The sequence below is a fragment of the Apium graveolens genome, chromosome 1, assembly GCF_009905375.1.
Source record: "Apium graveolens cultivar Ventura chromosome 1, ASM990537v1, whole genome shotgun sequence".
NCBI classification, from domain to species: Eukaryota; Viridiplantae; Streptophyta; class Magnoliopsida; order Apiales; family Apiaceae; genus Apium; species Apium graveolens.
In genome coordinates, this window is record NC_133647.1 from 168172067 (window position 1) to 168243997 (window position 71931).

The 71931-nt window shown below is 37.0% G+C and overlaps 4 protein-coding genes and 1 non-coding gene across 12 annotated transcripts; 2 read left to right on the forward strand and 3 right to left on the reverse strand.

Annotated features, from left to right (window-relative positions):
* Positions 1 to 12416: 12416 nt before the first annotated feature.
* Positions 12417 to 12523, forward strand: LOC141682070 (small nucleolar RNA R71). The gene has a single exon (XR_012559480.1). It is a non-coding gene; the product is annotated as a small nucleolar RNA R71 (small nucleolar RNA).
* A 17442-nt stretch (positions 12524 to 29965) lies between these two features.
* Positions 29966 to 34518, forward strand: LOC141670377 (organic cation/carnitine transporter 7). Of its 2 annotated transcripts, XM_074476190.1 has the most exons (6): positions 29966 to 30183; positions 31433 to 31701; positions 32326 to 32563; positions 33044 to 33575; positions 33682 to 33884; positions 34001 to 34518. In XM_074476190.1, exons 2-6 carry the CDS (start codon positions 31433 to 31435, stop codon positions 34247 to 34249), a joined length of 1491 nt encoding a protein of 496 aa, XP_074332291.1. In that variant the 5' UTR covers positions 29966 to 30183; the 3' UTR covers positions 34250 to 34518. The 2 variants fall into 2 exon arrangements, with proteins under 2 accessions (XP_074332291.1, XP_074332300.1); XM_074476199.1 differs by lacking the exon at positions 29966 to 30183 and having other exon boundaries at positions 31455 to 31673.
* A 159-nt stretch (positions 34519 to 34677) lies between these two features.
* Positions 34678 to 37462, reverse strand: LOC141670358 (protein NLP6-like). 3 transcript variants are annotated; one of them, XM_074476165.1, is made up of 6 exons: positions 37266 to 37462; positions 36453 to 36744; positions 36329 to 36364; positions 35542 to 36250; positions 35287 to 35442; positions 34678 to 35160 (listed from the first exon to the last, which is right to left on the reverse strand). In XM_074476165.1, exons 2-6 carry the CDS (start codon positions 36651 to 36653, stop codon positions 34721 to 34723), a joined length of 1542 nt encoding a protein of 513 aa, XP_074332266.1. In that variant the 5' UTR covers positions 36654 to 36744; positions 37266 to 37462; the 3' UTR covers positions 34678 to 34720. The 3 variants fall into 3 exon arrangements, with proteins under 3 accessions (XP_074332266.1, XP_074332261.1, XP_074332275.1); XM_074476160.1 differs by having other exon boundaries at positions 37231 to 37462; XM_074476174.1 differs by having other exon boundaries at positions 34938 to 35135; positions 37231 to 37462.
* Positions 37463 to 37775: 313 nt separating this feature from the next.
* LOC141670387 (protein NLP7-like) lies at positions 37776 to 40217 on the reverse strand. 4 transcript variants are annotated; one of them, XM_074476217.1, is made up of 6 exons: positions 39599 to 40216; positions 39471 to 39506; positions 39164 to 39392; positions 38621 to 38990; positions 38282 to 38437; positions 37776 to 38156 (listed from the first exon to the last, which is right to left on the reverse strand). In XM_074476217.1, coding segments are annotated over exons 1-4 (732 nt in total). In that variant the 5' UTR covers positions 40064 to 40216; the 3' UTR covers positions 37776 to 38156; positions 38282 to 38437; positions 38621 to 38988. The 4 variants fall into 4 exon arrangements, with proteins under 4 accessions (XP_074332318.1, XP_074332314.1, XP_074332306.1 ...); XM_074476213.1 differs by having other exon boundaries at positions 38621 to 38902; positions 39599 to 40215; XM_074476205.1 differs by having other exon boundaries at positions 38621 to 39392; positions 39599 to 40217.
* Positions 40218 to 65667: 25450 nt separating this feature from the next.
* On the reverse strand, positions 65668 to 68497 carry LOC141670401 (protein NLP3-like). Of its 2 annotated transcripts, XM_074476230.1 has the most exons (6): positions 67883 to 68497; positions 67755 to 67790; positions 67448 to 67676; positions 66905 to 67274; positions 66567 to 66722; positions 65668 to 66204 (listed from the first exon to the last, which is right to left on the reverse strand). In XM_074476230.1, exons 4-6 carry the CDS (start codon positions 67269 to 67271, stop codon positions 65744 to 65746), a joined length of 984 nt encoding a protein of 327 aa, XP_074332331.1. In that variant the 5' UTR covers positions 67272 to 67274; positions 67448 to 67676; positions 67755 to 67790; positions 67883 to 68497; the 3' UTR covers positions 65668 to 65743. The 2 variants fall into 2 exon arrangements, 1 of the variants encoding a protein (XP_074332331.1); XR_012554535.1 differs by having other exon boundaries at positions 65668 to 66441; positions 66905 to 67676.
* Positions 68498 to 71931: the final 3434 nt, after the last annotated feature.

Below are 71931 nucleotides of genomic sequence, written 5' to 3' on the forward strand. Positions count from 1 at the left end.
TTCAAGACCATGAATGAGCTAGTAAAGAAAGAACTGGTCAGAGGCATTCCTCTAGTGGAGTTTTCTAAGGATGGACTGTGTGATGCCTGCCAAAAAGGGAAGCAGATTAAAGCATCATTCAGGAAGAAACTTGATTCAACAATTGAAGAGCCTTTGCAACTGCTTCACATGGATTTGTTTGGACCAGTCAATGTATTGTCAATCTCAAGGAAAAGATTTTGCCTAGTAATTGTAGATGATTTCTCAAAGTTCTCTTGGACATATTTCCTAAAGTCTAAAGATGAGGCTAGTGAAATCATCATCAATCACATAAGGCAAGTCAATAATCATCCTGATTTCAAGGTTAGAAGAATCAGGAGTGACAATGGAACTGAGTTCAAGAATTCTGTCATGAGAACATTTTGTGAGGAAAATGGGATTCTGCATGAGTTTTCAGCAACAAGGACTCCACAACAGAATGGAGTAGTGGAAAGGAAGAACAGATCAATTATTGAAGCTGCAAGGACAATGCTTGAAGAATCTAAGTTACCAACATATTTCTCGGCTGAAGCTGTAAATACTGCATGTTACACTCAGAATATTTCTCTGGTTAATCAAGCAAGATGCATGACTCCATATCAATTGTTCAAGAACAAGAAGCCAACTCTAAACTTTATTCATGTCTTTGGCTGCAAATGCTATATTCTGAGAAATTAAACAGATCAAAATGGGAAGTTTGATGCTAAAGTGGATGAAGGAATTTTTGTTGGATATGCTGTTGGTAAAGCATATAGAGTCTACAATCTAAGAACCAACCTTGTTGTGGAATCAATACATATTGTGTTTGATGATAAAAAGATTGAAGGACTGAAAGATGGATATTACCATGAGAGCCTCAAATTTGACAATGTGGAGATGGTTAGTGATGACAGTGATGATGAAAGTGATCAAGAAATAGTGTCTAAGAATAATGCAGATAAATCTACTACCAATGAAGCACAAAACTCAACATCTGTCGAGTTGCATAATGCTTCATCCGTCGGGAGGCAATCTGTGTTATCCGTCAGGAGACAACTAGCTTCATCTGTCGGTACTCAAAATTCACCATCCGTCGGGTTATCAAAAGGAGCAGGAAGTCAAGATAGATCACCCATAGAAAGTTCCCCTTTCTCAAATCAAAGATCCATAAACTCAGGGGGAGTTTCTAACAATCAAAACTCAATCACACATCAAGACAACAATGAGATTTCTTCATCTAGAGCTAATCTACCTCAACAAAGGAAATGGACAAAAGATCACCCCTTTGAGCTTATCATTGGTGATGTTTCTTCTAGAGTTCAAACAAGAAGAGCAACTCAGGAAGAATGTCTATACAACAGCTTTCATTCCAAGGAAGAACCAAAGAAGGTAGAAGAAGTTTTGTTGGATCCTGATTGGATTTTAGCTATGCAGGAGGAGCTAAACCAATTGGAAAGGAATAATGTATGGAAGCTGGTGCCCAAGCCTAAAGGAAAGAATCCAATAGACACCAAGTGGGTATTCAGAAACAAGATGGATGAAAATGGCATAGTTGTCAGGAACAAAGCTAGACTGGCTGCTAAGGGCTATTGTCAGCAAGAAGGAATAGATTTTGATGAAACATTTGCTCCTGTTGCAAGACTTGAAGCCATCAGAATCTTCTTAGCCTATGCAGCCCATGCCAACTTCAAAGTCTATCAAATGGATGTCAAAAGTGCCTTTCTGAATGGAGATTTGGAGGAAGAAGTTTATGTCAGTCAACCTCCTTATTTTGAAGATCCAAATTTTCCAGAACATGTCTATTATCTGTTGAAAGCACTTTATGGATTGAAGCAAGCACCTAGAGCTTGGTATGACACTTTATCAAAGTTCCTTTTGGAAAATCACTTCACAAGAGGTACTGTAGATAAAACTTTATTTTTCAGAAATGTTAATGGCTCTAGTATACTTGTTCAAAATTATGTAGATGATATTATTTTTGGCTCTACAGATGAGAAACTTTGCAAAAAGTTTGCCAAATTGATGCAAAGTAAGTATGAAATGAGTATGATGGGAGAACTAACTTACTTTCTTGGTTTACAAGTTAAGTAAGTTAGTGATGGAATATTCATTAGTCAAACTAAATATATTTTTGATCTTCTAAAGAAGTTTGATCTAATGGATTGCACATCTGCAAAAACTCCCATGGCCACTGCAACTAAGCTTGAATTAAACACTATTGAAAAATTTATGGATATTTCAAGTTATAGAGGCATGGTTGGCTCACTTCTGTACTTAACAGCTAGTAGGCCAGATATAATGTTTGCTACATATTTATGTGCTATATTTCAGGCTGATCCTAGAGAATCTCACTTAATAGCTATCAAGAGAATTTTCAGATATCTCAAGGGAACACCAAACCTTGGCATTTGGTACCCTAGAGATTCTGGTTTTGATCTAACTGGTTATTCAGATGCAGATTATGCAGGTTGTAGAATTGATAGAAAGAGTACAATAGGAACCTGTCAATTTCTAGGAAACAAGCTTGTGTCCTGGTTCAGTAAAAAGCAAAATTCAGTCTCTACTTCTACAGCTGAAGCTGAATATATTGCTGCTGGTAGTTGCTGTGCACAGATTTTATGGATGAGAAATCAATTGCTAGACTATGGTTTGCAAGTTTAGAGGATTCCTATTTTCTGTGATAACACAAGTACAATTGCCATCACTGAAAATCCAGTACAACATTCAAGGACAAAGCACATAGATATCAAGTACCATTTCATAAGGGAACATGTAATAAATGGTACTGTGGAACTACATTTTGTTCCCAGTGAGAAGCACCTTGCAGATATCTTTACCAAGCCACTGGATGAATCCACATTTTCAAGGTTGGTAAGTGAGTTAGGTATGCTTAATTATTCTTAAATCTATCTGAGTTAATTTGCAAGTTGAAATGCAGCCAGAAATTTAATTGATTTTTCAGTCTTGGATGAAATTTTGGCTAAGTCAAAATTTACATCTCGACGGATGACCCTTATCCATCGAGTTTGGTCATCCGTCGAAATACAATTTGCTAATAAAAATCAATTACTTTTCTGGAATATTTTACGTCTCGACGGATAAAAGTTTATCCTCATCCGTCGAATTGTCTTAATCTCAGCCGTTAATTCCCTGGACATTATCCATCAAGTATACTTACAGTTTGTAAGCATAACACGACGGATAATGGATGGAATTTTTACAGTTTATTTTTAAACGGCTATTTTAGGCAATTTCTATTGGTTACTTTATTTTACTTTATTATTTTTATCAGTTATTTTTGAGATAGTATAAAAGCTTATTTCATTGCAATTGCTTTTCTTTTATCATTCTCAATTCAAATGCTTTAATTTCATTCTCTCTCAAAGCACTTACTCTCTTTCTCTTCAAGCTCTTATTCTCTAACAATGGCACCTGTTGTAAAGATTATGTCTCAAACTGGGTTCATTTATGAGAAGAACAATTTCACTGTATTAGTGAACAAGGGTATTCAGCAATCGGATGACTATCACAAGATGATGGACTTTGTGAAGAATTGCAAGCTCAATTATGCCATGCTGGAATCACCCACAATCTTCTGTGAAGTTGTAGAAGAGATGTGGACCACTGTAACCTATAACTCTACAGATAAAACCATCACTCTAACCATTAAAGGTAAAGAATTCTGTATAAATAGTGATGTGATAATCAAAGTTCCTGATAACAATGTGACTTCACCACACAATGACACTGATATAATCAATATGCTTAATTCCATGCACTATGCACTTCCTACTTCTAAACTGAGTGATATTAGGAGAATGGGTCTTAGGAAAGAGTGGAGTTTCTTGTGTGATGTAGTTACAAAAGTTTTCTCAGGAAAGATCGGTAATTTTGATTCATTGAATATTTCCATGCTTAACATGCTATACATGCTAGTTACAGATAAATTTTATAATTTCAGTGATCTTGTTTTGTTTGAGTTAGGTTTTAAATTAGGGGAGTTAAATAAAAAAGAGGTTAAAATATGTATTATGCTAGATTTTTTATGTTATTAGCTAACCACCTCTGTGAAGAGATTGTGCTTGAGAACCCTAACAACAAACTGGATTGTTGGGTTCAAGAGAGAAGGCTCATTGCAGATTTGAACAGGGCCAATCATCACAAGGATGTGCCAATGTTTACTTTCCAGTAATGTAAGCACCTCAGGTAAGTGAGGTAAGTTCATCCATCCCTACAACTATTCTAACCTCCATAATTTCTTTGAGTTCAAGAGTAGCTATGGCAACTGTGCCAATGACCAAACAGTTGCCTACCAAAGCTGCCAAACCTACTATTATTTCAAAATCCAAATCAAAGAAAGCCCCCTCTGGTATCTCCCAAAAGATGCCAGTTGAAAAATCCACTAAAGCCAAAGAGGGGAGTGTGAAGGAGGGTAAGTTAGGTGAGGGAAGGGGTGAACATAAAAGAAACCCCAAGAATAAGGTTGGAGAGTTGAGTGAATCCCAGCCTAGCCACACTGCAGTTTCCCAACAAACTGCAGTGCTTAAAAAAGATAAAAGCTCATTTCTAGCTGCATCCTCCCAAAAGGATGTAGTTATTGAACAAAGCTCTCAATCAAGAGCACATGCCAAGAGGGTTAGGGATACAAGCTCACCCCAAACTTATGCCAGAAAGAAGATATCAAAAACCTCTGGGGATGCACAGGGTACACCCACTGTGCAAACTGGTGCTAAAGACACAGTCACTGCACCTTCACAAATTCAGCTTGATGTGGCTCCAATAAATGTGGTGTCACAGCCAGAATCTCTAGTTATAGAAGCACCTCAAACACCATACTCACCAACAAATTCTCTGGATGTGGATATGATAAACACATCAATTCCTGATTCCCCTTCTTTAACTCTATTGGGGAAGCCAAAATCTAGTACAAGTGAGCATCATCTTTTAGATGATTTGTTGGCTCACTTGCCAATTCTTTCAGGAACTGTTGTGTCATATGTGCCTAAAATATCTTCAATCAGCACAGAGTCAACAATAGTTTCTATTCCCAGCTCATTCATTTCTACTCTCTCGACGGATATTGCTCATCCTTCGAGTAGTGATTGTATCCCGACGGATAAGCCTAACAGCAGTTATTCGTCGGATAGCAAAACCACTCACTTGATGGATATCACTCATCCGTCGAGTATCTCTGCACAGCTTCTAACTTCAGTTCTTTCAAGTGCAGAAGATTTAGTGGTTGTACAGTCACTCTTAGGATTGAGAGAGAAGAGTGTTTTGAGTGAGAGTCTGGGTTGCTCCCAGGAAAAAAGAGAGGAAATGAGTGAAAATCTGCAATTCATTTCTTCAGGATTGGCAAAAGGGAGTGAGAGGAGTCCCACCTTAGTAGGTGAAGGTGAGGGTGTGAGGGTGGGGAGCCAGGGTGATACCCTGATGCAACAAAAGAGAGAAAATGAGAGAAATGCAGGTACTGGAGCAATAAGGATGGATGTCATTGCTAGTGAGTCAATGAATGTCCAGGATGCAGACAAGGAAGGACTATCTCAGCATCCTAAAGCTGTTATAGATTCTACTTCCCTTGATGCTGAGGCATTTACTCACCATGTTCCAGCTTATCAAATTATAGCTGAACAGGGCAATGATAATGCAGAAAGGATGCTCAATCTGGTGCATACCACTCAGTCTATGCAAAGGGCTAAGGATGCCATCATAGCTTTACCTTCTATAGCTGGTGATGTGGACTATGAGACTGGGGGTTCAGCTGATTTCCTTGGAGATGGGAGTGGGGATAGTGAAGATGGAGCAATGGACATAGGGGGAGAAGTAGGCTCAAGCTCAAGGTCAGGTATGCCATCATGGACATTCTCAAAGCACTGTGATGAGCATTACTTCAAGATAACCCTGATCCAGTTAATTAATCAAACTCACACTGCTCTTCAAACCACTACCAATTCAAGCACCAAGAAGCTCCTTCAGGCACATCTAGCCTCCCTGCAACTTCAGCAAATCCAGGGCCTCCAGCATGCTAGAGATGTAGACACCATGAAGGGTGATATTGAGGAGATGAAGAAGGCTATTTCAGACATGATAGATTTTAAACTTCCAGAAGCTACAATGCTTGACATCAAGAGGCAATTAAGGAAAAAATCTGATCTGTCAACCAAGATAGATGCCTTGGATACAAGAATGTCAGTCATGGAAGCATCTTTGACTGCCATTCATCTCCATCAAGCCCAATAAACTGATCTACTTCAAAAACTGGTGGCAGCTCAAACCCCCTCCACAGCTCAACTTGATGATAAAAAATAGGGGGAGAAAGGACCAAGTGAGGGGGAGAAGCTTCAGATACAAATCAGTAAAGTAATTGTGCCTTCAATTACTATCTCAAAGCCACCAGTCACAGATGGTATAGATCTGATTCAAGCAGCAGCAGCCAACTTGAAAGTTGCTGAGAAGGAAAAGTTGAGTTTGGTCAACTGGGAGAAGATTGATGAGGAGATACAGAAGAAATTTGAATTTGTAAAGGAGCCAGTTAAGTCAGCCATCCATCACTCTCAAGTCAAGCAAATTAGTGTGAATGAGATGAGCATGAACTATCTGGAAAGAGGACAATCTTCTTGCATCAAGTCTCCAAAGGCTGAAATGATTCTTAAACCAAGGGCAAACTACTCAAAATCATCTTTGAAGAACCCCTTTGACAATGTGTATGAGACACCCAAGCCTGATGAGAAGAAGCTTATGTCAGGATCAATTGCCTTCTATAAAGATCCAGCCGATTCAGCTTCTAAAAGGAGGATTGCTAAGATTTTCAGAAATGGGAAATAAATTAGTGTGGTGGCTGGACACCCTCAATTTGCTCAAGCAAAGAGAGAAGAAAAAGCTAGATTGAAGCAGGAAAAGAAGCAGGCTGCTCTAGATGCTAAAAAGGCTAAACAGATAAAGAGCAGATTGCTATCTTGGCCAAGCTACATGCTGTAAATTCATCACAACAAATTCCCTTTCAACCATCTGAAGCTACTGAATCAAGGAAGCAAGTTGAAGAACAGAAAAAATCTCCAAGAAAGAAAGAATTGGCTAAAAGAACTAAAAGGAGACTGTATATTGTTGACAAGGAATTGGAAGATCAATTTCCTAAGGAATCCACACCAGCTACAACTCAAGCAACAAAGCCCTCTGTGGTATTTGAAGACATAAGGGTGGTGGATCCCTACAGGAATATTCATGGTGAACCTATTGTGCCCAAGGATGAGCCAATAGAATGGGAGAACATACCAATTCCGGACTTCAATCTACCAATCCTTAGCAAGCCAAAAAGGAAAAAGTCAAGAGCAGTCAAGAAAGTGAAGCTGTCACCTCATAAATCCAAATCTATAGTCAAAGCTCAGCCCAAAGTCAATAGGGGAGACTATCTGTACTTGTGTGACATCAAAGAATTTTCTGATCTAAATCTCTATCTGGATGAACTAGATGAAGTAAGAGGTATTGATGCATACATGAACCTACTTGAAAGGTTAGTGTTCAAGTACAAAGGAGGAAAGGAGATTCAGTGGTCACTTCACAGGATTCTTGTTAGGGCGAAAACACGCGCTAATATTCACGCAAGTATACGCGTTCGCAAGTAGTATAAGATATAAATCAGATTCGTTCCCACAGAGACTGGTTTAGGTTAAGTTCAATTTATGCACCTATGCAACAATGTATGGTTATCGCTCAATGCTAAGACAAATAACAAATTGGGTTTTTATTAAACTAAGAGATTAACTAAGAGAATTGAAGTTGAATTACTATATATGACAAACATGGGATTCTAACTTCATTATATACTTCATTCAATAGCCTTCTCGTTCTTAACCTTAGCATGTGATGGTGAGGACACTAATCAGATAACACGAAACTGATAAATGCCAACTTTCGTTGCACGAGTACCATTCTACCAGACATCCACAAAAGAGATAGAAGCTGAATAGGTACCAATTATATTGAGACCCTATATGTCTATAGAATTTGACAACATAACGGTTTAAGAACAAGTTATCTATCTTGATTACATAGGGCAAGTAAAACGGTTAGAGTTAGCTACAAATCATGCATACACGTACATGAACCTATGCTAGCATGGCAAGTTCTAAACCTCTATATTCACTGTCGCTTCAATAGAGATTAACACGCTATCTTATATGTTAGCTACTCACATAAGACGAATAAGCACAACCATACTAGGATATCAATCAATCACCACACACCAAGATATCGAAACAATTAACTATTGAAATCCATAAGTAAATCCGCTAAAATCCCATGACAACGATTAGCCCATAATCGAACTCATCGTCACCATGGGTTCCAATGAAAGCATGGTATAAACAAGGTCTTAATAAACTAAATAATAATCAAAGTACGAATAAACGAGATCTAGGTTCAACAAGAACGAAAACGAGCATCCAAAGTTACAACTAATTCAAAGAATCACAAGTTGAAAACAAGATCTTCTTTTTCAGAGTTGTTCTGTGCTTCTAGGTCTTCTCCTTGGTATCCCAATCTTCCCGGATGATGAAAACACTTTTTTTTAAGTATATATACGCCCCTAGTGGACCTGGACCCTTAAAATCGTCAAATTCCACTCAAAAAAGCCTTTTTCAGCGAAATCAGCGACCAGCCGCGCCCTGAGCGGCCGCTCAGCTCTCCTGAGCGGGCGCTCAGCTCTCTGAGCGGGCGCTCAGCTCTGCTGAGCGGGCGCTCAGCTACTGACTGGAAAAAATATTCTGATGAATCTTGTTTTGGCCATAACTTGAGTTCTACTCGTCAGAATTAGGTGATTCAACTGCCCACGCGAAGCTATTGAGATTCTCTACAACTTTACAATGGCCTTGGCTTCCAATTCTGATCACTTTTAATCATATTTCCTTTAAAAGCTCTTTTCTTCATTTAACTGATACCTGAAATGCATTAACACAAAAACACATCAAAATACCAACAACTTGAGTCCAAAACACCAATTTAAGCTTGTAATAAAGCATTCCAAGTGGATATAAAATCCACTTATCATACCCCCAAACTTGAATCGATGCTTGTCCTTAAGCATAAACAGACTCAAAACTACAAAACAAACCTAATGCATGAATGCAACTATGTGAATGCAACTAAATGATAATGCAATCGATCCCCTCAGAATAACCATAACCAAATGAATAAACCAATGCCTCTAAGAATGCAATAACTTGAAACAGAGTTCAAATAAAGCCCACAAACCAACTCATAAACCCGAAACGTGCGGGTGTGGATGCTTAACAGATATACTCTCGATACTAGATCAATAACCCTAACTTATCTATCATTGAAACAATCAAAAGTTTATAAACAGAATAGACAATAAACGCATTATGACTCACAACACCTCCTTTCTACTAGAGTTATACAAGGATTCACACTATTATTGAACACATAGCAAAGATGCTTATTTGATCGTGCAATGAATGAGGTCCCAAAAGACTTATACAATAATACCCATGTAGCGAGCGTTAGGTTAGCGGATCCCAGACTATAAAAGCCTTAGGTCACTAGGCACAAAGTCCCCTAGAACTTAATAACTCGAGTATTAAAGAGCTCACTCTTGATCAATTGTGCATAAACACATACTTTTTTTCTTTCTTTTTTTTTCTTTTTTTTCTTTTTTTTCCTTTTTTTCAACAATTTCTGAATGAGTGCGTTTCGCTCCATCTCATTCAACCCTAGACTACTCATAAAAATATGAGCCGGCTACTAGCCATTTGACACCTAGCCTTACAACAACTAGCAATGAAATCCAAGTTTTTCTCTAGATAAAAAAAAATCAGTGTTTTTACGTCATTACGAGAATATCACAAATTCTAAATATAACCAAGTGATTAAATCTCAACAACAAACAAGTATGATCATGATCTAGATCAAAAGCAACCCTATAAGACTTTGTGAAAATATTTATTTCTGGCATGCAAATCAATTCATTAAGACTTAAACATCCCTTTATTCCTCATCACCACACTGAAATCAACATCAACTTATCAAATATCATAGTTCATCTTAAGGGATCATGCTAAATATGCATGCAAATGCAACTATATGAAATTACATAAAAACAAACAAATATGTCCTAAATGAACAATCATGCAAAAATATGAATGAACTACAACTAAACATGAAACATGAATCTATATGAATCTATATGGACCCACACTGCTAATCCTTACATTATCACCCCCAAACTTAAAATTTTCAATGTCCTCATTGAAGGTAATAATAAGGATTTCAGGCATACCTAGTCGTCGGAAAGATCACCCTCTTCGGGTGGAGGATCAGGTGGCCAATTAACCTCGCCACTAGTGTCTCGGAAAATAGTACTGAAAGCGTGTGTCAAATCTTTAGCAAAATGACGGTGAATGTCATGCATGGCCTCCATACGCCTAATTACTCGCCTGTACTGCTCGTCACCAACACCAGTCATATCAACTACCTGCTGCACATGAGAAGAACCCTCTATAGGCACTGGAGGATCCGTTCGGCTACCCTCTACATCATCAAAGATATATCCCAACCCCTTGTCAGGGGGTGCACCTAAGAATGAATAACTCAAGTGATTTGGCTGTCGGTTGAGCTCAAGTATGGGAGCTTCTTGAGTAAATGGTTCAAAACGCTCCTGAGAAATTTTCAGCTCTGCTAACCCAAGAGAATCGAATGGCATATCCAACTTCTTCTTCCATGGAGGTGCATTGAAAACATGCAGTTGCTCTAGTTTAAAGCACTCCTCTTTAGTTGTGGGTAACTTTATTGCCTTGAACACATTAAAAGTGACCTTTTGATCGTAAACCTTCATCGAAAGTTCTCCTTTTTACACATCGATCATAGTTCGGCCTGTAGCCAAGAATGGCCTTCCCAAGATAATGGGAATCTTCTTATCTTCCTCGAAATCAAGAATTACAAAGTCAGCAGGGAAGAAGAGTTTATCCACCTTGACCAAGACATCCTCCACTATACCTCGTGGATAAGCGATGGAACGGTCAGCTAGTTGCAATGACATGTATGTTGGTTTCGGATCAGGCAGACCAAGCTTCTTGAAGATAGATAAGGGAATCAGATTGATGCTAGCTCCTAAATCACATAAACACTTGTCGAATGATAAGTTTCCGATGGTGCAAGGAATAGTGAAGCTTCCAGGATCTTTAAGTTTCGGAGGCAACTTCTGTTGCAGCACAGCACTGCATTCCTCCGTGAGAGCAACGGTCTCTAAGTCATCGAGATTCACTTTCCGAGAGAGAATACCTTTCATAAACCTCGCATAGCTAGGCATCTTTTCAAGAGCTTCAGCGAAAGGTATGTTGATATGAAGTTTCTTGAACACCTCCAGAAACTTAGCAAATTGCTTATCCAGCTTTTTCTTCTGCAGCCTCTTAGGAAAAGGAGGTGGAGGATAGATATGTTTCTCCCCTGTATTACTCTCAGAAGGAGTGTGTTCCACAGTAGTCTTCCTTGGTTCCACCTCTACTTCCTTCTATACATCTTCTTCAGCCAAAACTTCAGATTTTGGAACTTGAGACTTTTCAGGCTCTTCGTCTTGCTGAACTTGGGGGCTTGCGACCTTTCCAGACCTTAAGGTGATGGCATTCACCTGTTCTTTAACTTCCCTCTTACCTGGATTTGTTTCTGTATCACTAGGAAGCATTCCTGGCGGCCGATTCAATAAGGCATTAGCAATTTGCCCTATTTGGTTCTCCAGAGTCTTGATGGAAATAGCCTGACTTTGGCATATAATAGCCTGGTTTTTGCACATAAGCCGTAACTCCTCCAATTCAGATTTTTCATTCGAAGATAGACCTGCATCATGATTTTGTTATTGAATTTGGAGTTGTTGTTTTGGTGCAATTTGTTGCTATAAACCAGGAGGGTTGAATAGCTTATTTCCAAACTGCTGGAATGGCTGTTGCATCGCATTCTGATTGTTGCTCCAGCTGAAGTTAGGATGATTCCAGTTGTCAGGATGATAAGTGTCTGGAACTGGTTGCTGCGATCTCTGAAAGTTGCTCACAAACTGAGCTGAGTCGCTAGATATAGCGCATTGTTCTGTTGCATGCGGACCTGCACACAGCTCACAAACACTAATTATCTGCTTAACACCATAATTAGCCAGAGAATCGATCTTCATAGACAACGCCTTTAGTTGAGCAGTGATAGCCGTAGCTGTATCCACTTCAAGAACTCCTGCTACCTTGCCCTGTGGATATCTCTGGGTTGGATACTGATATTCATTAGTAGCCATCAGTTCAATTAGATCATAAGCTTCCTTATAGCTCTTTGCCCATAATGCTCCGCCTGATGCTGCATCGAGCATGGGTCTGGACTGTGCTCCCAACCCATTGTAAAAACAAGTGATGATCATCCAATCAGGAATTCCATGATGAGGACACTTCCTAAGCATCTCCTTGTAGCGCTCCCAAGCTTCACTTAGTGATTCTCCCGTTTGCTGCGCAAATTGAGTAATAGCATTCCTGAGTGCAGCTGTCTTCGCCATAGGGAAGAATTTAGTAAGAAACTTCTGAGCAAGATCTTCCCAAGTAGTAATCGAACCAGCTGGTAGAGAGTGTAACCAGCTCTTAGCCTTGTCCTTCAGAGAGAATGGGAACAGTCTCAGCTTCACAGCATCTTCAGAAACACCGTTGAACTTGAAGGTGTCGCATATTTCAATGAAATCCCTAATGTGTGTATTGGGATCTTCCGTTGGAGAACCCCCAAACTGGACTGAAGTCTGTACCCATTGAATTATGCCAGGCTTGATCTCAAAGGTATTAGCTGTGATAGCTGGCCGGATAATGCTAGATTGAATGTCATTGATCTTGGGTTGAGAAAAATCCATCAAGGCTTTCGTTCGTGCTGCTGGATCTCCCATTGTAATGAGTACCTGAAACACAAACAAGTAAACCGTGAAAGTAAAAGAATCCGAGTCACTGAACTTTAACGACCACTGATGACAAGCACATAAACTAAAAATTAACACCGAGTCCCCGGCAGCGGCGCCAAAAACTTGTTAGGGCGAAAACACGCGCTAATATTCACGCAAGTATACGCGTTCGCAAGTAGTATAAGATATAAATCAGATTCGTTCCCACAGAGACTGGTTTAGGTTAAGTTCAATTTATGCACCTATGCAACAATGTATGGTTATCGCTCAATGCTAAGACAAATAACAAATTGGGTTTTTATTAAACTAAGAGATTAACTAAGAGAATTGAAGTTGAATTACTATATATGACAAACATGGGATTCTAACTTCATTATATACTTCATTCAATAGCCTTCTCGTTCTTAACCTTAGCATGTGATGGTGAGGACACTAATCAGATAACACGAAACTGATAAATGCCAACTTTCGTTGCACGAGTATCATTCTACCAGACATCCACAAAAGAGATAGAAGCTGAATAGGCACCAATTATATTGAGACCCTATATGTCTATAGAATTTGACAACATAACGGTTTAAGAACAAGTTATCTATCTTGATTACATAGGGCAAGTAAAACGGTTAGAATTACCTATGAATCATGCATACACGTACATGAACCTATGCTAGCATGGCAAGTTCTAAACCTCTATATTCACTGTCGCTTCAATAGAGATTAACACGCTATCTTATATGTTAGCTACTCACATAAGACGAATAAGCACAACCATACTAGGATATCAATCAATCACCACACACCAAGATATCGAAACAATTAACTATTGAAATCCATAAGTAAATCCGCTAAAATCCCATGACAACGATTAGCCCATAATCGAACTCATCGTCACCATGGGTTCCAATGAAAGCATGGTATAAACAAGGTCTTAATAAACTAAATAATAATCAAAGTACAAATAAACGAGATCTAGGTTCAACAAGAACGAAAACGAGCATCCAAAGTTACAACTAATTCAAAGAATCACAAGTTGAAAACAAGATCTTCTTTTTTGGAGTTGTTCTGTGCTTCTAGGTCTTCTCCTTGGTATCCCAATCTTCCCGGATGATGAAAACCCTTTTTTTTAAGTATATATACGCCCCTAGTGGACCTGGACCCTTAAAATCGTCAAATTCCACTCAAAAAAGGCTTTTTCAGCGAAATCAGCGACCAGCCGCGCCCTGAGCGGCCACTCAGCTCTCCTGAGCGGGCACTCAGCTCTCTGAGCGGGCGCTCAACTCTGCTGAGCGGGCGCTCAGCTACTGACTGGGAAAAATATTCTGATGAATCTTGTTTTGGCCATAATTTGAGTTCTACTCGTCAGAATTAGGCGATTCAACTGCCCACGCGAAGCTATTGAGATTCTCTACAACTTGACAATGGCCTTGGCTTCCAATTCTGATCACTTTTAATCATATTTCCTTTAAAAGCTCTTTTCTTCATTTAACTGATACCTGAAATGCATTAACACAAAAACACATCAAAATACCAACAACTTGAGTCCAAAACACCAATTTAAGCTTGTAATAAAGCATTCCAAGTGGATATAAAAACCACTTATCAATTCTTCAAGAGAGTCAAACTGTACTGATTAAAGTTTATTCATCCTTCAAGAAGAACTTTGGGTTCAATATCATTGCAAGAAGACTAGTATTGAAGAAGATTGAAGAACTAAGGAGTGTTAGAGCTAAAGATGCACTCCCAAAGACTCTAATCATCCCATACACAGGGAGAAGAGTGCATCTAAGGCCCTACTGGCTGATGCAGTTCATAGATGACAAAGGTGTGAGAAGATTCTTCAGATTAGAAGACCAATTGAGCATCTCCAGCAATGAGACTCTCTTGGAAATGCAAGGAAAGCTAAATCTCTCAGAATCTGATGAACTGGAATTCCACAAGCAGCTCCAAAATCAGATTGATGAAAACAACAGAAAGATTGGAAGAAGATCCAGACCTTCAAGAAACTAGATAAATCTGCTCAGGCTAGAGGAGCATCTTGAAAATGACTGTGAGCAAAACTTTGTACATTTTGTTATTTGAAGCACTTTTCAGTATTATCTACTTTCTTTTAAAGTTGTATGTTTAGGGTGTTTTGTTATCATCAAGTATCTCTTAATTTATGGCTACAATTCCAGTAGACATAAATTGGGGGAGATTGTTGTGCATATGTTGTGTACTTGATGATTACATGAACAAAACACCTAAGTAGATTTTACTTAGTGAAATAATGTAGCACTCGACGGATAAGAATTATAGTCCCGACGGATAACTCATTATAGTCCCGACGGATGATGACTTATTATCCATCGAGTGAGTAGCTTATGTAATAATGAGTCTGTAGCACATTTCTGCATACACCTTTGTATAGATTTTGTAGTAGCATATAAGTCATGTGGACTTTAACTAGATATGCAGAATAGGTTGATTAATTGTACATAAATGATGTCTTGTAATTCTGCATAGATAAATTGAAGTCAAGTGCCAAAACATAGATCTGAGATACAAAAAGTGAGAAACATTTGTAAGCAGAATTCTTAGCATTTCTCTGTATTCTCAGTAGTTCAATATTTGTAAGCAGCTGTGAGCATTCTTGCACACAGGGTTCTCTCGATATATAATATATATCTCTGGTGGAATCATTCAAATCCACCAGAAAGTTTTTAAAGACTCTTGTTTTTAATTACTTGTGTTTTGATTCACTTAAGTTTTATTCCGCATTGTGCTAATCAATACACTTATATTTATATTGGAGTTAGAACATTTTATTTCAAGAAAAAGTTTCAAGAATTCCATTCAACCCCCCTTCTGTAATTCTTGTCATATTGTTAAGGGACTAACATACTGTAACAGTCATATTTTATCAGAATATAATTATGTGAGATAAAAACAGTCATAATCATTTAGTAAGTGGAAAGCGTGTTTTCCTTGAAACACTGCATGTGCACATTTATTACTGCTTATTATCCGTGCCCACTAATAATGTTTTGACTAATGATATGCTGTCAGGTGTCTAAAGTCTATTCTACTTCAATCATAACAGTTGTCAAAAAGAGAGTATATATATGGGAGTTAAAAGACTTATAATCTTTTACCTACTTTTCTTTCTCCAATCTCTCTTATTCTCTCTCACTAATATTCTCTGAAGCTATATTCTTACAGGCCTTTTATCAAACACCTTGTGTACACTCTATTTTCTCACTTATTTTTCACAGAAATGGCACCAAAAGACATCGTTTTCAATGGAGCTAAGTTTGTTCCTAACAATTACTCAGCTATTCTTAGCAAGGATGAAGTCCCATCAGATCTTCATTTCATTCAGGACTTCCTTGCTAACAGCGAGATTGGGTATGCAATGACCCAACCTCAATCTCTCTCAGGAACTCAAGTGCTGGAGTTTTAGAGGAGTGGTGTGTATGATGATGATGGAGCAAATGGGTCCCCTAGTATTATTTTCACAACAGGGGAGGATGAACATGTGGTGATTGTGGCTACAGTTTGCCAAGCACTACAATTGCCAGAAAACTGCACTTATTCAACAGTTGAGGAGCCAGCTCTTAAACAACTAATGAGAAAAGTTTGTTAAAGCTTTGGCAGTTGAAGAGACCCTACATCAGGAGGGAATGGAGTTTCTTCTTTTACTACATCACCAGAACTTTTGCAAACAAATGTTCAAACTTTGATGCAAATCCTATCCTAAGTCAGCAAATTGGGTATGCTCTGATTACTCTATCTCATTTTGATTATGCTACTACTGTACTAGGATTCATAGGGGGTAGGATGACAAAAGATAGAAATACTGTATATTTTGCTAGATTTTGTCAACTTCTTTACAACTTTTGTAACTCTGATGCACCCCAACTAGCAAGTGAGTTGATTTCACCTTTTAAACTTGCTAAGAGAGCATTTACTGACTTATTATCTACTGATAATAAGAAAATTATTCTAAGACCCCTCCAAATTCCACAATCAGTCAAACAGTTTTTAGTAAATTCTGACCCAGCCACATATACTGCTAAATATCCTGATGTACAACCAACCCAACCTCCATCAGCACCTGCAACCACTACACAACCAACCACCTCTTAACCTCAACCAACTCAACCTACCATCAGAACATACTTCCAACCAGCTCAATCCTCACAACAACAACCATCAGTACCTACCATCAGACCTTCATCTTCCAGGCCTAAGAGGGCAAAGTCTATTTATCAACCTCCACCAAAGAGAAGGAAGATGATTCTAAGGGATGAGTCATATGATGAAGAAGCACAGGTTCATGCATTAGAACTTGTGACTGAAGAAGCTGAAGGGTCAACCCATCAGAATTTAGATGAAGCTGCGGGTTTAGGTAATTTGAAGAGGAAAACTGTAAGTTCTGATGCTGATCAAGCAAATCCTTCACTATCAAGGAGATTAAAGAAAATGAGGGCAGGAAGACACATGGCTAAGCCTTCATCTGAGGATAATACTGAAGCTGAGGAAGGGGATCAAGAATCTCTGATCTCAAAGCCAATTGTGATTGAATCTTTGCCACCTCCAGCTCAAGCCAAAGACACTGCTAATGATACACTGATCACTCCTACTGTCTCTCCAGTCAGAGAAATAACAGTTGAAGATTCATGATTAAGTCCTGAAATTGACCTTCAAAGGCTGATTATTCCTACTGTTTTATTTCTGGAAGCTCCAACCACAGCAGCTCAGCCATCTACAGTCAATTCTCCTATTCTACAGGTTGAGATACCAACAACTCCTATTCTAGAAATAAATTCTGATGATCAAAATTTAGATGAAGTTGTTCCAGAATCTCCAGTTGCCTCACATACTCTTGTACTGTCAGAGGATAATGAGTCTTCTTCCAGTTCTGAAGACAGTGTTTCAGTACATACTTCAGCTCCTATTCTTGGAAAGGAGGCATTGATACAAAAATTTGGTGAACAGGATGCACCTATTCCTTGGGAAGATACTCACAGAGGTGTAGAGTGGACCAAGAAGTGGAATGAAACTGATTTCATTCCAAGCTCTAAAGTTCTGACAGAGCACATTGCTAAGGTTGATGAGCTAATGACAAGTTCTGATTTTAAGACTCAACTCAAAGTCACAGCTCTAAGTGTCAAGACTTATCAAGGTCAACACTCTACAACTCATGAAAAGGTTGCCAAACTTCTTGAAAAGGCTAAAAAGCTGGATATGGAGAACAAGCTTGATAAAAAGAGGTTTATCAGACCCATTTCTGAGAAAGTTGAAGCCATTGAGAAGATTCAAAAATAGCAACAGGCCCAAATCATTGAGGTCCTGCATAATCAAGCTTCTCAAAAGGCTCAACTGGATGAAATTCAATCTTTATTAGAACTTCTTATCTCTCTCCTACTACCTGATAATGCCAAAAAGGGGGAGAAGGTAAGTAAGTCCAAATGCTCAATCACTCAGATACTGAAGAAGAAGGATGACAAAGGTGATGACTAGGGAAACTCTGATAAGAGTAGAGGTCAAGGGCAGAGCAACAAGTTTTCTTCAAGGAAACTAAATACTAATGCAAGCAAATCTTCTACTCAAAGGAAGACAAGTTCTGAAGCTGCTCAAACTCAAAATCTGATAGCAAGTGTTGATAAACAAAATCTGATATCAAGTTCTGATAATCAAAGTCTGATGACAAAGCCTGATGTTCTGATACAAGGTGGAAGTCAAGACTCTCAGAAGTTTTTGCAAACTCTGAAGCTAAAGGGGAAGCAGACTATAGTCTACTACAAGGATCCCAAGATTCAGACACTTGATGAAGAGATTGCTAGAAGATTATTTCTGAAGCATAATCCTGGAATGGATTTAGAAAATCTCAAGGAGGAAGAAGCAAGATTTAAAGCTGAAAAGATAAATCTAAATCCAAAAGCTTCTGTTGCAAAGAAACCTCCAAGGCCTAATGAAAAAGGCATTGTGATCAAGGAGAAGTCATATACTGGGGCATCAAAGCCCAAGACTAGATCACAGACTGAGATTGATCCCAAAGACAAAGGGAAGGGAAAAGTTGATGAACCAACCAAGCCACTAGAGATGAAGATTCCTCAAATTCTGATGAAACCAGTGTGCAAAATGGTTCAAGTTCATGATGATACTCTTGTTGAAGATAAATATGTTCAAACTCTGAAAAGAAGGAAGATAACTGAAGAATCCAAGACAACCTCTGACAGTGCTCAAGTTGTTCAGAGTGAAGAACTGCAAGCTACAACAGAAACATAAAGTTCTGATAAAGTCATCAAGACATCAACCTCTGACAGTGCTCAAGTTGATTTAGACAAGATGAAAGTAGCTGACAAAAAGAAACTTCTATGGAAAAATGTCAAACCATCAGATCCAAAGAAAAGCCAATTGTTGTCTGATTTCATGACTATTGGGTTAAATGCTAGAGAACCAAGAGACAGAGCAGGGCTAGGTTCCGATGAAGCTAAGATCAAGTCATGAGTTGAAGTTGCTACTAGAGATCCATTTTTGCTAACTGACAAACCTCTTGAAGATGTTACACATAAACACCTTGATAAGGTTATCTCTGTTCAAGTGGTACTGGATGCTCATGACAAGCACAATGTCAAGGAAAACTTGATTCTATTTCTTAAAAATGGAAGGACATATCAGATGTCAGAATCAGATGTGCTAAACAAATCTCTGAAAGAACTTCAATTCTTTCATTATCTTCTAGAGATAAAGTCTAATATTACCAGGAGATGGTCAACTTTCATAATGAAGACCATAAGAGATAAAGCTAGAATTTCAAGTTCAAGGGTTACATAATTCATTCCTAATATTGTTGAAGATGATGGAAGTGATATTCCAGTGAAGAAGGATTCTGCTAAACTTGAAGTGATACTGAAAGAGAAATGTCTATGCTACAATGAAGATTCTTCTCTTTCAAGGGTAATAAGACTGGATTACAGAATGAAGAGTTGAAGCAAGTCAAAGCTACATTATCTCAAGTCTTGAGGATTAAAGAAGAAAAGCTGATATCAAACTTTGTCAAGAATCAATTTGGATTCAGATTGACTCAGTGAGATTGGTAAATGCTACAAGGACTGTAAGTTGTAGTTAGTTATCTAGTTAAACTCTTATTTTCATTTTTACTTAAATATTTTGACATCATCAAATCTATTAACTTGTATATTTTACATAATTTACAAGTTGGGGGAGATTGTTAGATATATTTGAGATGTCATGTCTAATATGATTTATGTTTAGTTTTCAGAACTTAACAACAGGACATATCAGAACTTACTGAAATCAGGTCTTACTGGAAGTCAGAACTTAATATCAGAACTTAAGTGCGGGAAGACTTTCAGATAAGGAATGCGGCTGATTTACATGAAAGGATCTGGACTAAAACAATAGAATATATGCATGGAAAGAGTTAGAGGACTAGAAGACTTGTAGAAGATATCTGATTGATATATTTTAGGAGATAGAATTATATTCAATATCAATTAGAATATATCTTGTAACTGTGTGCTAATAAACACAGCTTAGGGTTTACACTATATGTGTTATCATTATTGAGAAGATTATACATTGTAACCTAGCAGCTCTTAGTGATATTTGTTCATCACTGAGAGAGAACAACAGTTCATATTGTAACAGAGTTTATTAAATATACTTGATCTTTGTTACATACTTGTGTTGAAATCGATTTGATTGTATAAACACTGTATTCAACCCCCTTCTACAGTGTTGTGTGACCTAACAATTAGTATCAGAGCTTTTCAGTTAAGACACATACAGTAAAGATCCAAACAATCATGTCTGAAGAAACTAAGCCCACCAAAACTCAAGAAACTCAAAACACCCAAACCCACAGTCGATATGAGACTATTAGGATTCCCATACTGAGACCTTCTTAGTATCCCATATGGAAAGTGAAGATGGCTATGTTTCTGGAAGCTACAGATCCAGAATACCTTAATAGGATTAATGAAGGACCATATAAGCCTACCAAGCTCTATATTGCAGTTACGGATCAACCAGCAAAGTCGATACCAAAGGAGAAAGGTGATTACACGCTGAAGACATCTCATCTATTGCCAAGGATGCAAGGGTAAGGCATTTGCTGCATAGTGCCATTGATAATGTCATGTCAAACAGGGTAATTAATTGCAAGACTACAAAAGAGATATGGGATGCTCTGAACAAGATACCAGGGAACTGATGCAATTAAAAAGAACAGGAGGATTATACTCACTCAAGAGTATGAGCACTTTGACTCAAAAGCTGATGAGTCATTAACTGATTTATATGACATGTTTGCCAAACTCTTGAATGATCTGTCACTGGTGGACGAGGAATATGATCTTGAATATTCAAATCTAAAATTCCTTTTAGCTCTTCCTGAAAATTGGGATTTGAAGTCTACTACCATGATAGACAACTATGACCTTACTGAAATTACTCTTGATAAAATTTATGGTATGCTCAATTGCTAACGCATCTGGAAATTTCTCAAATGACCCTTATCATCTAATGCTTTAGGGGGCAATTATTTTTTGAGATCACTATCCCATGAGACATCGAAACATATCCTTTATTTGTCTCTTGCATCATAAAATAATGTAATACTTTTTCAATATATGTACTCCGACTAGGTTGATTAATCTCTTCAATCTGTCTCTATCGATCTTGATCCTTAATATATAGGTAGCATCGCCTAAGTCTTTCATCGAGAAACTATTTCTCAACCAAGTCTTAACAGCCTGTAGAGAAGGTACGTTATTCCATATTTGTTATATGTCATCTACATATAATACTAAGGAATGTCACAAGGCTCCCACTAACCTTCTTGCAAACACATGGTTCATCTTCGTTTTGAATAAAGCCAAACTTTTTGACCGTTTTATCAAAATGAATATTCATTCTCCTTGAGGCTTGCTTCAATCTATAAATAGATAGAAGCAACTTATAAACTATTTTAGCAAACTTTTGATCGACAAAACCCTCAGGTCGTATCCTATGTACATCCTCTTCAAGGCTCCCATATAAGAAAGCAGTTTTGACATAAATTTGCTAAATCTCATAGTCAAAGTAAGCAACTATTGCTAACAAAATCCTGATGAACTTGACCATAGAAACTGGTGAAAAAGTCTTATCATAGTCTATGCCATGAATTTGTTTGAAACCTTTTTCCACTAGTCGCACCTTATAGGTCTGTACTTTATCATCCATGTCAGTTTTCTTCTTGAAAACCCCCTTGCACCCTATAGGTTTTACCCCTTCGAGTGCATCAACTAAAGTCAATATTTTATTTTGGTACATAGATTCCATCTCGGATTTCATGGCCTTCAGTCATCTCTCGAAGTCTGGACGATTCATAGCATCTTGGAAGGTGAGAGGCTTTATCATTATCTGTAAGCATCATATCACCATTTTGAGTCAAAAAAAGAAATCCGTAATTTCTCCCAGACTCATGGTGAATCCTACTAGATCTACGAATAACCTGTGTTTCTTGGACAGGATTACTTTTAACATTTTGATGTACATCCTAATCTTATTATCCTGATCTGATTTTAAATTATTGGGTTCAATGTTATCATGTGGTTCTCGATCTTCATCGAGATGTATTATCCTCCCACTGATTTTCTTAGAAAGTAGTTCTTCCTTAAGAAATATAGCGGCCCAAGCAACAAATACTTTATTCTCGGAAGTATTATAAAAACTATACCCTAGTCTCACTTGTGTATCCCACAAAATAACATCTATCTAATTTTGGTTCAAGTTTGTCAGAGGCTAAACATTTTACAAACGCTTCACGTCCCCAAATTTTCATAAATGACATGATATGACATTTTAACACTTTATATCTCATAAAGAGTATTTTGAACCGTTTTAGTCAGAAATTAATTAAGTGTATATGCAGCCGTTTCTAGAGCATAATCCCAGAAACTGAATGGAAGATCCGTTTGACTCATCATCGATCGCACTATGTCCAACAAGGTACGATTTCTCCTCTTAGAATCTCTATTCCACTGAGGTGTTCCAGAAAGAGTAAGTTATGATACACTATCACACTCCTATAAGAAACTCTTGAAATTGAGGCTTAAGTATTCTCCTCCACGATCTGATCTTAGAACTTTTATACTTTTCCCTTGTTTGCTTTTCTACTTCGGCCTTATATTCTTTGAACATTTTAAAAGAATCAAATTTATTTTTCATAAGAACCACATATCCATATCTACTGAAATCATCAGTAAATGTTATGAAGTAGTATAAGCCACCCCTTACCATCATACGTATTCGACCACATACATCATTATGTATAGGTCCTAATTGTTCGGTGGCACTTTCACCTGATCAGGTAAAAGAAGCTTTAGTCATTTTGCCAATGAGACAAAGTTCACATCTTCCGTATGATTCAAAATTAAACTTATCCAAGTATCCATCTATATGTAACTCAGAAATGTGTTTCTCATTAATATGGCTTAACGATAATGCTAGAGGTAATGTTTGATTTGAGTCATCTTAAAACATATAAATTGTTAACTAATTGTGCAACATTATTAGCCTCATCATTAAAATATAATAAATAACTATTTTGTATTTAATTAAAATGAAAACCTTTCTTGTCCTGACAAGAAATTGATTTAATGTATCCGCTAAAGGTAGGCACATAATAACAATTTATCAAGTTCTCAATCTCGCCTTATGGGCAAAATTAGGTATCGAGTTCCTTCAACTAGAACAACAACTTTTGCTCCAATTCTAACCCGATACCTGAAGCTTGACCATTGCTAGTCTTCTTCTTTAGATCTTCCAAACAAGCTCGATAATTTAACTTTCAATCATCCAATTATTTCCACATAAATAACAATCATCTCCTTTAGCAACACCACTATCAGGCTTCAAAAGCCCTTTGGGATTGGACTTTGGTTTGGCACCGAATAAGATTAAATCTATAGCTTGCTTGTCCACTTTCCTTTCCCATTTTTATTCCATGTGTACATCATCAATATGGACATAATTCATGCCTTTACCGTGTTATTTTCAGCAGTTCTAAACATGCTTTACAACTCAGTGAGTGTTCTTTCTATCTCATTCCTTTTGTTCTTAACAAACTAAGAATAGAAGTTGTTCAAAGATTGTTTGATGAAATCAAGCTGAGTCTCTAGACTATTCTTGAAACTCAAAATATCAAGGTACATATACCTATCATCTTTAGAACATGTGGTCCAACCGGATATCATTCTCCCATTAATGCAAAAGTATGGTGCCTTATTATTATCAAATCTTTCTGACGAGCCTATCCTTCAAACATCCTTTGAATATGCTCAATCATATCATAAGCATCATTATGCTCTTGTTGCTTCTAAAGCTCAGCACTTATAATTACAAGCATGAGACATGAAACATTAGTTGCATAATCAATTTGCTTCTAGTAAGCATTTTGTTCAGCACATGTTTCATTCAGAGCTAGAAGAAATAAGGGAGGGGTTTTAGTGACATCCTTGAACCTGAGGACAATCCTCAAGTTCATATGTCAATTGAGGAAATTATTTCATGTCAGCTTGTCCTTCTCAAGGACTATTATATAGAGAAGTTATTTGTGTTATTTGTCATTTGATATCTACAATATTAAAGTGCATAAAATGACTTAATCTACAGATGATCATTAAATTATGTTCAAGTAATTATTCATACATATATTCATAATATATATCTCCCACTATTTTTATCAAATCAATAGCCCTAACTATTAATTCGGAAAGAATATCTACTATATCCTTTCTAGTGAACCAAGATCCATATTTCACCATGCGTTAGGTCAGCTTTGGTTTTTCTCCTAAAACATGATTATTTAGGTAGACAACATTTGTCAATTATATCAATTATATAACTCTTGGATAGCTTGGTGGAACAATATTTGTTCATATTTATCTAATAAATCTCGTCAAACTCTATGCCTCTAAATTCACAATCCTATTGTGGTAACTTAGTTAAGTCAAAATCAATAGTCAAAAAGTATCAATATACTTCAACACATCTCCCACAGTAGATGGGAGTACTTCGCTTTGGTGAACCCACTCCTAGTCGATCTAGGGGTTAACGCATTGGACTCATTGAAAGGCATCTGATCAACTTAATATTAACTTTAGGGTTTTTTTAATTTTAAAACGATCATGATCCCATCATAAAAAGATTCCCAATTTTTCCTTAAATAAAATACTTCAAATCAATATTCGTCAATGGTTTGATTTCCAGGTAGTGAGGGAGTCACAACGGTCTCGCTTAAAACCCACAACCTTACAAGTTCAATGAACTCGCTTTTGACAAAATCGCCCCATGTCAGAAATAAAAAAAATTATATTTTATTTTGTATTTCATAAACACGAGAATCTCATAATCGTTTGTTTATTTTAAAATCTTGAGTTGTTACAGATTTTATCTTATTTAGCAAGCATGACATGGGTGTCGTATCTAATACATACATCCTTAATCTAATTACGAATGCATCTTTATAAACTACTCTACACATACATTCATCATATGCGCATATATATGTAAATTGCAATAAATAAACGTGTTTAGTTATGGCTTCATCCTATGTGATCTTCATCAAGCTAATGACAAAGATCTAGGTCAATCTAAGGTGAAAAATAAATACAAGCTAACTATTGCATGTCTTCTTTCTTGTATTGCTTCCTTGGCTGGCCTCCATATGAGATTACCCTTCCCTGATCTTCAAATCTTCATGTCTTCATGTACATTACACGAATGAAAAATAAAAACTAATCTAATGTACTTACAATAAAAACTCGAGTTACATTTGAGATTTATTAATTACAAAATCAAACGACATGCAAGCCGTATTTAAAAAAAAACAAAACCATTAACATAATCATAAGTCATAACCATCCACCATGCTCAATTAACACATAAGAACATGATAAAACACATAATATGATCCTAACATATCATACCCATCATGATCTAATCATAAAAACCAAATATGACAATAATCAAAAAATTCGAAATTAAATCTGATAACATTAAATCGCAGATTACAGGGCCAAAACGACATCAAACGTCAGACGCTCGATTCCATATGAAATAGCGTATTCGTTTGCCAAAATAGGACACCAGACACAGATTTCAGCAAATCCGCTGCATCCGATTCAGAATCATATCACATACGATTCTTATAATAAGAACAAACACAAAACATGTACTCCCTCAGTCCCTTCCAATTGTTTACATTTCTGAGGAAGTGTCCGGCACGCATTTTAAGGTGCATAAAAAGTATAGTTATGTAACTTATTTTTACAATTTTCTTTTTCTGAATAAAAGTTGAATGTTTTAATTTTTATTCAGAAAAACAAAATTGTAAAAATAATTTACAGAACTATACTTTATATGCACCTTAAAATGCGTGTCGGACACTCTCTAAAAAATGTAAATAATTGAAAGGGACGGAGGGAGTATATATTAGTATATATACAGATTATATAATCATCGTATAATTTTACAACTCTCATGAATATCATATGTTAAAAATATATACATACATACGCATATATAAACATAACAACATGTAAAACATACAAAATCACATACATATCAGTCATGGAATATTGTATACATGTTATCAACATAAAACCAGTAAACACATAAACGAATTAACCACTTTTCGCAAGTAGATCTGATGCCATTGAAGGGTTTCGAGCACATAAATGCAACAAAAACGGTAAATAAAAAACGTAAATAACCAGAATTTTCAAAACCCATCGCAGGATCCATGCGAAAAATAGATATTTAATTCGTAGATTAGATTGTTTACTTTAAGAAGCTTTACAAACTGGTTAAATAATGGAGATCCAAAGAATGTTCAATCACCATGCATCCCGCTCTCGCGATCTCCGTTCTTTCGGTATCTACATGAATGCTTGAACTAAAGGATTGAATGTGTACTAGCACAAACTCGTTTCTTCTTGCTCTCTCCATCTTCTCTCTTGGTGGCTAGGGTTTTAGTAAAAGTCTTGCACACAAAATCAGCCACACAAGAGATATTATATAGAGAGTAGAAAAATAATTATAACTCTTAACTAATTAGGAGTTATTATTAATTCAAAATTTCTATTTGTATAATAATTAAGTCATGCTTAATTATTTAACAACTGAATTTCATAATTGATTTTAGTAAATTCGAATATCATTATTTATCTAATTAATTAAGTCATACATAATTAATATTATAAATAATTCGAACTGTTTTAATTTAACTTAAATCTTATTTAAATTAAATAATCCTTTAAGTATTCTTTGTGTGTGATCCTATATGTTATTATTACGTTGACAATGAATTTTAAATCTAATATAAAATCGTAAACAATGAGCGGCATCTAGTAATACATCATTGCTACCCAAGTAATAATAATTGAATCGGTGATCGATTGAACCTTTCGTGAATAATATACAATGTAATATAATACCTTTAACCAAATATTATAGATTAAACTAGAGGCATGTTATGTGTCATCCTCATCATAGTTTAATCCAAGTTTCCTTGATCAATAAGTAGACTATCATATCAAATCAACATTTGAGCGTGACCACGCATTTCATAGTCTAGCTCACACAAGAGGCCACCAATATCACTCCTAAAATAGGAGGCTTAAATCCCATCTAGATCATTCATATTTCTCATACGATTCATAATATACCCAATGTCCACTTTTATCATTACCCGGTCAAGGATAACTTTTAATAGAATCAATGTATATTAATTCTCGTATAGAAATATAATGACTTCAAGTCTAAGGACCATTACATCATTATCACTATGAGAATTATTTATGACACAACAGACATGTAGAATCTCACATCGGGTCTATCCAGCACCATGTACATTTACATATGCCTGTGTTTTTTACTTTAGTATCACTATACCTATGTTCAATGAGATATGATCATCAGTCAACAAACACACCAGTCTTAATGGATTATTATTGTCTCTTAATAATAATACTTGACTAGGAACCTTTAGTATTATTGATATTATTCTCATAATCTCATTTTTAAGTCACGTACTTAGAGATATAGAATTGCATATCATATTCTAAGGACATTTATTAATCTAACATTTATATCGCGGTAAATTAAGAATTAATAAATTATAAAGGGAATAATCGATATAACATATACATTAATAATCCAAATGTCTTAAACTAAAATATTATAGTGTTGTCTCTAGGGCACAAACACTAACATATATATCATAAAGCTACAATAAATTCCTATCGATTATAAGATATGTTACAATATAATTTATCTAGTTTCTATACATATCTAAATCAACAATTACGATCCTATAAATCAGCAGATTCTGGTTTATTATGTAGCTGTGACTTATCCAATCATATACTGACAGTCTTCATATCCTAATGCATATCCTGACTGCATCAGATCCTGACGGCTTGGCAAATCCTGACTGTCAGACCAATCCTGATTGGCTACACATAGGGCTGTAATTCGGGCCGAGCGAGTCAAGTTTCGAGCCGGGTATAATTTGAGTCGAGATTTATTGAGTCGAGCCGGCTCGTTTAACTAATCGAGCCTAAAACCTTACCCGAACTCGAGTTGTTTAATTTCATGAGTCGAGTCGAGCCAGCTCGTTTAATTTTACACTTAATCGAGGCAAAAACTCTACCCGAACTCGGCTCGTTTAATTTCACGAGTCGAGTCGGGCCGACTCGGGTAATTAAACGAGTCAGAACTTTTTCCCGAACTCGGCTCGTTTAACTAAACGAGTCGAGTTGATCCCACTTAAACGAGTTCGAGTTGGGCGATCTCGCGAGCCGCCCGACTCGAATTACAGCCGTAGCTACACATCATGATAACTCTTGTCAGATCCTGACGCTATAGCAGATTCTGATTCCTGACATAGACAATTTTCAACAATCTCCCCCAATTTATACTTTGTAGAATAAGCATAAATTCTAAAGTGTAGAGTACATATGTTATAGAGCATACTTAGTTACAAAAATTGATCTTCATATTTCTTGATATACTCTGCAGTATCTACAAAAGTTTTAACCCTTTCATCAGTCTTCTTCAACATTATCCCCTGTAGCCTGATCTTCATGTTCTTTTCATATTCAGATTTATCTGAAAGCTTATAGATAACAGCTATTAAATTTCTGACTGAAGTTCACTCAATCATCAACTCTTCCGGTGACACATAACACGCTTTTGGACTATCATGGTTATATGTCTCTGAGTTAGGACATTCTCGATCTCCAATTTTTTAATATATCAATTTCACTAAATATGTTTTTATTTTAATAAATAATTAAAAAAAATAAAATGAGGCAAAAAAACTAAAATACTATAAATAAGTATATACTCCCTCCGTCCCTCAGAGTTTAAGAAAAATGATAAAATAGTGGAGGAAAGTTAAAAAAGTGAGTAAAGTAGTGGGACCGATTAATATTATATGTATAAAGTGGATATAGTGGAGAGAAGTAGTGGATGTAGTTATTTTAAAAATTATAAAAACCTTACCATTTTTGAAAAGTTTTGAAATGTAAACAATTGGAAGAGACATCCAAAAAATGAAAGTATAAACAAATGGGAGAGAAGAGGGAGTAACTAATTAGGATATTGATAATTAATTAGTTACATGAGAGGATAAATTATATGAATTTATTTAAGAATATGTATTTATGTCAATTCGTGAATTCGTAAAATTTTACGTTTGAATAAATTTGATTAATTTTATAAAAAATTCGAATAAATGTCAATTAATTGAAATAGCACTCTATCAAATTCCCCCACTGGACTATAGAACTTTGAAATTTATTACTGCAAAAGTTCTACTATTTTAAATATTTAATTCAAATTTATACGTGTTAACTAAACAACCAACCTGAATAAAGATTTCAATTAAGAAACAAAGTAAAAAGACAAGGGCAGTCAAAATAACCAAATTGGTAGGCGTGTCTATGCATAAACAACCAAAAAATGACAGGTTTTAGTTGACCAAAATGCAAACAAACAAAAACAAAAGCTAATAAAAATGATCTCATTTGTTAATTATAGTAAATTCAAATTTCTTCTTCCAGACATCTTCATTCAGACAAGATGAATTCTTTTTTAATTTGATTCAACCTTGTTTTACAATGCAAAGATAAAGCTTAAGATCCAGCTTCCTCAACTTTGATTCCACCACCCCTTTTATTTCTCTGGAATATTCCTACCAGGTTTGAATTTTCTTGAAAATTTCATACGAAACATTGACTATATCAAGAAAATATTTAATTATTGATTCTGGGTGGTTAAAAGTTAGGATTTTTATGGTTCTTTTTTGAGTGTTCTTTCCTTTACATTGCTTGTTTGTTAGATCTTTGGTGAAAGATTAATTTTTGTTTTTTTCCTTTTATATAAACCTTGGTTGTTATCTTTTTAGAAATAGGTGTAGAAAGTGGTGATATTGTAATGTATGGATATGCATTTTACTTAGGTTGCCTGATTTGGGGTTTATGTGTTTAGCTTTAAGTTTTTGTTTGTAGCCTTAAAGAGTGAGTAATTCTTGAAATGGTAAATGTGATTTGTTCTCAGATGGTCTTATTGATGTAATTATAGTAATGACTTCTTTTAGATATATTTGTTGTGCATTAGTCTCACGTGTTGGTTTAGTCGAAAGAAGCAGGGGAAATGTCTCTAATTGATTAGTTTTTTCGTAGGATGTTGTATGTCAATTTACACAGTGAACTAGTTTTTATGATCTTAGTTACATGGATGCTGTTTTAGCTATACAGAAGGAAACACCTTTGAATATGGCTCTAGAGCAATATAGATAAAACATTGATACAAAATAGGCTGCATTGTGAAGAAAAATTAAAGTACTAATAAGTGTTACCGGACTAATATTTCCTATTAGCACCCTACTAATAATTACTTACTAAACTCCTGCTTTGTTTTGTATATGTTCATTCTTGAATATGATGTTGGCCTATGCTTCAGAATGTCATTACCCGATATCATACAATAGTAAAGACTTCCACAGTCTTTTTCAATCCTTGTATGGCAGTATGGTTATCTGGTAGTTCAATCTATCTTGCCTCAGGGTTATTTTGATGGATGGTAATAGGATAAGTACTAGTATAGATAGAATACTTAAGGTTTACAGTCATCTCAAGTATTTTATACTCACAATCAAGTATTCTCAATTTCAAGAGACTGCTACTTTTGTAACTTGATACATTCACTGGGTGCACGACATCAATGTGGTCACCCTGTTCATATTATGACATAACTAGCACGAACCTACGCTAATTTCTAAAATTAACACATGGTTACATGGTCATGACTTATGATTACAACATTTAACTTTTTATGTAAATTCTACAAACAGGAATTCAAATTTAGTTTGATGTAGTTTTAGTCGTGAAAAGGTTTATAGATAAAGAATTCCTTACCTATCATTTATCTTATGTTCCTATGTTAAAGATGGGGGAACAGGGCCAGACATACACTTTGGATGAAGCACTTGAGGCTGTTGGTTTTGGGAAATTCCAAATGTTTGTTCTCGGCTATGCTGGGATGGGCTTGATTGCAGAAGCCATGGAAATGATGCTTCTTTCTTTTGTGGGTCCAGCAGTTCAGTCTGCATGGGGTCTCTCACCTCGCAAGGAGAGTTACATAACCAGTGTGGTTTTTGCTGGAATGCTTGTCGGGGCTTATTCATGGGGTATTGTTTCAGATAAGCATGGAAGAAGGCAAAAATATTCTTCCCTTTTTCTCCCCGTTTGTAACTATGTCTCCATGTTTTTAAGTACTACCTGTAATTTGTAAGGAAAAATGATGCAACATTATATAATTTGTATGGTATACTATTGTGATATAGTTAATAAACTCCAAGCCCTTCATTATAACTTTGAAATATCTGAGAGGCCATTTCCTTTTATTTATAACTTTTTTAATCTCACAGCTATCAGCTTCAGTAGTCTCATCCCCAAGTAATTTTGATGATTTGTTACTTTTTGACACCAAGTGATTGGTCTATAGTCAACACCTATTCTTTTAGCCACCAGATATAGCTTGTAATTTGTAAAGGCTGTACATGTGCATCTGAAATATATGGGAATTGTTATTGGTTTTTCCAAAGGATTAATGATTTGACCCGACTTACTCTTTTGGAGAGATTTTATAATGCAATAGAGTTCCATTGATTAAAAGATTTAGAAATGGGTGGAATTTTGCTGTTCCTAGACCTGTATCTTGGTAGAGCAAGAAATAAACTTCTGTTTGAATGAATGGATCTTTTAATAGCATCATGGAATTATTTTATGTAAATAAACTAGCTTCTGCAGTATAATTTAAATGATTTCATCATCCTGCAGGAAAGGGTTCCTCATTACGGCAATGGTTACTGCTGGAGCGGGTTTCCTAAGTGCTTTTGCTCCAAACTACATATGTCTGATCAGTCTCCGTTGTCTGGTTGGTCTTGGTTTGGGAGGTGGTCCTGTACTATCATCTTGGTTTTTGGAGTTTATCCCGGCTTCAACTAGAGGCACTTGGATGGTTGTTTTTTCAACTTTCTGGACATTGGGAACAATTCTTGAGGCGTCACTTGCATGGGTACGTCATAATAGCAAGTATGGCATGCTCTCGTTGTCATCTACTTTTTACCGCATTATTCTTATTTTATGTTCGAAACATGTAATACGATAGGTGAAATGCCATTTGTTGATTGATACTGTTAAAATGCTAGAAATTTAAGGCTTTTTCCCCCATAGGTTCTTAGCTTCACTGCCAGCAGAGCTGGTCCCATAGGTAACTTCAGTGTCTGATCATTTTGAAAACAAATGTTTCACTCTATGATTTTTCTGTGATGCTCTTCATATGACTTTTCCCTTGTAGTAGATCTTTGATGGAGATTATTGAGATTGGGATACGGTTATAGCTCCAAATAACACCGTCCAATGTTGATGATTACATCATTAATACTTTTATCTTTCTTCTATATTCTAAGTGTTCTAAATTACTTGGAAAAGTTTAATCCATTATGACCGAGACGATTTTTACTAATTCTCATTTCTGTAATCTATATTTTTGCAGTTTGTAATGCCATCTTTGGGTTGGAGATGGCTACTTGCGCTGTCTTCTCTTCCTACATCACTGCTTCTTGTGTTCTATGTACTGACTCCAGAATCTCCAAGATATTTATGCATGCAAGGAAAGAGAGATGAAGCCCTTGTTATTTTGAAGAAAATAGCCAAAACTAACCAGAACAAACTTCCTCCAGGAATTCTTATTTTGGACCAACAAATCGAACTACAAGAAAACTCTTCTGAAGCAGAAGACAAACACCTGCTCTCACCAAAAAATATGGAAAATGCATTTCCAGATGAGAGCAGTAAAATGGAACAAAGAACTGATTCATCTGTGCTGACTCTCCTCTCACCTGAATTACTTAGGTCGACCTTGCTTTTATGGGTTGTTTTCTTTGGTAATGCATTCTCGTATTATGGCCTAGTTTTGCTGACAACAGAGTTACACAGTGAACATAGCAGTTGTAATCACAATCAGCTAAAATCAGATAATTCGCAGGACGTTAACTACAGAGATGTATTTATCACTAGTTTTGCAGGTATTATATTACTGTAAATAAAAGCATCTGTTTTCCTTATAAACTTGAGTGAACTTGTTTGTTATGTTGGCCGAGTCATTCACCTCTGATTTGTTTTTGCCTCAAGAGTTCCCGGGGCTTCTTGTAGCAGCAGCTACAGTCGATAGAATGGGTCGTAAGTTCTCAATGTCGGCAATGTTCTTTCTCTGTTGCACCTTTCTGCTACCGTTGGTATTCAATCAACCTCAAGGAATTACAACAGGTCTCCTATTTGGAGCTCGTATATGCATCACAGCAACTTTCACAGTGGTCTATATATACGCTCCAGAAGTAAGTCCTGATAAAAATTGTACTAGTTTCCATAAGATATGCAAGTTCAATCTTAAACACCGAACCATAATTGATCACTGATAGTTTGTGCGTGTGTTTGTTAATATGTATGGTAGATATACCCTACGGCAGTTAGAACCACAGGGGTTGGAGTAGCAAGCTCAGTAGGAAGAATTGGAGGAATGTTGTGCCCACTTGTGGCAGTAGGTCTGATTCATGGTTGTCATCAAACTTCAGCCATACTTTTATTTGAAGTTGTGATCTTTCTTTCTGGGGTATGTGTGCTCCTTTTCCCATTCGAAACTAGTGGACGTGAACTGACAGATTGTGTTCCTCCTGAAAAAGCGAACACACAGCCAACATGATGCAAACTTCTGCAAAAAAAATTTCTAGAGAACCAGTAGTCTTTTGTAGACATTGCTTCCCTTATTCAAGGTGGAAGGAAACATACATACACACCTACACATTTATTCTTTAGTCTGTTTTTGTTGTAATACATGAATTCATTAGTTTGCACTCACAACTAAAGTACAAATGTTATAGGAATTTCCTTGTAAAGTACATTGGTTGTTTCTACTGAATTTTGTATTCTAGCCATTTGAATTATGATCTAATACTATCTTGTTATAACACAGTTTTGTATGTTGCCAGTACGTTGATGTTTGAATGTTTCATCACCTATAATGCCATTACAAAGGTCTTTATACAGAAGCATTGAATTTACATAGATAAACACAATGCTATACAAAGACAGCAACCAAATCATCACACAAATATACAATTCAAACACAAATTTATTTGAGTTAATGAAACAAGAAGAAAGGTTCCATCTTTTTTCAAGGTGCAGAATAATGATTGACAGGCGGATGAATCAACATCTCTATTGTTGCTTTCTTTGCCATTTTTGAGAATTCCATACATTCCTGCACGTCCTCATCACAAGCAATCAAAATCAATTTATTGTCATTATCTTGGTACTTGATACTAAAACTATTTCTTTTCAACTTTAGCCTCTTAATCACATTGTCTTCTAACTCAGACATTCCTGATAAATTAGTTAGTCCAAACTTTATCGTAAATTCCTTATAAGTGGCCGTCACAGTAATCTTTTCCAACACTTGGCTTGTATGAGAAATTATAGGTGTGTCCTGCAGAGGACGCATGCTTGAAGAAACGTTCTGATTCCCCTTTTCAGTAGCAATCAATTTTCTCTTGCTAGGTTGCCACCATGTAATATTAAAGTCTCTACATCTGCGTTTAAATGTAGATCGACTAACTACAAAAAGGAACAATTAAAATAAAATAAAATTTGAGGTTGTGTAAAATATTATCAGCAGTTAATAATGTCGTTTGGATGAAGTTGAAAAATAGAAGTGCAAGAACATGGCAGAATGAAACATACCACCGAAGCTCTCTGCTGCATCTTTAAGTGGTTTTCCAAAATGCTTACTAATATTCTCTTTAGTAAAAGGTATTATAGATTTCTTGTGTCGTTTTGATTCAGCAGTCACAGCATATTCAACGTCTTCATCAGTTGACAGTTCTACTGAGTTATCCACTGTGAAGCCACCAGCAAAAAAAGAAATTTAAGAACGCATTTTATTTAGTACATTATCCATGTTTCAGTTTTATTCCTTTAAGCAAATAGTTAAGTTACCTCTATCAGCAGCCACGGTACTGCCCAAAATTTCGAAGTATTCCTCAAATCTTCTGGGCGGGGAAGCTTCATTGGGTGTTCTTTTTGGCGTTTCCCCCGTGGCAGCTTTTTGAGAAAACATTGAGGCTTCCTGGTGAGGAAGAGAGGTATGGGGTTGACCAACTTTAAAAGCATCAATAACTTGGACTGAGAACCCTTGTCCCAGTTGTTCTCCTGAAGCAAGCTTATAATCAGCTGGAAAACATTCCTTAATTTTTTCCCATAAAGAATTTAACAAGGTTTGAGGGTAATCATTATCCATTTGCTGTGCAGGCAGAAAGAAGAACTGGAGTATCCATTCATGATATGGCGAAGACTGGCTGCGCAAGTTTATTGTAAAACTAGCAATTGACCCACAGTTTCCTAGATAATGTGAAAAGGGGTATTGAGTAATGCTTAGTGCTGTTATATCCCTGCAGAAAAAGGCCCCGGCTCCTTTAGATGGTCTGCCAAGCGGGCCTTCATATTCGCTAAAGGGCTTGTGGAAATAGGCATCTTTGAACTGACACCACTGTGCTAAGTTTTCAGAAACTCCACCACTAAATTGTTTTACCAATAAGAGTTCCTCTTCATTAAAAATCCAGTATTGGGTAAGAGGTAAATGGAATGTTTGAGACACAATGACCAACATGCGATCTATTTCCGGGACAGGCTGGGCATATTCTTGGAACTGATAGCAAAATACAAAAAAAAAAAAAAAGTAAACAATTTGTTTTTGTAAAAAGAAGGATACTATGTTAAGGCTTACTTCTGTGTCTCGGCACCTCCATGACCAGTGAAATCTCTGCGTAGAGATAAGTGAAATGGGCATGTTAGAAACAACATTGACTTTTGAATAAACAAAGAGGAGGAGGAAATAGATTATGACATACCTTGGAAGGTTGACAGAAAGTCCTGAGAGTTTCAACGTCTGGGTTGCAAGTAGAAACAATCTCCATAACATCATAATCTCCAGATCCAGCTGATTCAGTTCCCTTGAAAGGGAAACAGAAAGAAGAAAGAATACCACAGCTGAGAGCAAAATGTAGGTGTGGGTATTCATCCTCTGAGTAAAACGAGATGTTAGGACTCATCTCAGGGCTGTTGTTCTTTAATACGCGTTCAATTACCCCATGGCAGGGGTCAGAGCAAGACCATCTGAAAGTATGACCGAGGAAGTGAGACCTGTAACGTAATAGATTTTTTCTGGCGTCATCGTCACAACCAATTATTAGACGACGTTAAAAATATATATCAAATATATATGGTGGCAGGGTGTTTAAAGTTAATAAATTTATCTACTAATGCAGAAACGTTTTCATGTTACATTTTTTTTACATCGGGTCTTTTATAATCCTGGTTCCGCAACTGACTATATCAAAGATTAGACGACGTTAAAAATGGAAGGACCACAAGGGGGGCAGTAGAAAGTGAAGGAACATAGAGAGAGGAGAACAGTAACAAAGACAGTGATGTTGGATAGGAAGAGGACAAGTGCAATGCAGAGAGAGGGGGGAGGGAGAAAGAGAGACTTAATATGTGTGTTCCCAAGCTGGGGTTTAGAGTTCAAGTAAGTTAGAAATGTGTGTGTTTTTTGTACTAACATAGTAACATCATATAACAATCCAATACCATCACACTAACCAACTACTAGAAGTATGTATTTCAAACCTTATGGGAACACCGTTATAGCTATCCATTCTCACCTCTGTGTAGTGAGACTTTTAGCTATCCATTATAGCTGTTATTTTCCAAACAAATTCTCCACATAATCAAACACGGGCTAGCTTATAGAGGAAAGTCCCAATACGTAAACATCAGCATATTATGGTGAAAATGCATAACATGTAAATCTATGTTTCTCAAAAGATTTACAACAGAAAAACAGACCATCTGGTATCAAGATCCATAATGACTGATGGGCGGATCAACCAACATCGTAATAATTGTTTTTCCTAATGATCTTGTGATTTCTATACATTTTTGCACATCCTTGTCACAAGCAATTAAAACCCAATCACCTTCCTCGTCTTTATACTTGATGCTAAATGCGTCTCTCTCCAATTTTAACCTCTCAATCAAATTATCTTCCAACTCTGCCATTCCTGATGAATCAAGCAGTTCAAATCTTATAGCAACTTTATTGTAGGTTGCCTTCACATTTATCTCTTGGCTTGTTTGAGAAGCAGTTCTAACTTGCAAAGGTGCCATGCTCAAATGAGAAAAATTCTGTATACTTAGTCCCTCGTCATTTACCCTGTTCAGCTTAGAGGAACTGTGACTCTTCAGCCTTCTCTTGCCATATCGCCATCTTTCAATACCAAGACCTCTACATATGCGCTTGAATGTAGATCGACTAACTGAAAGTATTGGAGATATGCGATCAGAAACACAAACTAGTAGTGGAAGCTCAAATATAGAAGTGAAAAAACATGGTAATATAAAACATGGTGTATCCTGCAGAGGATGCATGCTTGGAGAAACATTCTGTTAAACATTCTGTTTCCCCTATCCAGTAGCAATTAACTTTCTCTTGCTAGGTTTCCACTATGTAATACCAACGCGTCTACATCCACGCTTAAATGTAGATGGACTAACTACAAAAAGGAACATTTCAAATAAAAAAAAATTGACGTTGCGTAAATTATTAGCAATAATTAATTATGTTTTCTGTATGAAGTTGAAATTTAGAAGTGCAGGAACATGGTAGAACGAAACATACCACCGAAGATCTCTGCTGCATCTTTAAGTGGTTTTCCAAAATGCTTACTAATATTCTCTTCAGTAAAAGGTATTATAGATTTCTTGTATCATTTTGATTCAGTAGTCACAGCATATTCAACGTCTTCATCAGTTGACACTTCCACTGGCTTATCCACTGTGAAGCCACCAACAAAAAAGAAATTTAAGAACACTTTTTTTATTTAGTACATTATCCATGTTTCAATTTTATTCCATTTTAGGCAGAGTAAAAAAAGTACACATTTTGCACATTAATTAAATTTAATAAGTACATTTTCCATGTTTCTAGATCATTCCTTAAAACAAATAGCTAGGTTACCTCTCTCAGCAGCCAGGGTAGTTCGATGTTCTTCAGATGTTCTAGGCTGGAAAGCTTTAGTTGGTACTTTATTTGATGTTCTCTCTGCGGCAGCTTCTTCATGAGAAAATAAGTTGGTCCTTTTACCAGAATTATTTTCAAACAAATTTGAAGTGTGAGTATACTCCAAGACTTCAAGGTGAGAAAGAGAGCTATTGTTTTGACCTAATTTGAACGATTCAGGTTCAATTTGGGCAGAAGAGTTGATAATTTTGACCGATAGAACTTGTCCAGGTTGTTCTCCTGAAGAAAGGTACCAATTTGGAAGACATTTGTTAATTGTTGCCCATATAGAATTCAACAAGGTTTGAGGGTAATCATTATCCATTTCCTGGGCAGGAAAAAAGAACTCAAGTATTCATTTTTTATATGGTAGGGAAATGTTGCACAATTTGATTGTAAAACAAGCAATTGAACCACAGTTTAGTGCATAATGTGAAAAGGGGTATTGAGTAATACTCAGTGCTGTTATATCCCTAAAGAAAAAGTTTCCGGATACTTTACATGAGCTGCTAAGTGGGCCTTGAGCAATGTCTAAGAGCTTGTGGAAACAAACATGTTTGAACTGAGACCAGGGTGCTAAGTTTTCAGAAACTGGATAACTGAATTGCCGTACCAAGCAGGGGATCCAGCGCCCAGAGTTCCAGTATTGAGCAAGAGGTAACTGGAATGTTTGAGACACCACCTCCAACAAGTGATCTATTTCTGGGACAGGCTGGGTATATTTATGGAACTGATAGCAAAATATAAATAAATAAATAAGGGCAAACAATTTGTTTTGTAAGAAGGGATACTATGTATAAGGGCTTACTTTTATGTCTCTGAAGCTCCAGAACCAGTGAAATCCCTGCGAAGAAATAATTGAAATGAGCATGTTAGAAAAAACATTTACTTATGAACAAACGAAGAGAGGAGTAGGAAATGGATTGAATGACATACCTTGATAGATTGACAAAACTTCATGAGTGTTTCAACATCTTGGTTGCTAGTGGAAACAATCTCCATAACGCAACGCCGATTAGATCCATAGAAAGGGAAACAGAAAGAAGAAAGAATACCACAGCTGAGAGCAAAATGTAGGTGTGGGTATTCATCCTCTGAGTAAAACGAGATGTTAGGACTCATCTCAGGGCTGTTGTTCTTTAATACGCGTTCAATTACCCCATGGCAGTCAGAGCAAGACCATCTGAAAGTATGACCGAGGAAGTGAGACCTGTAACGTAATAGATTTTTTCTGGCGTCATCGTCACAACCAATTATTAGATATCTGTTCGGTTCCATTGCACGCTCATAGTATCCTCCTCTATAATTGCTTCTTGTCCAGAACAGAACAAGTGAGTGCTTTGAACCCACACATTTTAAAACCTCATTCTCTGAATTTGCAGCAATAGCGGCTTCCTCCATTCGACCTTTCAATATTTATCGGCGCTTCCTGTATTTCTTCTCAATTTCTTTCCCGCATTTCGTCTCCTTTTTTATATTATGTGATCAATTCTCCACCTTTAGTTTGCTTTTCATTCTTGCACAATAAGTCAACAAACCATATTCATTGCTTTTGCCAACTAATCTGCTTTTCAAAAATAAAAACTTTTACCAGCTAATTTAGCAAACATTGTGTTATGCCCGCTTTCGGTCATGAGTCCTAAACAGGTCCCCGTAGGTGTATTAAATAGCTGAACCGTATGTGGGTTAGAACCATGGATTAATATGACTTGAGTCAGCACATGCGGGCTGGGGTCATGACATGCGAGCTGGGCTCACACATGTAAGTTGGGCTCGCACTTGCCATCTGGGCTCCCACACGCGAGTTGGGCCCATGAGCCCACACGCGGGTTGGGCCCATGAGCCCACATCTTATGAAAACAGAGGTAACATTGTATTTATTAATTGAAAAGGAAGGCGGTGCGGGCCGAGATGACCAAGCCGACCCACATTAAAGGACTTTGTGTGCAACATGGAAAGTGACTCATAGATGACTGAGTTGCTCGTAGATTTCGGGCTGACACGGGTTATTTCCACAATTACGGGAAGAAATACAGAGATGTCGCGAGATTGTAGAAAGCGTGTGGAGCCGGTCGAGATTTACGTGACTAATTGGCTGAAGGCCTGCCTTTATCTTGGGCTTGGGCTGCACGGATTGGAGAAACCTAACCCTAACCTACGTGACTTATTCCCCAAGAATTATGTGAGGCTTGATCCCTATAAATAGGGCACGTAGGCACTTGTATGAGACATGAGTCGACACTTGATAGAGAATAACAAACCCTATTCTTTCTTAAGGAGTCAACATACAAGCTCAGCCACCACCATACATAACCTTCCTCCGTTTTCAAAACCGTCATTGATCCTTGTTCCGCCTATCAACCTCCACAACACTGTTATACGAAATTCTCCCTATAACAATTGGCGCTAGAAGGAGGGGAGTTTCATCTTAGGGAGAAGAGATGACCAAAGAAGGCAAACAAGCGGCGACACCAGGAAGCGGAGGCAAGAAGAAGGACTAGAGCGAGGTCGAGCTCACGCCCCTAGAGCTCGGTCGACTAGCGTGCTAGACCGAGTGGGTAAAAAGCTAAGTGAGCATAATCTCAGGCTTAAGTTAGAAAATTGCAAGAAAGAGAGAGAGAAGAAAAAGAGCCCGTGGGTCCGAGAGGCTTAAAAAGAGAGCGTGAAGCGACCCCTCCATAAAGACGTCAGCGCACCTCGCCCAGGAGGGATGAGCGACGTAGGCGCAGAGACAATCTTGAAGAAGAGTCGCAAGTGAGAGCTGGAGGAGGGGGACGCCGCGAGCGACCTCAGGGCTCACACCATTCGAGTAACGCGGGTGGTGACAGAGAAGGAGAAGTTGTTAGGGTAAGAGACCTGAGGAGGATCTTAGATGAGATGGAGCGAGAGAAGAGGGGGGGCCCCGACATCAGCTGCCCCTTCTCCATTTACGGCTGCTATCCGATCATCCCCCTCCCTCGGGTATTTAGGCACAACCCCGACCTTCTATTCAACGGCGAAGCCGACCCGGCGGAATATCTTATCTATACTCTTTATTAATAAGCGAAACTGTGTATAATTTGGTGCTAAAAGTACTAAAGTATTAAAATACCAAATTTTGGTACTTACCTGACATAGGTTGACTTCTATTCTCTATAAACTTTGTTTTCAAAACAAATCGACTTCCCATCTTTGTAAATTTTATTTTCTTTGCAAACTACCGAGTAAATTACTAACACGAATTGACTTATATTCTCTGTATATTTTATTTATTTATAAATTATATTAAAAATTTATTAAGTTACGTTAAATTAAGTAAAATAACATATATTTACTTTTATTTTGAAAAACTACTTACTACAAAGTAAACCATTAACACGAATTGACTTCAATTCTCTGTAAACTTTATTTTCTATCAGTTAGTGTCAAATCTAGTGTCAGTTTACTTTTAAATTGGATAATATAACTTTAAAAATAATTAAGTAATAGCAAATGACTTTAGTAATATTTATTAACTTTTAAACTGAAAATTATTGATTTAACGATCGTATTTGTTATTATCCATCACAACGTTTATTTACTTAAAATTAAAAAACATATTTTAACAATAACAAATTTATGGGTTGTATTTAGATTATATTAAGTAATATTAAATTAAGTTTAATAACATCTATTTACTTTTAATTTGTAAATTAATTTTTATCGATAATTAAGTATCAAATAATATTAATTAATATTAAATTATCTAAAAAACAAATATTTGGTTCGTAAGATAGAGATACAATTCGTTTCACAAAAATAAAACTAATATGTTAGATTTCTATATCAAGTAAAACAATGCAAAACTAGAATTAAAGTGGAAAATTTCATAACTAATTCGATTCTTTTTAATCACATAACTATTTTTTGCAAGTACCAATTTTATATTTGATATTAATATATTAATTTTAATTCGTGTTTCGCACAAATTGTGAATAATTCTCTACAAATATTAATTCGATATTTTTAGTTCCCTTGAAAGGGAAACAGAAAGAAGAAAGAATACCACAGCTGAGAGCAAAATGTAGGTGTGGGTATTCATCCTCTGAGTAAAACGAGATGTTAGGACTCATCTCGGAGGTGCCCTTATCGAATACGCGATCAATTACCCCGCTGCGGGTGTCAGAGCGAGACCATCTGATAGTACAACCCAGGAAATGAGACCTGTAAAGTAATAGTTTTCTTCTGGCATCGGCGTCACAACCAATTATATAATATTTGTTCGGATCGATTGTGCGCTTATAGTAGTTTAATGTACATCCAAAATTAGTACTCTCAACTTGGCTTTGTGTCCAGAACAAAACCAGTAAATGTCCAAAACCCAGAGATTTTAAAACCTCCAGATCTCCGTAAGCATCCTTCCCTGAATTTCCAACAATGGCGCCTTCCTCCATTCTGCCCTCAATATATGTATCGGTGATTTCTGCTAAATTTCTTCTCTATTTCTTTCACACATTTTGTCTCCTTTCTTTATTTTCAATCTTCGGATGTGCTCAATTCTCCACTTTTGGTTTCCTTTTGCATTGCACAATTAGTCAACAAAAGCATATTCGTTACTTTTACCTACTACTAATAATTTAGTAAACACTAAAACAACTAGCAAAGACTTCATAATAAAAATTAGTGTTTTAACTATAAAGTGGTATTGTTAAATAAAAAGACTATGAATGGGATCATTCTTTATATTCTCTTTTCCTTTTATTATTAGTGTTGGACCAGGGCAAGACGGCCCAAAGGAATTATAGTTAGAATAATCACAATACATCTTGGAAAGCCCAAGAAGGCCCACATTGTAAGGATTGAGCCCATTTGAGACTTAGTATAAATAAAGGACAACAATCTCATTTGAGGGGGTTGGCTAATTAAGCAAAGAAGATCATTTCCTAAAACTATAGACTAATAATAATATTATTGGTACATCATTTGGCGCTAAAAGGAGCTTTGCTTTAACAAGATCCAACCAGAAGATGATTGTAGAAGAGCTTGATCCGGGAACCGCCGGACCAACTCAGGTAAAGGAGTTGACGGCAGAAGTTGCCGCCGACCCCTCGACCCACGACGATCGCGAGCTTCCAAAACAACCGGCATTGAAGCCGAAGTGTTTGTTCCCTCCACCTGAAGTTCCTTCAGAAGATCAATTTCTAGGATTGAAGGACTCACTCCAAAAGGACAGAAAAAGAAAAGCTGTGTCAGACCAGCGTTTTAGAGTTCAAACATCTAAAGGAAAAAAAGTTCTCTCGAGCGACGTTCGGCTACATTTGGAAAAGAAAGAAAGGCTAAAAGCCCAAAACCAAGGAAATCCAAAGGATTCGCCTGATTCAGATGAAGAACTCGAGTTTCTAGAGCGCGAAGCTCAGAGATTGCAGGCTAAACTTGAGCGAAAACGCGAGATTCACCGTCTCCGTCGAGAGCTCCAACAAACTACAATTCAAAATGAAGGACAAGATGATGAATTTTATGATGAGGATGATGCGGAGTACGAATATGAGCCCTCGGCGGAGTCAACATATTCGCAACCTCGCGAACGTCGACAGAGGACAGTGTCATCTGCCGATGTCTCACATCAGACAGAATCCACAGAATCTATATCTCACGAGGAGTTCGCTAAAATGCAGGAGGAAATCGCCCAGATGCGTACCTTGATGAGAAATCAGGCAGGGTTTGAAACCGTTTCTGAGAGCCCCCTATCATTAGTGCTTGAGAAGGCGCGCATCGACAGGACGTTGAAAACGCCTGCTCTCGATCATTTCGACGGATCCTCGGACCCGTTAGCATTTCTAAATACATTTGACGGTCGCATGGCTTTCTTCGGCCACTCGGAGATCGCTAGGTGTCAGTTCTTCTCTACTTGCCTTCAAGGCACGGCTCTCCGATGGTACAGTAACTTGCCACCTTGGTCAATCGACTCGTGGACAACTCTGAAAAGCAAGTTTCAAGCCCGATTTTCCAGCAACTACAAAGGAATCAAAGTTACTGCATCCTTGATGACAATGCATCAACGCTCCGGCGAAAGTCTCAGGAGTTTTCTAACCCGGTTCAGAGAAGAGATAGCAGAAATTCCAGACTTAATAGAACAGATGGCAGTCAACTTCCTGACAGCGGGCATCGATAAGTCTAGGCATGGCCTCCTTTTAGAAGAGATCTTTGAAAAAAGGCCGAAAACACTACAGGCTGCGTTCCAGATTATAGAACACCGCATGATGCTTCAAGAAGCGGTAAGCTGTATACAATCTCCACGGAGGTCGTCAAAGTACGAACGACGCCGAAGCTACAGTCCACGATCCCCTGCGAGGGAAAGGCGCCGAGAGCGACGTAGGTTGCCCCCGCCTCGCACATCGGACCTTCCCCCGAGGGATAGAAGAGAAAGGGATTGGCAGCCCCACAATCGATCTGAAAAAGAGTTCACTAAACTCAACACTGAGAAAATGACAATTTTGGCGGTGTTGAAAACGGAACCGGACTATCGCCCTCCAAGACCCATGAAACCAGGAAGACCCCCAAGCTCCAGATATTGTGAATATCATGAAGACACCGGCCATACAACAGAGCAATGTTTTCAACTTAGCAATCTCATCGAAGGAAAAATTCGTCGAGGGCAGCTAGTCCACTATGTGCAACACGATGATGAACCCAGACGTCACCATCGAGGCGAAAACGACCGTGTAATCGACGTTATTTTTGGCGGCGTAGCCGCCGGGGGCCTCTCCCACAACTCTCGCAAGATTTATGCTCGAGAAGTCTTTAATGTCAATCCCTCGACAGCTAAACGCCCTCGAGTGAATCCCTCCCCCGTCATCTCTTTCTCTGACGACGATTATCGTCCCGGTCTCATCGAAGGCCATCAAGATGCTCTCATCATCACAACACGTGTGGGAAACAATACGGTTAAGAAAATGTTGGTCGATAATGATAGCTCCGTCGACGTGTTATATCACCATGCTTTTTCCCGAATGGACATAGGAGATCGAAGACTCGAAAACTCCCGAACCCCGCTATACGGGTTCACAGGCAATGAGGTTCACGTTGTAGGAACCATCGATATGCCAGTGCTTTTCGGTTCCCCCCTGTCAGATTTGGAAAATGGTCAAATTCCATGTGATTAGCGCTTCCTCAAGCTTCAACGCCATTTTGGGACGAACGACGATCTCTGCGCTCCGAGCTATAACATCTATCTCCCACTTGAAAATGAAGTTTCCCACAGATTTCGGCGTGGGAGAAATGATTGGGGATCAAGTAACAGCAAGACAATGCTACCTAACCACCGTTTCTCCAAGAAAAAAGACAGAGGAAGAGCTAGAAGTCAATCAAGTACTAGATATCGACCCAAGAGAATTGATTGACTCATCCACGAGCAATTCATGCTCCCCTCTCGAAGAAACAGAAGATATAGAAGTATTTGAAGGAAACCCAGATAAAACAACAAGAATCGGCAAAAACCTCTCATCAGATCTCAAAAGAGATATCACAAACCTCATTCGGGAATTCTCCGACATTTTCGCTTGGGTCCCGAGGGACATGCCTGACATCCCAGAGACCACTGCTCGACATTCGCTGCACATCAGTAAAGACACCAGGCCTGTCCGACAGAAACAACGCATATTCTCGGCCGAGAAAAGAGCAGCCATCGACCAAGAGGTCGACAGACTCCTCGACGCCGGCTTCATCGAGCCCGTGCAATTCCCCACATGGATATCAAACGTAGTTCTGGTTAAGAAAAGCAATGGGAAGTGGAGAATGTGCATTGATTATTCAGATGTGAATAGGGCGTGCCCTAAAGATTTTTACCCTTTGCCCAATATCGACCAACTCATCGACGCCACAGCGGGAAACGAACTCCTGTCCTTTATGGACGCCTTTTCGGGGTATAATCAAATTAAGATGGATTCCCATGACTGGCAACAAACTGCTTTCATTACTCATAGAGGGGTCTTTGGATACAAAGTAATGTCCTTCGGATTAATCAATGCGGGTGCTACTTTTCAGCAGACAATGGATAAAATATTCTCTTCGCAGATAGGAAGAAACATGCTAATATACGTCGATGACATGATCACAAAATCAAAAGCTACCTCCGACCACGTGACAGACCTTCGAGAAACGTTCACCAATGCGAGGGCAAATAACATGCGAATGAACCCGACAAAGTGTTCGTTCGGCCTTACTGCAGGTAAATTTTTGGGGTTCCTTGTTACCCAGAAAGGCATCGAGGCCGATCCAGCTCAGACGAAAGCTATTCTAGAAATGAGCAAACCAAGATCCATTAAAGACTTACAAAAACTCACAGGGAGTATAGCCGCACTTCGAAGGTTCATTCCTCAATCTTCAAAGAGATGCCTCCCATTTTTCTCTGCAATGAAAAAAGCTTCCAGATCATCGCAGTTTGAATGGAACGAAGACTGTGAAAAGAATTTCACGGAGTTAAAGATGTTTTTGACAAATCCTCCAGTTTTAACACGACCCTTAACAGGTGAGCCGCTACGGGTATATCTCTCAGCTTCCGACGAAACTGTCGCGGCAGTATTGGTCCATGTCGATGAAGGAAAAGATATTCATGTATATTACATCAGTCACTCACTACGAGACGCGGAAACAAGGTACCCTCAAGTCGAGAAACTCGTGTACGCTCTCGTTGTCGCGAGTCGTAAGCTACGCCATTATTTTTAAGCGAGAGAAATCCATGTCCTGACCAATCTTCCCCTGAAAAGAATCCTGCACAAGCCCGACATAACAGGCAGGCTCGCAGCTTGGACCATCGAGTTAAGCCAGTTCTACATCGAGTATAAACCTCGAACGGCGATCAAGGCCCAAGTTCTCTCAGATCTTGTCGCCGAATGCCAGTTCCAATCCAAGACGCACAAACCTGAAGAGGACCAGTCTCGTCCGTGGCTTCTGTTCGTTGATGGTTCCTCGACATCCGGCTCTGGAGGAGCAGGGGTCATATTAATCAGCCCAGGAGGATTCAAAATTCAGCAAGCTCTCAAGTTCGGGTTCTTTGCCACAAACAACATGGCCGAGTACGAGGCACTCATTGCCGGTCTAAAACTCGCATCCGATCTCGAAGCAGGGGTCATTGACATATTTGGGGATTCTCAGTTGGTTTGCAAACAGATAAGTGGCGAATTTAAGACGCATAATGAAAGGATGGCCCGATATTTAACAAGAACACAAGAGCTTCTTAGCAAATTCCCTTCATGGAAAATGTCAAACGTCGACAGAGAAGAGAACCAGTGGGCAGACTCTCTAACCAAACTAGCCTCTTCCAACCTCCCCACTAATCTCAGCCCAACATACGTCGACATTTTGGAGACCCCCTCTATCGACGAAATATCAGTCAATCAAATCCAGGCTAGGCTCGATTGGCGCCAACCCTTCCTTGAGTACATTATCGACAACAAATTGCCTGAGCATAAGTCCGAAGCCCGCACCCTCATGTTCAAAGCCAGGAACTACTGTGTTGTGGGTTCGGAGTTATACCGACGTGCCCTCTCTGAACCTCTGCTCCGTTGCTTGTCTCCAGAAGAGGCCCTCCAAGCGATCGTAGAAATACATACGGGAATCTGTGGAGAACACCTAGGAGGGAAAACATTAGCCCTCAAAGTTATCCGACAAGGCCTGTTTTGGCCTACAATACGGAAAGATTGTGAAGATTACGTCAAGAAATGTCAAGCATGTCAGCTGCACGAAAATGTAAACCGTCGACCCACAACTGAGCTGAACTCTATTCTCAGCCCATGCCCCTTTTTCCAATGGGGAATAGACATTGTGGGTCCCTTTCCAAAATCCAAAAATCAGTGCCAATACATCGTAGTCGCTGTGGATTACGCAACCAAATGGGTTGAAGCAAAACCACTTGCTAAAATTCGAGAAAAAGAGATGATAGAATTCTTTATGGAATACGTTGTCTTTCGCTTTGGGATCCCCAGAATCTTAGTTTCTGATAACGGCACTCAGTTTGTAGGAAAGCAATTTGAGGAGGCCCTGCTCGAATTAAAAGTCCAGCACATCAAAGCATCAGTAGCATACCCCCAAGCAAATGGACTAGCAGAGGTAACAAATAGAACCATCCTACAAGGCCTGAAGAAAAGAATTGAAGAAGTACCCCGATGTTGGGTCGACGAACTACCGAATGTATTGTGGTCGTATAGGACGACTCCCCGAAGTGCGACGGGCGAAACTCCCTTCCGACTTGCATATGGAGTCGACGTTGTCATACCTGTCGAGATAAGTCTCACCTCACCACGGGTCGACGTATTCGATCCTGCTCTATCTCTCGTCGGACTTCGCCTTCACAATGATCTGTTAGAAGAAACAAGGGAAGAAGCCCGAGTGCGGATGGTTGCCCAACAAGAAAAAACTGCAAGGTACTTCAACAAAAAAGTCAAACCCAAAGACTTCAAGGTTAACGACCTTGTCTTAAGAGATTCCGCAGCATCACAACCCACTGTCTCAGGAAAATTCAAACCAGCTTGGGAAGGCCCTTATCGGATCTCGAGACTTGTAAGCTCGGGGACCTATGAGCTTGCGCACCTCGACGGGAAACCCATCAAAAATGCTTGGAATGGAATTCACCTCAAAAAGTTCTATCAGTAATTTAATCTCGGTTGTAACTTGTTATCTTGAGGCAGTAAAATGCCATTTCAAAAACAAACCCTCGATGTAATAGGGGTCGTTACGAGGTTATGATGAACAAATTCCTTTAACTTGGAAAAAGCACAGACTCTCACTTCCTTCACTCCTTACTTAACTAAAAATAATCATTCATTTCTAGGCAAATGTTTATACAACCACTTCACGACGACGGTCTGGGCAATAAAATCTCTCTCATAATGTAAACACTCGACTACGAAATTAACAAACGACTTAATGTTTCAAACTCGAGACAAATAGATAGCAAAACCAGCCAATACGTAACTGCTTACAACATAGAAATAAACTTAAACAATGAATCGCATACCTTATACTTCCTACAAATCCATCATCCGGTGTTATCAATAAAGCTCTTAAACACTTAAAAATGTTCAAATACGATTACAAAAATCACAGGGCATACCCTGCCTTCATGCGTTATTACCCTTCGACGCCAAGTCACGAAGATAGTCATCAAAGGCATGACCCTCGACGGCAAAACCAGCCTCTTCCATCCGTCGAAGACATTGTCCATAACCGTCGCCCAGAGCACCAGCGATATCTTCAACGGCTTTCTCTACCTCTGTCTTCAAATCTTCATTTTCTTTCACGATCAACTTGTAGGAGCCATCCATTCCTTCGACCTGTCAAACCAAGCCTTGGCGCTTGCCTTTTTCCTCTTCAAGCTCCCTTTCCACCTCGAGCAGTCGACCCTCGAGTTCCTGTATCCTCCCACTCGACACCTGCTCGGTAGCCTCCATCTCAGCAACCTTTTTCGACAGTGCGGAATTTACCTTAGACAAATCAGCCACCCTGTGCTCGAGTTCCGCAAAACCCACCGCAATCTTCTTCTTTTCCCCCTTCAAGGCAGCAACTTCAGCTTCCAGCTTGGAACAAGCCTCACCATCAACATCAGCCTTGTAATCCTCCAGTATATGCATAAAATCGGAAAGAAACTGCAAAAAAAAAAGAAAAAAGAAAAAAAGGGGGACATGAAATCAGGGTCGGCAACTATGACTATAAACGACCATGACCGAACATGAAAACAAAGAAACATGCACATTAAAAAGAAAGAGAAGGGAATGAAAGTACCCTCCCAGCCCGGCTCTTGCATCGATCAACAAGGTCCTCACGCTTCCTCCCATCATAAGCAACCAAATCCTGAGGTAAGTTAAAGAGGTTAAGTGCCCTCAAGGGCACAGTTGATCCCCCCGTCCATCGCTCCGTGGGCTGAATCTCGACCCTCATCACCTCTTTCTTCGATCGAGGGTCGACGGTCTTTCCATAAACCCTTTCCCCGGAAGTGGCCACATTTTTGTTCACACCCTCGACACCGCCCCCCCGTCCTCCAATAGCTACTTCATCATCCTCCCTCCGAAATCGCTTTCGAGGGTTACCTTCCACGCGGACGAGATCTGAAACAACCCTCTCATTGTCTTCAATTACCTTGTTTCCCTGGTCATCAAGCAATTCAATTGAAACTGAATGAGGAACCCCCGACGGTCCAGCCCTGGCCGCATCAGCAGGCTTCCTCGCAGCACGCTGCAGTAACAACATCATTGTCTTGTCCATTCCTCCTCGAATCCCTCCGTCTAAAACCTTTTTAAGTGAGGCGCCTTCCACTACAAAGAAACAAACAAAACAATAAGTCAGCCATCCTATATATAAGCACTTACGAAAATTAAAATAAGCAAGAGCCGACAATGACAAGTACAAAAACTAAGTACGTAAACAAAATAAGGGCAATAACAATTAATACATCCCCCTTACAATCGTGCATCCCTAAAAATCCAGAGTCCTTCAAATCTAAGTGCGTATACCATGTCCTCGACCCATGAAACTCATCGAGGTAGGCAGTATCGTGCTTCTCCATGTTATTTAAATAATCAATCGTGCCCTGGCTAACTTTCCCGCAAGGCTTTACAAATTCCAAGTCAGGACCCCCAACGTACAACCATTGCGAGTGATAACCAGAATTCGATGACCTAACACTAACAATCTTCATCCGTCGATGTCGGGAGTCGAAATATACTTGGCCACCATAGTACCGCACACCATAAATAGAGAAAAACAATTTCAAAGTCGGTGATCGACCCTTATCACAGCACAGCGCCACGAAACCACTTAACTGAGCAACAGAATTTGGTGTCAGCTGCCCTAAACCACAACCGATAGCCTCATACATCGTCAGGAAGAACGGATGCATGGGCAAACAAAGACCAAACTGAAATATTATCATCGCAACCCCATGCATCCCGAACTCGGGCATCATCCAAACCCTCTCATCTGCTGTCGGCACTCGGTACCGGTAGCCGTTAGACAGGTCGATGTACTTCTCCAACTTACCCGCAGGGGGGTCGACGGTGATGTAATAACTAAGATAGTTTAAACTAGGTTTGCTCTCAAATTCGATCCTACCTAGTCGAAGACTTTCCTCGACCGTTCTATTCCTAAGTTCCAGGGTACGAGGACTTAAGGGTGGAGAGGGCATAGAACCTGGAGGCACCCCCTTCAAAAACTCATCGCTCCCTAAGAAATCAAAAGATCCACACTGACCTAGGTCCGGGATCTCTAGATTATCCAAGTTCAAAACAGACTCCTCGTCACCCTCCTCTAACGGTCGCTTCCCGGGGTCCCGGTTGGTGGCACTATGCGACGACGACGACGAAGGAAAGTCGGCCATTATAAACCGGTAAACTATAGATAAACATGACCGACCCGCAGATAAAAAGGAAAAGGAAGAGAGAGAGAGAGAGTAGAAGACTTACAGTGCGAGCCCAGAGCGCGCAGCAACCTCCTTTTAGATACCTGGAGAGGAAGTCGAAGAGGTTAGCCTGGAAACCTGCAAAAACAAAAAAAAAAACCTGGAAAAATAAATTCAAAAACACACATGAACGGATATATACCTTCAAAAAAAAAAAGCATTATGTTTAATTCCTTTCTTTTTTCGGACACACACATTTGACTCCTATCTCGAATTAACAGTTATTTCTTATTTTTCTTTTGCTTCGTTCTTTCGTTTTTTCACTGATTTTTCCCTTCATTTCATTATCCTGTCCGGTCACTAACTTTATTCAGGTATCAAGACAAAAATCTCGGAATTCAAAACGCAAGGGTGGAGAGCACGAAAACGCAAATCTAAAGATATCGCGCAAAACAAGGAGGGGGACTAATGTTGGACCAGGGCAAGACCGCCCAAAGGAATTATAGTTAGAATAATCACAATACATTATGTAAAGCCCAAGAAGGCCCACATTGTAAGAATTGAGCCCATTTGGGACTTAGTATAAATAAAGGACAACAATCCCATTTGAGGGGGTTGGCTAATTAAGCAAAGAAGATCATCTCCTAAAACTATAGACTAATAATAATATTATTGGTACATCAATTAGAAAAATCCGTTGAAGTAGTGTTGCAGAAGTCGAAGAATGACGAGTGGTGGATAAGTAATTTTGTTCAATTATGCATCCCATGCAGAAAACAAGATAAGTTGTCATAGCCATGACCATGGTTTTAGGATGATCATGGAATGAAGAACTGGTGCTTGCTTGACACGGGAGCTCCAAAGCAGGTAGGAGGACAGTTGCAGCTGAACTGATTATACCAAAATAAGCTTTGGCATTACTTTCGCGTGCTTGCAAGCGTGATTTATCGGTGAATGCATCTTTGATTGGTGTATAATAGTTCAATATGAATCGGTGACAAAGAAGAAGACATTAGAGTATCTCCAACCCATTACACTATTTTGACATAATTTTTATATTAAAATAGTGTAAAAATTACATTATCTTCAAATTCAACTCCAATCCATCACCACTAAATTTTACGCCATTTTCGTACTATATTAATTATTTTATTACTAAAGTACAAAAGTAAAGTTAAAAATAATAAAGTATTGTGTTACAAATAGAACAAATTTGTTTTAATAAAGGAATAATATGAGAATATACAAAAACTCTAAAAATTTAGTGTGACACCAAATTTGGTGTAATTTTTGGTGTAATATCAAAATAATATAAATTTTAAAATTGTGTTGGAGAAGATTTTACAGCAAAATAATATAAAAATACAAATTTAGAATTGGAGACGGGAGATGGTCTCAGAGAAGGGGGGGAAGGAAAGAAATATTGTGTTGGCCCGGTAGGGCATATACTATATTTTATAGGCCAGATATATGAACTATCCTAGTGGTCTTTCTGAAAAGTTCAACAGTTCAAAAGCTCAAACTCAGTTTAGTTGAGAATTGAGTCTAAAGATTTGTACATAAGACCATCTCCAACACAGCCCGACTCCTGCGTTTACCGTGAAACACATTCGGTTTCAAAATATAGCATTATAATAGGCAGTAAATCTTGTCCAGGATTACCAAGCCAGGCTGAGCCTCACTTGCAAATAATCTCTGGATATTAATATTTAATTCATTCTTTGTGTTTTACCCGCTCTTTATTGAGGCCGACTGATGGAGGTTAGCAGATTTTGCGTTGGACGATTATATCAAATAAGGTCATGACTGAGTCCAACTTATCTTACTAATGTGACCCAATTAACTAGGAACTAGGCTCTCCCATTAAAGATAGGCCAGATGTTTAGAAAGAAACATTTCTTTAAATTACTCGATCAAATTATCAGGGTATTGTTTTGAGAGCAAAGTTCTATGGAGACTGCTATTTAATCGGAGACCTTAGAGACCACTTATGTTCTGCAATCAAAACACTTTAAAAATTATTATTTTGTGAAGTATGTTCTACTAATATCTCTAATTCATTAAAATTGTTGAAGATTCTTTAATTTTAATAAGTAGAATGTGTATGTTCTGCAAGCTGAATAAATATTCTGCAAACTAAACATGTTTCGTAGAGGAAAACATTTTGTAATGTTCTACATGCAGTACGTATATGATATTGAAGATTTTGAATAAAATAATGATCTTTGCGGAACAAAATTTGTAAAATAATACGTTTTACAATGTTTTTATGCAAGATTTTACTTGCAGAATATAAGCGGTCTCCAAGTCTCCAACAAAAAGGCGATCTCCATAAATTTTAACTCTTGTTTTGAATGTATTATAAATTTATGGGCTTTTCTCGTAAATGCCCAAGTTTTATAATTTTTTTATAAAAATATTGTCATTTTTTAAACCAAATTACAAAAATATTAGACCTTTTTGCACTTTGGTGGCTTGTACTAATTATTTTTTTCACTTTGGTGGCCGAATTTAGAAACTGAGCAACTGTGTGGCTATAAAAATAATTTTAAGCCATTTGCATGGCTCCGCGTATGGGCCGTTAACGCCGTTAACGGCGTTTACTGTTTTTCCTTGAATTATTAATAGAAAAACTAAAAAACCAGACAAAGACACATCATTTTGCCTCCAAAACCCATTGCTGGTTTGCCCCCTTTTCAGAAGAGCCGATCAAAACCCTATTCAAGAGGCGATCGTGTGAAGATGAGTTGGTATAAGCGATTGAAGGAAGATGAACACGTATACGCTCCTCGTGAATGTCCTGATTACAGTGGTATGTCTGAAATCTTTGTTCTTTGCATGCAATTGGGTAAATGTTTAAGTTGCTTTGAACTTCGAAGTATTTGTTTAAGTGGTAGATTATAGTTTAGTTTGCCCTAATCGAACTCTTTTACTTTTTAAATGCCCCACTACATGTTTTTGCATACTTGTTTAAAGTGTAAATTATTTTCTATTGTTTGTCAATTTGCAGAAATTGAGTATTTTACTATTAAATTCCATCATGGTGGTGAAATGACTGAAAACCCTAGGTCTTATGTTGGGGGTGAAGTTGATTATATTGATTATGTGAGTTCAGATCAAATAAGTTTAATTGAAATCACCAAGAATATGTTAAAAGAAATAGGATGCATTGGTGGATTTGCGCAGTTATGGTATAAATTACCTAGTACAAATATGGAAAGAGGATGCTTTGTATTAGATTCAGATGAGGAGGTAATGTTAATGTGTGAACTGATGCCTAAGGAAAGATATGTTGACATCTTTGTGAAATTTGAAGCTCCACTATCTTCTTCACAAAACTTAGAATTTAGGGAACCCATACCCCCTGAACATGATGAAATTGATTTGAATGGTACTCAGTTCCCTTGCACTACACAACAAGAAATTGACACTGAACAAGAGTTTAGGGAATTAGAGGGCTTAGTCAAAGACTTTTCAGATCTTGACAGTGACGAGGATTATGAAATTAGAGAAAAGGAAAGTAGTGATGAAACATTTCATTCAGACAGTTCCAATATAGATGAATCAGATGATGATTTAATCTTTGAGCAAAATGTGGATGATATCTATTATGATAAGGTAGATAGTGCTTCTGATGGTAATTCAAGTGTGTATGCTGATAGTGAAGATGAGAGAATGGTAGGTAATTCAACTGATGAGGATGAATTAAGTTATCCTGTTTTTAATGAAAAGATTGACATGATAAAACCTGTCTTCCAATTAGGAATGTGCTTTAGGGATTCCAAACTACTTAGACAAGCAGTAAAGAAACATGCAATTATAGAAAGAAGGCCAATCAATAATTGTAGGAATTTTGGAAAGAAAGTGCAGTATGTGTGTGAAAAGCCCTGTGAATGGAAGCTTTATGCTTCAGCAATGCATAAAGGAAGCCCCACATTTCAGATCAAGACCTTAAATAACAAACACAGTTGCTCACCCACATTTAAGCAGAAACAAATCAATTCAGCTTGGATAGCTGATTATTATGAGACTGAGCTCAGAATGAACCCAACATGGCCTGTGAATGCTTTTCATAGAAAAATTGTGAATGATTTGAAATGTGATGTAAGCAAGCATGCTGTTTATAGAGCTAAAAGGAGGGCTTTGATGAAAATTAGTGGAACACATGAGGAGCAGTACACACAGGTTTGGAAGTATGCTCATGAGGTGAAAAGAGTGCTACCATCTTCAACCATTAAGATTCTGACTGAGAACCCTGAACCAGAAACAGATAGAGGTAGGTTTATGAGATTTTATGTTTGTCTGGGACCACTCAAAGAAGCATTCAGTCAACATTGTAGAAGGATTATTGGGTTGGATGGTTGTCACCTGAAAGGGCCCTATGGTGGACAGCTTCTAGCAGCTGTTGGAGTGGATGCAAATGATGGAATGTATCCAATTGCATGGGCAATTGTGGAGGCTGAAAATACAGATGCTTGGAACTGGTTCTTGCAGTACTTTTGCCAGGATATTAAAATTTTGAATGACAAGGAGTGGACTTTTATTTCAGATAGGCAAAAGGTATTTGTAATTGTATTCCCTTTTAATTTCTTCCACTATTTGTAGTAGCACTAATGTGTAATGGTCTTATGCAGGGATTAATTAATGCTTTGGAATCTGTTGTGCCAAATGCTGAACACAGATTTTGTGTAATGCATCTTTTCCAAAATATGCTCAAAGAGCACAAAAGTGCTGCACAGAAAGATTTGTTATGGAAGGCTGCAAGGGCAAGCACTGCATGGGAGTTTAACCTACACATGGATACGATGAAGGAGGTATGGTCAATCACCATCTATTTATAAATATAATTTATATGCAATGTCACTGAGCTATGCATTTATGTCTATAATTAATGAAGGTATCTAGCAAGTGTTATGAGTGGCTGAATCAAAAACCTAGACAACAATGGACTAGGTCTGCTTTTAGAACAACACCTTGCAGTGATATGTTTGTTAACAATCATTGTGAGGTGTTCAATAGCAGTATTAGAAAGTACAGGGACCTACCAGTGTTAACAATGTTGAGAGAGATTCATAAAGCAGTGATGAGAAGGATACAAGTGAGAAGGGATAAAATGATGGAAAAGGAACTAGTTATATGTCCCAGTGCACAAAAAAAATTGAACAAGTATGTAAAATTCTTTATGACTTTATTTGTCTTACATATGACTCTATATGTTTATGACTTAAAATATGGTTTTTTAGGGCCCTACATTATTCTCCTGGTTGTGTGGTAACATGGTCTGGAGGAACCAAATACAGTGTAATATGCTCTGAGGGGGGGCATGAATTAGTGGTGGACCTACATAATAAAACTTGTTCATGCAGGAAATGGGATCTGACAGGGATTCCTTGTTATCATGCATGTGCATGTATAACATTTAGGAATGACCCTTGGGAAATTCATGTTAGTGATCATTACAAAAAACCTCAGTACATGAAGGTAATATATTTCCTTCAAATTCTTTACTAATTTCTCTATACTACATTAGTAATTTCTCTATACTACATTACTAACTTCTTGAATTTAACAGCTTTACAGTTACACACTAGAACCAATAGCTGGTCCTGAATTTTGGGAAGAGGCCCCTGAACCAATGCCTCTACCACCAACTATAAGGCCTCAGATTGGTAGGCCCAAGAAGAAAAGAAATACCAAGAATGATATACCTGCAAATGCAACCAAATTGCCAAGGACTGGAATGAAGATGAATTGTAAATATTGCAAGGCAGAAAGCCATAACACAAGAACATGTCCTGCCAAGGTATACTCTTCTTCTTTGTGCATTTACATATTTTTAGTATTTTTGCTAATCAAATGTATAAAATTATTTAAATAGAAAAGTGATGAAATAAAGAAGGCTGCAGAGGAAGGAAGAGAGCCAAATATTGCCAAGACAACAGTTAGTTGCAAAACTTGCAAAAAGACAGGCCATAACTCAAGGACTTGTTCTGCAAAGGTACTAAAAATTTAGTGGAAAACTCTAGTTGTACCATTTGATTGTTTACAACTAATCAATGATTTTTTTGTAGAAAACAACCAATCTTGTCAACACTGCTACAGCTGTAAATGACAGGGTTGAAGGTCCTGTGCAGAAACTTAAAACAAGAAGAATGACCAGACAACAAGGTCAAAATGATGGAGCTGATGGCAGTAAAAGAGATGAAGTAACTACTTTAAAACAACTTGAAGCAGCAAAAAGAAAGAAGGTTGGCAAGAAAGATAATATGGCTGCAAAACCAGGATGGAGGATTTAAGTTTCTTTGTATGAGTACTTATGTTTGTGCATTATGTTAGTGATCAAAACTTTAGATTATGGTTGATGATCAAAAATGTCTATGATCATTTTGTTAGTGACTGTTTTTCTTTGTATGACTTATTTTGTATGACTGAGTTGAAGATTATGACAATGTTGCTCTTTTGGCATAATATTTTACTAACATAACATCACTACTAAAATAACACAGACAACAACTTTAATAACAGAAACCAAAGTACATCACTACATTACTAATACAAGACTAGTCCTAATACAATAACATAACATCCTTCCTTAAAATCCATATTACAACAGGTAAACATACAACAGGAGCAACACTAAATATCACCTTTTTCCTCAGCAACTGAGCTAAACCATGTATGAAAAACATACAACATGAGCAACACAGCAAATGCACGCCATTTCGTGACTTCATTTCTCAACTGCTTGATCTCCTCACTATACTCATTTCGAGCTGCCACCAACTCCATGATATGATCATTATCCTTCCTCCCTATATTCCTCAACAGACCATTAATCACACCTCTGCTTCGACCATTGAACTGCGGCTCAGCCCATTTGAAGAAGTTGCAGGTTTGGGTAGCACATGTTAGAAATCGACGACTCAGATTATACTCAGTCCATGACGTTTTCTCCACTGCCCAATTTCTGCATAAACATTGGTGGTTCATTCTTGGTTTAGATCTGCTTCAATTTTGGAGATTATCTGATTTGGGTATGCAAAACTGAGGGTTATACTCACATATATACACACAATAGAGCCGTTGAAATATGAACTGACCAATATGCCCTGCCTCACCGTTAACGACGTTAAAGGCCCATACGCGGAGCCATGCAAATGGCTTAAAATTATTTTTATAGCCACACAGTTGCTCAGTTTCTAAATTCGGCCATCAAAGTAAAAAAACTAATTAGTACAAGCCACCAAAGTGCAAAAAAGTCAAAATATTATTATTCAAAAAATATTTGCAAAAATACAGAGGTTACATTTGCAATCATATATGAAACTGCTAGCAACTATACATGTGGTTGCAAATGAGTGCTCTGCGGGGCCAATACTAATATTACAAAAATGCAACCATATTTGCAACCTAACATGCAATATAAAACAGTTGTACAATTTACACTAAATCGCAACATATTATGCAACATCGTATTTTTGCAAATATTTTTAAAATAAAATAGTATTTTTGCAATTTTTTTCAGAAATTATTAAAATCGTAAATAATTTTACATAAAGTAGTATTTTTGATAAATTCCTTTTATTTATATTTATTGCCTATCATCATCATGTATCGTATATTTACACGTGGCAGATAATACAAGTTACGCGTTATTGAATAAAGAGCTATTTAATATTTTCATTTGACCACAGTTCAACAGGCCAAGAGTTCAGTAAATCATATAGACCGACGGAGCAGCAGCAACAACAACTACTTGCTTCTACTTGTTCTTGTATTATGCCGTGAATAACTTCTATGTCATGTATACATACGTAGTATCGTATTTTGTCAATTAAAACAAATTTTACTTGATAAAAATGTATAATTTCGTCATATTAACATGATTTTAGGTAAATGAATATTGCTCTATTCAAATAATTAGTATCCGTTGGGAAAATTTAAAAATAAGTAACTAATTACTTAAAATGAATAGATTATTTCAAATTGATAACTAGATTAATACTTATAGTTATATACTCCCTCTTTCCTTTGTTCCTCCAATTTTTTACACTTTTCTTTTTAGATATCATTCTAATTATTTACATTTTATAATTTTTCAAAAGTGGTAAATTTTTTATAATTTTTAAAATAACTATATTCACTACTTCTCTGCATTATACCCACTTTATATATAAAATATTAATGATTTCCACTACTTTACTCACTTTTTTAACTTTCCTCAGCTATTTTATCATTTTCCTTAAACTCCGTGCTCAACCCAAATATAAACATTTGGGAGGGATAGAGGGAGTAACTTGTTTGAATAATTTTACTTAAGTCAGAATTTCTTTTTACTTAAATGAAATAAAATTAATAATTTTTAAATATAAATATCTAAATTCATAAATTTTAAAATAGATTAACATTTAAAAACATGTATTTTAAAATTAAAGTAAATAAAAAAAAGAGAAATATCAAAATAAGTTGAAAAAAATTCTTTACTAACATTCAAGCATATGAGTTAAAAAGTTCGTTACTCACATTCGATTTATCATCTTATAACTTAAAATTTTGACTTAGGGCTTATAAGAGATAAGACCGTTATAACAAAATTGCCAAACATTCCCTTAGTTGATAATTATTTAACCCACATTTGAAAAATCTTAAAATAAATAGTTTATAATTTAAAATGAATAAAAGACTTAATAAATAAATTAATTTTAATAAATTATATAAGTGTTTGGATAGTTTTGTTTATAAGTCGGAATTTCTTTTTAATAAAATAAAATAAAACAAATATTTTTTAATAAAATTATCTTAATTAATGAATTTTAAATGAGATTAACATTTAAAAACATATGTTTGAAATTTAAAGTTAATAAAAAGAGAAATATCAAAATAAGTTAAAAAAAAATATGTCGTTACTAATATTTAACTTATCAGCTTATAAATTAAAATTTAACTTTTAAATTGGGTCGTGCACTTATCTATACTCTTTATTAATAAGTAAAATCATATATAATTTGGTGCAAAAAGTACCAAAGTTTGGTACTTACCTGACATAAGTTGACTTCTATTTTTTATAAACTTTGTTTTTAACACAATTCGACTTCCATTGTTTGAAAATTTTATTTTCTTTGCAAACTATTAAGTAAATTACTAACATGAATTGACTTATATTCTCTTTAAACTTTATTTATTTATAAATTATATTAAAAATTTATTAAATTATGTTAAATAAGTAAAATAAGATATATTTGCTTTTATTTTGAAAAACTACTAACTGCAAATTAAACTATTAACACGCTATAAACTTTATTTTCTATTAGTGAGTATCAATCCTAGTGTTAGTTTACTTTTAAATTGGATAATATTATTTTAAAAATAATTAAGTAATAGTAATGACTTAGTAACATTTATTAACTTTTAAACTGAAAATTAAACGATCGTATTTGTTATGGTCCATCACAACGTTTATTTACTTAAAATTAAAAAAAAACATATTTTAACAATAACAAATTTATGGGCTGTATTTAGATTATATTAAGTAATATTAAATTAAGTTTAATAACATCTATTTACTTTTAATTTATAAATTAATTTTTATTGATAATTAGGTAATATTAAATAAACTATATTGAAAAGGCTAATTATAAGATAAATATCAAATAAAATTAATTAATATTATATTATTTAAAAAACAGATATTTGGTTCGTAGGATAGAGCTACAATTCCTTTCATAAAAATAAAACTAATATGTTAGATATTTATATCAAGTAAAATAGTGCAAAACTTGAATTATAGTGGAAAATTTCATAACTGATTCAATTCTTTTTAACCACATAACTATTTTTTGCAAGTACCAATTTAATATTTGATATCAATATATTAATTTTAATATATTAATTTTAATTCGTGTTTCGCACAAATTATGAACGGTTCTCTACAAATATTAATTCGATATTTTTAGTGTCGGACCCGTGCTTCGTACGGGTTATCGACTATCAACTATCTATACTAACAAGCGAAATCATGTTTAGTTCCCAAATTTTTGTACTCACTAAAAAATTATATAACTATTTTTAAAATCTAACAAAAATTAACTTTTACTATCTGTAAATTTTATTTTCCTTCCGTATTTATTTGTTGTTGAATATCCAAACGTCAATTTACTTTAAAATAATCGTATTAGTACATTAACATGTCAGATTTGTATAAGTAAATAATTAGGTGCATACATAAATAAAAGTATACAGTAAAAAATTTTAGAGTGACACTTAATTTCAATTTTTTTAACTATATATTTTAACAACATTTTATCTGTTATATTTAGATCTGTATAAATTTCAGTTTTATACAAATAATAATATGATATTATAATTTTTAATTTCGGCCCATCCTTTGCCTGGTTACCGACTACTACTAGTAATTATAAGTGAGAAACATGCCCTTAGTGATGCAATGTTCATATTATTTAAGCATACGTGGGAGGAGTATGCAGAAAACGAGTTTGATATCACCAATCACCCTGCAAAGATCACTGACTAAAATCATGTACGCTTGTATAAAATTTCTGTTGTTCCTGTCTTAGATTATTCTATTTGCCATAGGCCCATAGCCTCAGAGCTCAAAAGAACATCGTTTGACATCGATGATGACCTCTTCACTACCCCCGCCCCCTTTTTTTTTTCATGTTTTAGTGTTCCAAATTTTTGCTCGGTACTGGCTCTGTCCTTTCTTCTTACATCACAGCTTTTAATTAAACATCTTGATTGTTGTTTTCTTCAATAATCTTGACATTTCCATACAGGGTTCTTTTAACTAGATAATCTACTGACCATCTGTTTTTTGTTTTAATAAAGTAGAAGTTATGCAGGATTTGGATGACAACACAGCTATTTTTATAAGATGTACCTATGCTTGACGATTATCATTTTTTTTTCTCGGATTACAAGAACCCTTCATAAGTTGGGATTCAAGAAATTTAAGAAAAGAAAAAATGCAGAATTTGTATGGGGTTTAAAACGGATCAGAAAAGTTTTAATAAATAAGTTATGCAGGATTTGAATGGCAACACAGCTGTTTTTTTTAAGATGTACCTATGCTTGACGATTATCAGTTTTTTCCTCAGATTTTATAAACCCTTAATAAGTTGGGATTCGAAAAACTTAAGAAAAGAAAAAATGCAGAATTTGTATGGGTTTTGAAACGGATCAGAAAAGTTTTAACGAGGAAATATATCATTTTCAGAAACCCTATCATATTCAGCATTATTTCCCAAATCGTTTTTTTCTTGTTTGGACACGTCCAGATTTCCAAAAGGCTCGGAATTTTTTTTTTATTGAAACATGAGCTTAAAAGGTTCAAAAGTTCTTAATGTTATATGTCGAATATAAAACTCGTCCCGTCCCTAAATCTAGTAAATACTCCTGTTTTTAAATAGAGTGTCATATTAAGAAACATGACAGGAATACAATTACATACATAACAGAACCAGGGATAAATAATAAAGCCTCAATAAACAACTGAAAACTCCTACTCAATAAGATCTGCTGAATACAAGTACAGATAAACAGATCAACTCTGTTGAAATTTATTTTAAAACGATTGTCACACCAATGCATTACATGTTCCCTTGCTCATAAATGTGTGAACTGGATGTCACTACAGAACATTTACAGAAGCTCTATGGTACACTGGAAGAGTATCCACGTAGTTGAAATAGTCCCTGCAAACAAAGTGTGGGTATAAATTATAAAAATTATGTGTTCCTCTGTTTTGATGTAACTTTCTATTTTGGATCCAGTGGAGAAATAACCTTGCAGAAAAAAAGCAGGGGAAAATTAGATAAAGAATGGGCGACATAGTTGGACTTGTGGATGTTGAGAAAATGACAGAGGCTAAAGATGCTAATGAAATGAAGCCCAGCAGTCTGAGTACATGATGAAACAGTGTTGCAAAAGCAAAAGTTGAAGAACAACGAGTGGCCTGTAAGTATTGTTCCGCGTCACACACCAAACAGAAAATAAGGAAACTGGCTATAGCTATGGCCATGGCTTTTGGGTGTTCTTGGAACGGTGAATTAGTCCTTGCTTGGTACTTGAGTTGCAAGGCTGTAAGGAGGACAGTAACAGCTATCCCGAAAATGCCAATAATAGCATGGTTGCCATTTTCTCGTGTTCGAGAGGGTGTTATGTTGATGAATGCAACATTGAATTGTGTAGAATAGTTGCTGAATATGAATTGTTGTGAAGGAGAAGACATTCTGAATATTATGAGAATAAACCAATAAGAAGAAAGAGAGAAAGTGAGGCAAATGGTTGATATGAATGTCCCGGGAGAAGCTCCTTTCTTTACATATATATACGCTGTGGAAAGTTATGCAGGAGATCTAGCATTGAGGAGGATCACAAAGGTCCAAAAGGGTTTTGAAAAAGAACATAGAAGAAAAGGTTCAGAAAGGTTCATCAGTTTATCCAAGTACAAAGAAATCAGGATGACCTTAAGTTTTTGTGAACCTTTTGAAATATTCTGACCTATTAAATTAAAAGAATTTAGAAAAGATTATTGTATATTTTACATTTTTGACTTTATGTTGATTTCCCACCATGCTTTCTCAGTTGTAAGAAGTGGTCTTTATTAAAAGGTTCAAGGTTCAAGTTCACAAGAGTTTTCTATAAAATGAACTGCAACAAAAGTTTAAGGTTGTCTATGTGGACTTTTAGCACCTGTTTTCTATAAGTAGATATTGGATACTTGCGTGGGCTGTTTATTAATTTTAAGGTTGTTTATTTTTCTGTTTAGGAAAAAAGTAAAGAAATCTATCTTCACTGGCCGGTGACTGGTGAGTATAACCTGTTTCATATCTGGATTAGGTATACAGGGCAAACTACAAAAAGCAGTAGAAATGTGGAACTGAATCCATGATTTAAGTATCAGTTATAGTAGAAGTGAAAGAGGGAGTTGTTTAGTGCTAGATATATAGTGGTAACCTCTGTCCTACACTCCTCCTAGCTAGTTAGTTGTAGTTATAAATGTATTTATACATGTATTGTACCCTGTATACAGAAGTGAAATTAATTAAACTAATGGAAATGCTATCTGAGATCAAATATATATGGTGGCAGGGTGTTTAAAGTTAATAAATTTATCTACTAATGCAGAAACGTTTTCATGTTACACTTTTTACATCGGGTCTTTTATAATCCTGGTTCCGCAACTGACTATATCGAAGATTAGACGACGTTAAAAATGGAAGGACCACAAGGGGGGCAGTAGAAAGTGAAGGAACATAGAGAGAGGAGAACAGTAACAAAGACAGTGATGTTGGATAGGAAGAGGACAAGTGCAATGCAGAGAGAGGGGGGAGGGAGAAAGAGAGACTTAATATGTGTGTTCCCAAGCTGGGGTTTAGAGTTCAAGTAAGTTAGAAATGTGTGTGTTTTTTGTACTAACATAGTAACATCATATAACAATCCAATACCATCACACTAACCAACTACTAGAAGTATGTATTTCAAACCTTATGGGAACACCGTTATAGCTATCCATTCTCACCTCTGTGTAGTGAGACTTTTAGCTATCCATTATAGCTGTTATTTTCCAAACAAATTCTCCACATAATCAAACACGGGCTAGCTTATAGAGGAAAGTCCCAATACGTAAACATCAGCATATTATGGTGAAAATGCATAACATGTAAATCTATGTTTCTCAAAAGATTTACAACAGAAAAACAGACCATCTGGTATCAAGATCCATAATGACTGATGGGCGGATCAACCAACATCGTAATAATTGTTTTTCCTAATGATCTTGTGATTTCTATACATTTTTGCACATCCTTGTCACAAGCAATTAAAACCCAATCACCTTCCTCGTCTTTATACTTGATGCTAAATGCGTCTCTCTCCAATTTTAACCTCTCAATCAAATTATCTTCCAACTCTGCCATTCCTGATGAATCAAGCAGTTCAAATCTTATAGCAACTTTATTGTAGGTTGCCTTCACATTTATCTCTTGGCTTGTTTGAGAAGCAGTTCTAACTTGCAAAGGTGCCATGCTCAAATGAGAAAAATTCTGTATACTTAGTCCCTCGTCATTTACCCTGTTCAGCTTAGAGGAACTGTGACTCTTCAGCCTTCTCTTGCCATATCGCCATCTTTCAATACCAAGACCTCTACATATGCGCTTGAATGTAGATCGACTAACTGAAAGTATTGGAGATATGAGATCAGAAACACAAACTAGTAGTGGAAGCTCAAATATAGAAGTGAAAAAACATGGTAATATAAAACATGGTGTATCCTGCAGAGGATGCATGCTTGGAGAAACATTCTGTTAAACATTCTGTTTCCCCTATCCAGTAGCAATTAACTTTCTCTTGCTAGGTTTCCACTATGTAATACCAACGCGTCTACATCCACGCTTAAATGTAGATGGACTAACTACAAAAAGGAACATTTCAAATAAAAAAAAATTGACGTTGCGTAAATTATTAGCAATAATTAATTATGTTTTCTGTATGAAGTTGAAATTTAGAAGTGCAGGAACATGGTAGAACGAAACATACCACCGAAGATCTCTGCTGCATCTTTAAGTGGTTTTCCAAAATGCTTACTAATATTCTCTTCAGTAAAAGGTATTATAGATTTTTTGTATCGTTCTGATTCAGTAGTCACAGCATATTCAACGTCTTCATCAGTTGACACTTCCACTGGGTTATCCACTGTGAAGCCACCAACAAAAAAGAAATTTAAGAACACTTTTTTATTTAGTACATTATCCATGTTTCAATTTTATTCCATTTTAGGCAGAGTAAAAAAAGTACACATTTTGCACATTAATTAAATTTAATAAGTACATTTTCCATGTTTCTAGATCATTCCTTAAAACAAATAGCTAGGTTACCTCTCTCAGCAGCCAGGGTAGTTCGATGTTCTTCAGATGTTCTAGGCTGGAAAGCTTTAGTTGGTACTTTATTTGATGTTCTCTCTGCGGCAGCTTCTTCATGAGAAAATAAGTTGGTCCTTTTACCAGAATTATTTTCAAACAAATTTGAAGTGTGAGTATACTCCAAGACTTCAAGGTGAGAAAGAGAGCTATTGTTTTGACCTAATTTGAACGATTCAGGTTCAATTTGGGCAGAAGAGTTGATAATTTTGACCGATAGAACTTGTCCAGGTTGTTCTCCTGAAGAAAGGTACCAATTTGGAAGACATTTGTTAATTGTTGCCCATATAGAATTCAACAAGGTTTGAGGGTAATCATTATCCATTTCCTGGGCAGGAAAAAAGAACTCAAGTATTCATTTTTTATATGGTAGGGAAATGTTGCACAATTTGATTGTAAAACAAGCAATTGAACCACAGTTTAGTGCATAATGTGAAAAGGGGTATTGAGTAATACTCAGTGCTGTTATATCCCTAAAGAAAAAGTTTCCGGATACTTTACATGAGCTGCTAAGTGGGCCTTGAGCAATGTCTAAGAGCTTGTGGAAACAAACATGTTTGAACTGAGACCAGGGTGCTAAGTTTTCAGAAACTGGATAACTGAATTGCCGTACCAAGCAGGGGATCCAGCGCCCAGAGTTCCAGTATTGAGCAAGAGGTAACTGGAATGTTTGAGACACCACCTCCAACAAGTGATCTATTTCTGGGACAGGCTGGGTATATTTATGGAACTGATAGCAAAATATAAATAAATAAATAAGGGCAAACAATTTGTTTTGTAAGAAGGGATACTATGTATAAGGGCTTACTTTTATGTCTCTGAAGCTCCAGAACCAGTGAAATCCCTGCGAAGAAATAATTGAAATGAGCATGTTAGAAAAAACATTTACTTATGAACAAACGAAGAGAGGAGTAGGAAATGGATTGAATGACATACCTTGATAGATTGACAAAACTTCATGAGTGTTTCAACATCTTGGTTGCTAGTGGAAACAATCTCCATAACGCAACGCCGATTAGATCCATAGAAAGGGAAACAGAAAGAAGAAAGAATACCACAGCTGAGAGCAAAATGTAGGTGTGGGTATTCATCCTCTGAGTAAAACGAGATGTTAGGACTCATCTCAGGGCTGTTGTTCTTTAATACGCGTTCAATTACCCCATGGCAGTCAGAGCAAGACCATCTGAAAGTATGACCGAGGAAGTGAGACCTGTAACGTAATAGATTTTTTCTGGCGTCATCGTCACAACCAATTATTAGATATCTGTTCGGTTCCATTGCACGCTCATAGTATCCTCCTCTATAATTGCTTCTTGTCCAGAACAGAACAAGTGAGTGCTTTGAACCCACACATTTTAAAACCTCATTCTCTGAATTTGCAGCAATAGCGGCTTCCTCCATTCGACCTTTCAATATTTATCGGCGCTTCCTGTATTTCTTCTCAATTTCTTTCCCGCATTTCGTCTCCTTTTTTATATTATGTGATCAATTCTCCACCTTTAGTTTGCTTTTCATTCTTGCACAATAAGTCAACAAACCATATTCATTGCTTTTGCCAACTAATCTGCTTTTCAAAAATAAAAACTTTTACCTGCTAATTTAGCAAACATTGTGTTATGCCCGCTTTCGGTCATGAGCCCTAAACAGGTCACCGTAGGTGCATTGAATAGCTGAATTCTCGTATGTGGGTTAGAACCATGGATTAATGTGACTTGAGCCAGCACATGCGGGCTGAGGTCATGACATGCGAGCTGGGCTCACACATGTAAGTTGGCCTCGCACTTGCCATTTGGGCTCCCACACGCGGGTTGGGCCCATGAGCCCACACGCGGGTTGGGCCCATGAGCCCACATCTTATGAAAACAGAGGTAACATTGTATTTATTAATCGAAAAGGAAGGCGGTGCGGGCCGAGATGACCAAGCCGGCCCACATTAAAGGACTTTGTGTGTAACATGAAAAGTGACTCATAGATGACTGAGTTGCTCGTAGATTTCGGGGCTGACACGGGTTATTTCTACAATTACGGGAAGAAATGCGGAGATGCCGCGAGATTGTAGAAAGCGTGTGGAGCCGGCCGAGATTTACGTGACTAATTGGCTGAAGACCTGACTTTATCTTGGGCTTGGGCTGCACGGGTTGGAGAAACCTAACCCTAGCCTACGTGACTTATTCCCCAAGAATTACGTGAGTCTTGATCCCTATAAATAGGGCACGTAGGCACTTGTATGAGACATGATTCGACACTTGATAGAGAATAACAAACCCTATTCTTTCTTAAGGAGTCAACATACAAGCTCAGCCACCACCATACATAACCTTCCTCCGTTTTCAAAACCGTCCTTGATCCTTGTTCCGCCTATCAACCTCCACAATACTGTTATACGAAATCCTCCCTATAACAATTGGCGCTAGAAGGAGGGGGGTTTCATCTTAGGGAGAAGAGATGGCCAAAGAAGGCAAACAAGCGGCGACACCAGGAAGCGGAGGTAAGAAGAAGGACCAGAGCGAGGTCGAGCTCACGCCCCTAGAGCTCGGTCGATTAGCGTGCTAGACCGAGTGGGTAAAAAGCTAAGTGAGCATAATCTCAGGCTTAAGTTAGAAAATTGCAAGAAAGAGAGAGAAGAAAAAGAGCCCGTGGGTCCGAGAGGCTCAAAAAGAGAGCGTGAAGCGACCCCTCCAGAAAGACGTCAACGCACCTCGCCCAGGAGGGATGAGCGACGTAGGCGCAGAGACAATCTTGAAGAGGAGTCGCAAGTGCGAGCTGGAGGAGGGGGACGCCGCGAGCGACCTCAGGGCTCACACCATTCGAGTAACGCGGGTGGTGACAGAGAAAGAGAAGTTGTTAGGGTAAGAGACCTGAGGAGGATCTTAGATGAGATGGAGCGAGAGAAGAGGGGGGGGCCCGACCTCAGCTGCCCCTTCTCCATTTACGATTGCTATTCGATCATCCCCCTACCTCGGGTATTTAGGCACAACCCCAACCTTCTATTCAACGGCGAAGCCGACCCGGCGGAATATCTTATCTATACTCTTTATTAATAAGCGAAACCATGTATAATTTGGTGCTAAAAGTACTAAAGTATTAAAGTACCAAATTTTGGTACTTACCTGACATAGGTTGACTTCTATTCTCTATAAACTTTGTTTTTAAAATAAATCGACTTCCCATCTTTGTAAATTTTATTTTCTTTGCAAACTACCGAGTAAATTACTAACACGAATTGACTTATATTCTCTGTATATTTTATTTATTTATAAATTATATTAAAAATTTATTAAGTTACGTTAAATTAAGTAAAATAACATATATTTACTTTTATTTTGAAAAACTACTTACTACAAAGTAAACCATTAACACGAATTGACTTCAATTCTCTGTAAACTTTATTTTCTATCAGTTAGTGTCAAATTTAGTGTCAGTTTACTTTTAAATTGGATAATATAAATTTAAAAATAATTAAGTAATAGAAAATGACTTTAGTAATATTTATTAACTTTTAAACTGAAAATTATTGATTTAACGATCGTATTTGTTATTATCCATCACAACGTTTATTTACTTAAAATTAAAAAACATATTTTAACAATAACAAATTTATGGGTTGTATTTAGATTATATTAAGTAATATTAAATTAAGTTTAATAACATCTATTTACTTTTAATTTGTAAATTAATTTTTATCGATAATTAAGTATCAAATAATATTAATTAATATTAAATTATCTAAAAAACAAATATTTGGTTCGTAAGATAGAGATACAATTCGTTTCACAAAAATAAAACTAATATGTTAGATTTCTATATCAAGTAAAACAATGCAAAACTAGAATTAAAGTGGAAAATTTCATAACTAATTCGATTCTTTTTAATCACATAACTATTTTTTGCAAGTACCAATTTTATATTTGATATTAATATATTAATTTTAATTCATGTTTCGCACAAATTGTGAATAATTCTCTACAAATATTAATTCGATATTTTTAGTCTCAGCCCCGTGTTTCGGGTTATCAACTATCAACTATCTATACTAATAAGCGAAACCATGTTTAGGTCTCAAATCTTGGTACTCACTAAAAAATTATACAACTATTTTTAAAAATTTATGTAATAAAATCTCGATTGACAAAAATTAACTTATACTCTCTCTAAATTTTATTAGTTGCATGCATAATTAGAACTATACGGTGAAATTTAGAGTAACACTTAACTTTATTTTTTTTACTACATATTTTAAAAACATTTTATATTATATTTAGATCTGTATTTTGCACGGATTATGAATTTCAGTTTTATGCAAATGATAATATAATACTATTATTTTTAATTTCTGACCAGTGCTTCGCACGAGTTACCAACTAGTATAATTTAACACTGAGATGGAAGTCTATCAGGTGCCGAAGATGACCCGCTGCAGACTCTTCGCGGCATCACTCAGAGGTAGTGCCCAACAATGGTTCTCCAAGTTGGGACCTGCTAGCATAAGGACGTGGCGACAATTAGAGGACTTGTTCGTCAGACAATTTCAGTCCACCCTCTACTACTCACCTCCTGTGGCCACGTTAGCCAACATCAAGCAAAGGGAGGGGGATCCCCTAGTAGCATACTTTCGTCGGTTCAATACCGAAGTTCCCAAGGTGAGGGGGGCCAGTGAGGAGACCATCAAGAATTTCTTGATAGCAGGGTTGAAAGAAGGGTCGAAATTCTGGAAGAGCCTCTAATAAGTGGATTTTGTATCTACTTGGAATGCTTCATTACAAGCTTAAGTTGGTGTTTTGGACTCAAGTTGTTGGTATTTTTGATGTGTTTTTGTGTTATTGCATTTCAAGCATCAGTTAAATAAAGAAAGAAGCTTTTCAAAGAATTATCCTGAAAAAGATCAGAACTGGAATCCTAGGCTATTCTCAAGTTTTAGAGAATATCGTTAGCTTCACGTGGGAAGTTGAATCGCCTAATTCTGACGAGTAGAACTCAAGATATGG

Bases quoted from the DNA above. Each gene is read 5' to 3' on its own strand.
- LOC141670358 (XM_074476160.1), bottom strand. From the start codon at position 37,259: ATGGATAGCTATAACGGTGTTCCCATAAG. The intron at 36,745-37,230 runs GTTTGAAATACA...ATTACGTTACAG, and splicing joins TATAACGGTGTTCCCATAAG to GTCTCACTTCCTCGGTCATA. The intron at 35,161-35,286 runs GTATGTTTCATT...TCCTTTTTGTAG, and splicing joins TGCAGCAGAGAGCTTCGGTG to TTAGTCGATCTACATTTAAA.
- LOC141670377 (XM_074476190.1), top strand. From the start codon at position 31,433: ATGGGGGAACAGGGCCAGACATACACTTTGGATGAAGCACTTGAGGCT. The intron at 32,564-33,043 runs GTACGTCATAAT...ATATTTTTGCAG, and splicing joins TTGAGGCGTCACTTGCATGG to TTTGTAATGCCATCTTTGGG. The intron at 33,885-34,000 runs GTAAGTCCTGAT...TATGTATGGTAG, and splicing joins TCTATATATACGCTCCAGAA to ATATACCCTACGGCAGTTAG.
- LOC141670401 (XM_074476230.1), bottom strand. From the start codon at position 67,271: ATGGATAATGATTACCCTCAAACCTTGTTGAATTCTATATGGGCAACA. The intron at 66,723-66,904 runs GTAACCTAGCTA...GTGGCTTCACAG, and splicing joins TACCCTGGCTGCTGAGAGAG to TGGATAACCCAGTGGAAGTG. The intron at 66,205-66,566 runs GTATGTTTCGTT...CAATACTTTCAG, and splicing joins TGCAGCAGAGATCTTCGGTG to TTAGTCGATCTACATTCAAG.
- LOC141670387 (XM_074476205.1), bottom strand. From the start codon at position 40,063: ATGGAGGAAGCCGCTATTGCTGCAAATTCAGAGAATGAGGTTTTAAAA. The intron at 39,507-39,598 runs GTATGTCATTCA...ATTTCTTCGCAG, and splicing joins AGTTTTGTCAATCTATCAAG to GGATTTCACTGGTTCTGGAG. The intron at 39,393-39,470 runs GTAAGCCCTTAT...TTTTGCTATCAG, and splicing joins GGAGCTTCAGAGACATAAAA to TTCCATAAATATACCCAGCC.